The 72,089-nt window shown below is 46.4% G+C and overlaps 5 non-coding genes across 5 annotated transcripts; 2 read left to right on the plus strand and 3 right to left on the minus strand.

Annotated features, from left to right (window-relative positions):
- Nucleotides 1-14,446: 14,446 nt before the first annotated feature.
- Nucleotides 14,447-14,518, minus strand: Trnaa-cgc (transfer RNA alanine (anticodon CGC)). Its single transcript has one exon. It is a non-coding gene; the product is annotated as a tRNA-Ala (tRNA).
- Nucleotides 14,519-20,454: 5,936 nt separating this feature from the next.
- Nucleotides 20,455-20,526, plus strand: Trnac-gca (transfer RNA cysteine (anticodon GCA)). Its single transcript has one exon. It is a non-coding gene; the product is annotated as a tRNA-Cys (tRNA).
- A 7,151-nt stretch (nt 20,527-27,677) lies between these two features.
- Nucleotides 27,678-27,749, plus strand: Trnaw-cca (transfer RNA tryptophan (anticodon CCA)). Its single transcript has one exon. It is a non-coding gene; the product is annotated as a tRNA-Trp (tRNA).
- Nucleotides 27,750-39,136: 11,387 nt separating this feature from the next.
- On the minus strand, nt 39,137-39,209 carry Trnaa-cgc (transfer RNA alanine (anticodon CGC)). The gene has a single exon. It is a non-coding gene; the product is annotated as a tRNA-Ala (tRNA).
- Nucleotides 39,210-44,334: 5,125 nt separating this feature from the next.
- Nucleotides 44,335-44,406, minus strand: Trnaa-cgc (transfer RNA alanine (anticodon CGC)). Its single transcript has one exon. It is a non-coding gene; the product is annotated as a tRNA-Ala (tRNA).
- Nucleotides 44,407-72,089: the final 27,683 nt, after the last annotated feature.

Consider the following 72,089-nt stretch of genomic DNA (forward strand, 5'->3'; position numbering starts at 1 on the left):
TTGTTTTAGTATGAAGTGGGAAAATAAACACGAAAAACTTAAGTTCCTGAGAAGCATATAAGTCATTTCCTCTTCTCATATCATAACTTTTGTTTTAGTATGAGGTAAAAAAAATAAACAGTCTAGGGTTCTGAAACATAATATGACACCAGATTCTTATCGTAGGCGCTATCGGAAACGCAAAAAGCAGGGAGCTGTCCATTGTTTTGTCCAAAAGTCTGTTTCCTTTCATGCATTACTCACGTTAGGAGAACCGGCCGTGGTGGCCAAGCGGTTAAAGGCGCTACAGTCTGGAACCGCGTGACCGCTGCGGTCGCAGGTTCGAATCCTGCCTCGGGCATGGATGTGTGTGATGTCCTTAGGTTAGTTAGGTTTAATTAGTTCTAAGTTCTTGGCGACTGATGACCTTAGAAATTAAGTCGCATAGTGCTCAGAGCCATTTGAACCACTTGAACCACGTTAGGAGATTCTTATTTAAGGACTTGTGGGCATCAAGTTCTTCAGCAGAACAAGCCTTATGTTATTGTGCTAATTACGGTATAGAAAAAATGCAACAAAGACGAGTTCCCCTGGAGCAGTGAGGATATTTGCACATGTCTGTATTCAGCAATGACCGCCAGCTGCCACAACACTTCACAGAATCTTTGCGGCAGGCAACACAACTGTGCGTGCACTTCAGACTTCATTCAGTAAGACGTCAGGAGTTGGATGGAAACGTCAAAGTCGTATTCAATCCAGAATGAGGTGTTATTAAGGTAGTTGAACGTTCTAGCAATTACACTTCTATAATTCCCATATGCGTATTCCGATAGCCAAAATAACCCGTTAGTGCGAAACCATCTGGAACTGCATTAACATCAAACTGCAAGAACTTGAGACAATACGTGGACTCTTCTCTTCGCTAAGTGACCTGTTACTGATATTTAGGATTCTCTCCGTCCTAGGCGTAGTGGAAATGGAACTTCAGAGGCGCCGGCCAGGGTGGCCGAGCGGTTCTAGGCGCTACAGTCTGGAACAGCGCGACCGCTACGGTCGCAGGTTCGAATCCTGCCTTGGGCATGGATGTGTGTGATGTCCGTAGGGCCGGCCGCGGTGGCCGTGCGGTTCTAGGCGCTTCAGTCAGGAACCGCGGGACTGCTATGGTCGCAGGTTCGAATCCTGCCTCGGGCATGGATGTATGTGATGTCCTTAGGTTAGTTAGGTTTAAGTAGTTCTAAGTTATAGGGGACTGATGACCTGAGATGTTAAGTCCCATAGCGCTCAGAGCCATTTGAACCATTTTTTGATGTCCGTAGGTTAGTTAGGTTTAAGTAGTTCTAAGTTATAGGGGACTGATGACCTCAGCAGTTAAGTCCCCTAGTGCTCAGAGCCATTTGAACCTTTTTTTTTTTTTTGTACTTCAGAGGAGCTTTCGCTATTCTTGACAAACATGAGAAACTTGTAATCACTGCGAGTTACAACAGCGTGATGATAATGGTTTAGGTTGTCAGTAGTTTTGGTGGTGTTATGCTGTCAAACTGCTTACAGCAACGTTAATGGTGGCGCACATAATTTAGCGCTGACCACCTACTTAAGTAAAGATAGTGTTGTGGCGTCGTCGCTTGTCTTTATTTGGCCTCAGCTTGAGTAATCCGATTTAACGAACATAGTACTACATTCGCGGGCTGCTAATGATACAGTATGACTACAGAGATCATCGAGCGGGTATTACTTTAATTCTGCAAAGAATTGCTTAAAAAATATTACCCTCAGCTATGCAGCTGGAATGACTCATGACACAGGTACTCTATGTTGCCCTTGGTTAAGTGATCAGTTCGCTGCAATCCTGCTTCTTCTGTTTGTAAATACTTGAATACTTCAAAAATGGTTTAAATGGTTCTGAGCGCTATGGGACTTAACGTCTGAGGTGGTCAGTCCGCTAGAACTTAGAACTACTTAAACCTAACTAACCTAAGGGCATCAGACACATCCATGTCCGAGACTGGAGTCGAACCTGAGACCGTAGCTCTCACGCGGTTCCAGACTGTAGCGCCTAGAACCGCTCGGCCACACTGGCCGGCATACTTGTATACTGACCATTCGTTATTTGACTAAATATGAACTACAATCTAATTCGCATGTATATGGCATGGGATAGCTCCGGCACGATGGTATGATTGGTTTCCGTCGGAGTCCCGTTATTTTGATGGCAAGACTAATGTTCGCAAATCACCTCTATTGCCTCAAAAAACAATTGCATCTTAAATATCGAACGACCGACGTCCACACTGTCACAGCGCGTTGAAATACAGCAACGACAGCAGATGAAAATTTGTTTCCGACTGAGCTTCGAACCTAGACCTGCTGCTTACTAGACAGACGTGCTGACCACTGCACTATTTTTTTTTTTTTTAAGTTTGAGAAGTCTTTCAGCACCAGGTAGGCGGAGGCAAAGAGGGCAGGGGTCGAAAATCCGAGGCCTGGCCACAATGCCTCCCCCATACCTGTCACTGAGCAGCTGCATTATTCACATGTACTCCATGTTTGCACCCATATATTCCTTTAAATTGTTGAACAAAATTGAAGTAGTAATTAAGGTAAAATAAATTACAGATTGTCGCCTCCAATGGCGTGCGTTCGTTGTGGAACATAACTTATAACAGTGAACAGGGTGACGGAAAAATAAATAACAAACATTCATTCAGAAATATATTCACAATTTAAGTTATTATGCACTGGATGCATATGAAGTCTGTAAGGAAGCCATATATTTTTCAACAAATGGAAGAAGTTTCGGAGCCGGAGGGGGTTTGCCAAATTAGAACAGTTCTGATTTAAGAACCGACGTAAAAGAATATTCCAGGAATAAAAAAAAGTGAAAGAATAGTATTCTGCTTCTAATCAATAAAACTGTCCACCTCTTTGTAGCCCACATAAAGCAATAGATAAAAAAATTTTAAACCATTCCTTATATTTGTTATTCTTCTTCAGCTTAAAATGTTCTTCTGCAATATAAATCATGCACTCTTCTAAGTTCTAAGTTTTGTTTATTACGACCTAAAACAAAAACTGTCCCAGAAGCCACGAATAACTGTTATTCTTTGCGGATGGGTAACATTTCCAGTCAGGTTTAAAGCTTCAGTTATCGGTATATGACTTTCTGCGGTTCTGTGGATAGTGCTAATTTCTTCCTAGTCCAGTTCCAAATTCTGATTCTATTTTCACATAAGAAGGTGTGCGCTACAGTTTCTACAAGCCCACATTTGTCGCAGTATGAAGATGGTCTCAATTTGATTTTTCATAATCGTTCCGCTGTGGGTATGGTTTCGTTTACAACGTCGCACCATACGGCACTGACTCTAGTTGGTATAATTTTATTGTTGATATTTTTCCAGACGTTCCTCCAGTTTTTTGTAGTTTAATTCACCGGAATTAGTTTGTGTAGACGATGTCTGGTAATATAATCATAGACGGTTCTAGTGTTGGTTTGTGCTGGTGGAAGTCCTATACAGCTCCAATCGCCATAGTACTTTCGGACGTAATCTAGGCTGGCGTGCTACATTAACAGGAGCGTTCCAATCTCCAGGATCTAACGAGAGGAACAGAAGTTTCGTGATGCTTATCTTAGTGGCATGTATTAGTTTAAAGGCACGTCTTTAATTCCAAGTCCTCTGTTTTGCCTCTGCAAAGTCGCCGTGTGGAAGGGTACTTCGAAGATATTTTGTTTCCACACATACCAAGAGGCTACAGCTAATATTTTATGTGCAGTGACATGATAAATTTTGCTAAGTATGTATGTATTTATAAACTGAACTTTCTGCAGTCAGTCTAACGATCGCATGTCATGGTCCTTCAACACGGTTCCGATGACATTAAGTTTCCGCTCCCAGTTGTTCGTGGCCATGCGCTTGGGGTTCGCCCTTAACCACAATCCGAGATGGAGACTCACTTCAGTTACATCTAACCAGTGCGCACTTATTGCACTATTGTAGGAACCGAGATGCAGTATTTTGGATTTAAAATTTTGTAAATTTGTGGTGAGAACGTATGGGACGAAGTAAGCTTACACACTACTTAATCTAACTTAAAATATGGGCAATGCCGGAGGGAGGACTCGAAGCTCCGACGGTGGGCACTGTCGGGACACAGCAACCAACCTCTCTGCAGCACATATCTACACACGCTCCTCATCAGACGCGAATTCCCATCTTTGCCGTATACCACATGCGCGGTACCCCTCTCCCCCCCCCCCCCCCCCCTCTCCTCCACGGCCATTATTCCACTCGCTCGCGGCCACACTGTATTCCCGCGAGGACTCGGACGATGTCGTGCGTCAGGGTTCGGACGATGTCGTGCGTCTAGCACTGAAAACTTTAGATGACCCGTCGAAAGCCAAATAATTATACAGGATGTTTCAGGAGAAATAGTAATTATTGTAGGAGATGGTAGTATAGACAAATTGCAGAAACAATGACATATAACATGTGTCCAATTTTTATTGAACATACATATAGCTGGGTTGTAATAAATCTAGAGGTAGCCCTGGATGGAAAAATATTATGAACACCTCACATAAATAATGTGTTCCACTGCGAAAGACAATCTTATTAGCACTAGAAGCTGCTGTAGGGTAAAATGGGGTCTAAACCCAGTACAAACTGGATATACACCTCTGTAAAAAGACCATTGGTAATTTATAGGCCTATAATATGAACAAAGTCGAACAGAAGGTGGCTGCTAGGGAGTCTGGCAAAGTGCAGAGACTGATCTGCTTTCACAAACAGATGGAATTAGGAGGACATCCTCTCTTGGGATTGATATTACGCTAGACATGCCAGCCTTATATCTGTGGCTTAAAATGGAGACAGCGACAGGGACATAAAGGCTAAAAATTGGAAATAGCTGGATATAGTTAGAATATACGGAATCCCAAATCAGTATGGCGCTGGCTCGGGAAATGCCGACTAACTATACAGTAACTTGTAGCTGTTTCAATAAACCTTGCCATGTAACAGTTGGAGGCAGGGAGCAGTGGAAGAACGAACCACTAAACCGTGCAGGAGACATAATATAGTGGTTTACTGACAGGTCGAAAACAGATGAATGTACCGGGTCTGCTGTACTGCCTAGAATCTCTTTAGGGAAGATGGCCACAGTATTACATGACATCTTCTATCAGCAAGTGCACGGAGGAGAATTAGAGTAGACCCTACAAAAATCGTAGCATCTACTTTTATTCAGACAGCCAAGCAGCTCTGAAATCTCTATCAGCCCGTACAACTAGATCGAAGGTCGTTGCAGAATGCCATGAAACATTTTCTTTCGGACATGTCCGAAAGAACAGACACCACACATATATCCATATACAGGGTGTTTCACGAGGAATAGTAGATATTTTAGCACGTGGTAGTACAGACGAAATGCATAAAAGAATTCCATATAAATGCGTCCACTTTTTATTGAGGACAGAGATACAGCTGTTAGTACGTAACCCTAACACACTCAAATCAAAGGCAAATGAGGACGTTCAAAGTTGATTTTCAAAAATTTCCCCACCAACTTCAATGCACATTTGACTTCTCTTGACAACACCACGTGTAGCTCTTCTGAGGTCGTCTTTGCGTTCTTTTATGAGGGCTGCACTATTCATAATCCGAACGATCAAATCGGCTCTTGGGTTTACGTTTTCTTTGTAGACTTCGCCTTTAACCATCCCCACAGGCAAATATCCAAAGAGTGAACGTCCAGGGACCTTGAAGGCCAAGAAAAGTGCCCATAGCTAATGATCGATCTTCCAGAAAATGTTAGGTTTGGATAATGTGTCACCTGACGACTAGAATTTGCAGGAGCCCCGTCATGCTGGAGGAACATAGGCATTCCTGTAGCCAAATAAACCTCTTTCAATAACGCTGGAAGTCATTTTCAAGGAAATGTAGACAACTGGGTCCTGTAAGGACCAACATACGAAACGAAAATGCATTGAACCCAGCTGCATGTACGAAATAAAAATTGGACACATGTTATATGGCATTTCTTCTGCAACTTGTCTATACTACCACCTCCTACAATATTTACTATTCCTCCTGAAACATCCTGAATAATTATTTGGGTCTCGGCGGCTCATCTAAAGTTTTCAGTGCTAGGCGCACGACATCGTCCAAACCCACGTGGGAATACAGTGTGGCCGCGAGCGAGTGGAATAATGGTCGGGGGGCTTGGTCTCATAAATTAGATTAAGTAGTGTGTAAGCTTACTTGGTCCCATACGTTCTCACCACAAATTTACAAAATTTTAAATCCAAAATACTGCATCTCGGTTCCTACAATAGTGCAAAAGTGCGCACTGGTTAGATGTAACTGAAGTGAGTCTCCATCTCGGATTGTGGTTAAGGGCGACCCCCAAGCGCATGGACACGAACAACTGGGAGCGGAAACTTAATGTCATCGGAACCGTGTTGAAGGACCATGACATGCGATCGTTAAACTGACTGCAGAAAGTTGTGACAGTGTGGACGTCGGTCCTTCGATATTTAAGATGCAATTGTTTTTTGAGGCAATAGAGGTGATTTGCGAACATTTGTCTTGCCATCAAAATAACGGGACTCCAACGGCATCCAATCCTTAGTCATACCTTCGTGCCGGAGCTAACCCATGCCATATACATGCGAATTAGATTGTAGTTCATATTTAGTCAAATAACGAATGGTCAGTATACAAGTATGCCGGCCAGTGTGGATTCAAATAGAGTGGACATTTCATCACTGGTTAATATTCTGATGACTAATGACATGATAGCTGTTGCAATTGCTCCATGGCACCTGTGAGTAGAGTCTCACTTTGGTTACTATAAGAACACGCAGGCAGTGATATCCGCTCACTGCGGTCAGAGCCAAGGTGATTTCTTTCTGTTTATGGCGAAGCGTCTGCTGCAGTGTCCACGCTCAGCCAACATAAACAAATCGCGGCGGCATTGGGCACTGCTGATCGCTGCGCTTGTCGCGAGCCTCGACAACAAGAGCGCACTGTCTCTGCTAACGATACTATGGAGTTAATACATCTTACTTAACGTAATATGCAGGACGTGGGTTGGGTGAAAATTCAGTTAGTAACTTCCCATCGCATTAAAATACTTTACAGTCATATTTGATGAATTATTTATTGTTGGTTGTCTCTCTAATGTTAACAGTATTATTTCAGATTGTGCATGATCACGAAAACACACACACACACACAGTCATTGATTCCAGTGAGGCTGACAACTACTGTGTGTTGAACAACACATGCACCAGTCAGTTCCTCAGTTGGCGTCGAGTGGATGGGATTTTTCAATTACCTTGCATTGCAAGAATTGTAAGGAGGAGCCTGAAAGTAAATGGACTTGTATGCTAAAGAGCTGCGACAAAGCAAATCTTGACCGATTATCAGATAATTGTCCACATGGGTTTTGTGGACGAGTATACTTTAAGTAGCTGCGCGGGATTAGCCGAGCGGTTGCCGGCACGGTAGCTCAGCGTGTTCGGTCAGAGGGTTACGTGCCCTCTGTAATAAAAAAACTGAGTTAATTGATCATCAACGAACTTAAAACGGATGACTTACGACGTCCGCCCCGAGCAGACACAACGAACAAAAGCGAACAAAATTACATTGAAAAAAAAAAAAAAGCGGTCTGGGGCGCTGCAGTCATGGGCTGCGTGGCTGATCCCGGCGGAGGTTCGAGTCTTCGAGTCTTCCCTCGGGCATGAGTGTGTGTGTTTGTCCTTAGGATAATTTAGTTTAAGTAGTGTGTAAGCTTAGGTACTGATGACCTTAGCAGTTGAGTCCCATAAGACTTTACACACATTTGAACATTTTTTTATACTTTTAGTAACCAACCCACCCACGATCATTACGTAAGATTTCTCGAAGGCTTAGGGAATTGATTTCATTAAGTCGTCGACAGTGTAGCGTGATGGTTTACTTCCCAACATATGTTTTCTATATTTGTCCAAAGGTCGCTTGCTTTTGTAGATCCACGTGGCAATGGCCTTGTTACCTCTGCCCACATATTCTCTATCTGGTTGATGTTTGGTGATCGTGGAACAAACGGCAACAGCTTTATCCTCTCTTGGGCCTGAAACCAATCTCGCACTGCTCTGCTATGATGGATGGGGCTCTGCTCCTGTAAATAAACTATTATCACGTTAGTCCATGTATTTATATTTAAATAACGTATTTGTAATAATCACATTGGATTATTATTTTCCACAGTGTTTAAGAATTCAGTCCCTGTCTTAGATAAGTGATCTATATTCAACAGTCCGATTAAGAATGTGATTTGCCCGGTCTATCACATGATGAGAGTCGTAGTCAGATATCCACATTAAGACTGCCTAGCTGAATCCGATTAGAACTATCTGGTATCGAAACGAAATTACAGAAATCGGATAATTTGAACGTCTGTATTGCAACAATGCTGCGCCATAAATTCCTATATGGAGTAACAGGTAGCAACTGTCTAAGAAAAAGTGAGAAATATGTCTTCTAGCAGCAATGTAACGTAATTATAACCCACATTTATGTGATGGAAATACTGAATCGAACAATACACATCTATTTCAGTGGTGGGAAGATACACCATATCGGATTTGCTGATGACATAATGACAATAATAATAATAATCGCGTGTGGCGGATAGGGGAAACCCTCCCCCATATGGGTGGTACCGAGGACATCAAATACTGGGGGTGAACCAAATACTAACACAATCCTGAACGGCTACCAAATCCGTTGAACCCAAAATCCAGACACGTCTGAGTGAAAATCACCGCTACTCTGGTCACCGTCTCTTAGCTCAATGAGCTTGGCTGAAAATATTGGCTTTCAAAGGCTTCAACACCCTCTGGTCCTGTCCGGTCCTGGTATCACCCAAGCCAAACCAATGAAACACAAGCAAACATGAACTATGCAAGCAAAGTCAACTTTACCCCAGGTGGTACACAACCCGGCTGTCGACAGGCGGCAGTTGGATTTTCGGATTCTGGGGAGTCCAGGTTAGCACGGCAGAGAATATCGAAGATCTCTGGTAAATTTCCCTACAAGGAAGAAACATGCATTTAAAAGTAAACATCGATACATTGATCCAAACACGAAAACTAAATAATCTCACAAAAGAAATCCACCGACAAAAAATTCTCATCCTTGCTCTTCAAGAACCACGACTAACGGACAATGAAACCTTGCATTAGGGAAACCATTGCGTCTTCAAAAGCAAAATACAACAAAAGGTAGGGAAAGGCGTACCAATATTCGGCATTGCATTTCTCGAACACAGATCTATCATCAACTATGTCAAAGAAATCACACTCATCAACAATGAAAAGGTTCAAATGACTCTGAGCACTATGGGACTTAACACCGGAGGTCATCAGTCCCCTAGAACTTAGAACTACTTAAACCTAACTTAACCTAAGGACATCACACACATCCATGCCCGAGGCTGGATTCGAACCATCGACCGTAGCAGTCGCGCGGTTCCGAACTGAAGCGCCTAGAACCGCTCGGCCACCGGGGCCGGCCCATCAACAAGCGACTTATGACTATGCTCATTCAGAGCCACAGTAAAAAATATACGCTCATCAATGCACGTGTCCCCACCAACAACGAAAATAAGAAAAACTCCGAAAATGTCGAAAAATTCTGGAACACACTCGAAAATACTATGAGCAAAATTCACCAGGATGACGTGAAAATACTAGTGGGAGACTTCAACTCTCTATTTGGGACAGAAAAAACCTGTAGAAAAATCTTTGGCACAAATTCAACACACCGAAACGCTTAGACCAACGGCACACGTCTGACTGACATTTGCCAACAATTCAACCACAAAAGGACGTCTTCCCACTTTAGGAAAAAACCAGTTCCCAGGTAACATGCTTAGCTAACAGGTGCAAGCTGCTTTCGTTCGCCTTTCGCGACTCGCTGAAAGCCAGATTTTTAATTCTTTTGTAGCACAGCTACAAGCAGGCTGATAAAAACTCAATAAGGGAATCGTAAGACAACGCTCGAGCAAAATTCGCCTTGCTACTTTCAGTAACTATTAGTGTCAGAGCGAAAACCTTACGGTACTGCCAAATTCATAATGCCACTTTTGTTTTCTGCCGACATACTTTTTGTTGTTGTGAATATATGATTTTATCTATGAAATGTCACATTTTCATAATACTTACGAATGGTAGAGGAAATGAAATAAATACAGATATTTTCGAAGACAAAAGTTGGTAATATCCTACTAATTGGTGTTAAAATAGGTTCAATCGTCTCACAGACACTTAATGCTTTATTACGATAGACTGCCGTCGTGATGTTTCTGTAGTAAGCTGAATTTAATTTGTATTAGTACAGTGAATACTTTAATTGCATTTTCCATTAGTTTACTAAACGCAACAGTAATTATCAAAGAGAAATTAATCAGCAGCAGAATTTTCTTTCACGATATCTAACAATGCTAAAGTTGTTTAAAAATTCTACGCCTGTAGAAACCTACCGGTTCTAACGATGTCATTAAACCAGAGTAGTTTTAAGAGTATTTCTGTCTAGAAATGAATTGCCTTGATGGTTGATCGATCAAGAGCGGGAAAGGTAAAATTTTACAAATATATGACGAGAGGGACAAGTGCTTGAGAGAGGACTTCCCTATCAATACAAGTGCCTGACAGACGACTTTTCTATCAATCTCCTGGATTGTTTTGTTTCTCAAATCAACAGAGTGAGTTATCAAGCAGTAGCACAGGTGATGTAGTTTTGTTGCTCGATTTTCTTACACTCCGACCGAAAGGAATGCTCGATGAGTGACTTGATGACGTTCAATAATAGTCACTCCGTTGATTTTTGTTGTTTCGAATTAGAGCATGCAGTACTCCTACACCAGACTTCTGAACTTTGCCTGTTGAATGCAAATGTCGCATGATGGTAATCTATCACATATATCAGTAGTCGAGACTTCCTTAATGTGGAAAGTCATTCATGCCAGAACGATCTTTGTTGAAACACGAATATCTTTTTCTGGCGTATTTTTACCAAAAGCACTCGCTGCAAACACAGTTCAAATCTTTCTAGCTGCCTCCTCTGCATTCACCCCTCTGTTGTACCAAAAGTAAACGTTGTGTTGCAGATGTTACACCTTTTTCCACTTGCGACTCAATGTTACAATGCTTAACTGTGGTTCATGATTTTCAAGTATGCAAAATCCAGTGCTTAACTGCAAGATGATAACTAGAACTTCAAATTCGAAAATGACAGTTGATACATACACTGACAACGCCGCGCGCGTTCACATGGGCGGCGCCGGATTTCAGGCGGCGGGTGGCGTCTGGCCGGTTGCCGGTAGCCGCTGCAGCGCAAGGAAACGCTCGAGCATAAGCTGTTATGATCGCGGCGCAGCCACGAGCTGTTCTGCGGAGTTGTTTCTGGAATACTTGTCATTGCTGGTGGGTAGAATGTTAAGCGAATTATCTTCGATCAGAATCACAACTTTAGACCTTCCACTCAGTTTTTTTATTACAGAGGCCAACCGGCTCTCTGACCGAACACGCTGAGCTACCGTGCCGGCTAGCACTAGACCACGGGCTCACACAATCCGAGAACATCTCTGAAGTAGACAACACTTCTTCCTAACGCTTCCGCATCTTACAGTGTTGCCAGATTGTGCAGATGGCCGGTCAGTTTTATTGGCTACGTTAAGTGAATAGACTCGGACTTAGTCTCTGTGGCAGGCGGCTGGCGGCCAGTTTTTATGTCTAAAACTGTACGCCAATGTGTTTCATTCACGTATCTGTGTGGCGCTAAAGTGCGGTTATGGATAATACGTATGCTCAGATTGCGAAAGTAACATCATAAGTAAAGAGAGGGAAATGAATTAGGCGTCCTTCGTCTTCCGTAACATCAAATATATTTTAGTTATTCTATTTTAAGTGAACTGCGCAGAAAATCATTCACCAGAAGTAAATAACTTGTTAGCAACATCAGATGATATTAACAGCTTTCCGGCGCGGGTTAGCGGTGCTTTCAACGGCGTCATATAGCGAATCGCACGGCTGCTTGCGCCGTCAGTTCGAATCCTTCCCCGGGCATGGATGTGTGATAAGTTAGGTTGGTTTAAGTAGTTCTGGGTCTAGGGGCTGATGACGTAAGCAGTTTGGTCGCGTAGTTCTTGGAGCCATTTTTCGACCTTTCACGTAAATTTTCTTTTCATAAACGGCCGTATCTTTAGATTGCGTTGACATAGAAGCTCACTTTTTTACACCACCAAGGGACCGGTTACAGCTACGACAGGTACTGAAGATGAGGGCCGCATAAATAACACCCCCTACTCTTTATTCGAAATGTGCTTGTTGTAGTCGATACATCAGCATATTAATCGTAGCTACGCTTTCGATCCAAATAACGTTTACAGGAATGCAAATAGAATCCATTTGCATATACACGTGGTAATTCACATCCCAGTATTAATGCTACCGCGTTTTAGAAGTGCGAACATTCCCATTGCTAGCTAGCTTAAGAAACACTTAGGCTAATGAACGTTTTCCGGCTGTGGCGAGTCTAGTGGAGAATTCGAAACAGTGTAGAATACGTTTGGCAGCTGTGTAGCCGTTTGTTTCCTGGGGTGGTGCAGAAATATCCTACTAAATTTACTCTCTAATAACAGTATTTTGCTATTTCGATAAACATCTCGAATGGCTGCACATAAGCGGTGACATAAAGGAAGAAAATTCATGTTTTTGAGTCCAGAAAGCTCTATGCAACAGAAACTGCAGATCATTTTGCCATTTTCATTGCGAAATTGCCGGCTTATTCATGTCTGGGGTAATAATAGAGGGCTGTCTGAGTTGTCTGCTAGCGTAGTGAAAGAAAGGTCTGGTTTGTTTTCGGTTCTAATCTCGATGGAGGCAGGTAGAATATCAGTAAAGCAATTTTAAGAAATTCTCGCGCCCCCAATACTTTTTATCGCTACCTTTATTCTGTACTGGCGCTCTGTGCATGTCAATATGACACTCTTGTAGAATTTCATACATGTTACTGCCTACTTTTTCCGCTTCTGTCAATAATGGAATTGACTTAAGTGTGGCACTGAATGATTTTTAACTGAATTTCGTTATGAATCTTCACGCATTGCTAAATTTGCACACTTTCATGGTAGGTCAGCAACGGTAATCCAGTATGACTGGTCTGAACGTTGACACAGACCGTTTCGCGGCCGAAAGCGGATAATATTTTGCTAATTCGTAACGATCCGGGGTTCTTTGTCTTACTAAAACAGTTATGTTATCTCGATAAGTTGAATTCATTTTTATTGGTACAGTTCATACCAATTAGCGTTTCTTCTTTCATTCTGTCTTATATTTACGTGTTGTATTTAACACACTAATCAGCATTAATATAGTATTAAAAGTTATTGAAAACAGCCTAAAAAAGTTCAGATAGTTTGTCAATTTCACGCCTGTGCATAGTATGTTGGTAGCACTTCGTCGCCTTGCCGGTTATGCTGTGTAGCAGACTTTAAAGCCGTGCGGATCAGCATAACGAAAAGGCGAGGGGTCTCGCTCGTTTTGTCCACGACTGTACATGTCGGACCCGCGTGTCGCCACTAAGTGATCGCAGACCGAGCGCCACCACACGGCAGGTCTCGAGAGACTGACTAGCACTCGCCCCAGCTGTACGACGACGTTGCTAGCGACTACACTGACGAAGCCTTTCTCTCATTTGCCGAGAGACAGTTAGAATAGCCTTCAGCTAAGTCCATGGCTACGACCTAGCAAGGCGCCATTTGTAACATTGCATGTATCTTAAGAGTCTCACTTGATTCGTCAAGAGCAATATACCACAAGGATGGAATAAAGTTAAGTATTTCCACAGCTACGTACTTTTCTTTATAGCATTCATTACGTATCTTGTTTCAGACCTCACGCCATCCTTCGTGCGCTTATAGCGTGCATTTCGACCCCTCAAATACACTGTGTCGGCACCTCTGTCGACACAACAAAGTGAATACGGCTTCCACATGCTATTATGTACGAAACAAACAAAACCAACAGAAAAATGTAAAAAAACAAAATTTAAAACAATCAAGAAACAAACGGGACCAAGAAAAAAATTAAAAAAGTCGTAGAGCATTCGACTGTAGATCGAGAGGTCCCCGGTTCAATCCCGGGAGCTCCCTTCATTTTTCAGTATCTCGAAAAAACAAATGACGGTTGTCGCGGTGAGTTGCAAATACATGTTTCAGATGCACTCCGCACGCCATACCGAAGGCTTTGGAGCAACATTTCAATGGGGGGATCGCAGCCCAGGTTCTTGCAGGTCATCGTCCTCCCGCCATGAGGTGGAACTGTACGAAATCCACTTGCTTGGGGGAAGAATCTTGTACACTGAATTTTTTAGAATATGGTGATACGTAAAAGTTTTCATGTACTGCTGCATGGAGAAACAAAAATTGGAGGAGCTGTGATTTGAAGCCAGGACTTTCTGCATGCGAAGCAGACACTCTACCACTGAGTTACACCCCCGCCAGAGCAAGTACCTCTGGGACGAGTCTCTCGTGGATCCTAGTGTCATTATTTCTTAGGTTTGAACGGTACAGTAAGTGTTCGAGGAACCTATTCATGACAAGACCTAAGCAGCGTCGACTCCGTGGCGCAACGGTAGCGCGTCTGACTCCTAGTTCCGCTTGAGACGCGACAGCGATCGGACGTGCCTTAACTTTCGTGCCGTCTTAGCGCCGCAAGCCGTGTTTACGTCGTTTCTTGTGACTTTGATTCTGCGTTTTCTCGTGTTAGTTTAGAGTTTTTGTCTCTTCTCATCGTCTTGTTTCTCTTACTAGCGGTTTCGGCCGCTTATCGTTACAGTTATGGCTAAATCGATTCCCCGTAAGAATACATTATGTTTTGAGTTTGATAAGGCATCGCGTCGTGTGCAGCCAAGCTCCATGGAAATTCATGATTGGATTTTGGATACCATTGGGATAACTTCAGACCAGGTTCACACAGCGTACTATGATATGACGGATTACTGCTTCTTTGTCAAGTTTCTCACTCCGTTACAACTGGAGAAAATCTCGCAGAAAACTGGAGGAAAGACGGAATTCCATCATCGCGACCAGTCGGTGAGTACCGTGATAATCACCAATGCCGATGTAGAATATAAACAGGTTCGGGTATTCAATTTGTCACCAGAAATTGATAATTACCTGCTGAAAGGTGTTCTTGCAATATACGGTGATATTTGGGAAACCAGAATGGAAAAATAGTCTAACCAACACAAATTGCAATGCTACAGTGCGGTTCGTTCTGTTGATATGAGCATTAAAGTAAATATTCCCTCGACTATCGTAGTCTGTGGCTATAAAGCACATGTCGTTTATAGTGGGCAAGTCGGAACTTGTTATATTTGTAACGAGAGCGGACACATACGCAGTGATTGTCCTGGGCGGGTTTTCGTGCTTAAGAACACCTTACAAAAACGCCAGAGGTTGACACTAGCCGATATTATGACCCAACATCAGAATTTTGGGGCGACACCATTGCAACCCAGTACTTCAGAGGCCGTTGAACCTGATCTTAGCAAACAGTCCTTCCCGCCTTTAGCGCAAAGGAGCGAGAAGCTTCCACTTGCTGTCAGCACAACGTTATCGGTCGGTAACAAACGACGCCGCACCTGTGACGATAGTGGAACTGATGAAGAGTTGTCGACCAACGACCAGATCCTTGTCACGGACGCGAACCCTCCCTCGCAGGAAACTCTTGCCGTGGACAGCATAGATGAGAGCTCCGACGCCGCTGCTTCCACGGCGGCATCGGTCAACAACAGTGCCGACCAGTGTTCACAGCTGACTGTTGTGACGCCGCCGGCCGGCCCGCCACAAGACGACATGGATGCACAACAAGAGGACGACCGTCCGATGTCGGCTCTACAGACACACGGCAAGGACGTCGGTCCGGAGACCGATGTAAACACCAACCTGCCCGTCGCTGAACACAACCAACCTGAGAGGCCGGAAGACTGTTTACCAACAGACCGTGTGGATACAAACAAAAACACCTTGACTTCCGCCGCCGCGATTTCACACGAGTTAGCTCCAGTGGAGGAAGTCGGCACTCCGACTGCCGATTTCAGTCATGATCCGCCCACCCCACCTTCTCCCATGGAACTCCCGACTGGTGGACGACGGAAGTCTAAACCCAAACCAAATGTCTCCGCAGCCCGAAGGAAGACTCCGAATAAAGGAGCCGCGGAATCTGGACGCGAACCTCGCACTGTAACTTCGCAGTCTGACAGTGCGATGGACTGGGCCGCTAATGCATTGCAGCAGTCTCCCTCCTCCGATGGGCACGACCCAGGCATATAAATTTCTGTCTCTTAATATTAACAAGATCACGTCAGCTTTGAAAACAGCGATGTTGCGACTATCTACGACTCTGAAGCCGATGTTGTACTCCTACAGGAAGTGTCTATATTAAGTCTCGCCGTCCCTGGTTTTCATACGATAGCTAATTTAACGAAAGACATGGGCACAGGCACAGCCATTTTATTACACGAGGGAATCCCTGTTCGAAGTATTGAAATACTCTAGTGTGGCAGAGGTATTGCTTGTCGAATTTTTGACGTCAGCATAGTGAACTTCTACGCACCGTCTGGTTCGACTCACAAATCCGATAGAGCCAAATTTTTTAAAGAAGACTTCATCTATTTGTTGCGACGGAACCCATCACATTTAATACTTAGTGGCTACTTCAATTGTGTCCTCAATCGAAAAGATCAGTCTCCGAACTTCAATTACTGTCGGGAATTGCATCATCTGGTGCGTCATCTGCGAATGAAGGATGCATGGGAACTAAAGCACCCCACTAAGGTTAAATTTACGTACTTTACTTCGACGGCATGCAGCCGCCTTCATCGGATGTACGTAACGGACAATATCTGCCATCGTGTTCTCGACACGGATGTCATTCCAGCTAGCTTTTCAGACCATTGTGCTCTTTCAGTAACGATCAGTTTGACAAACAACGGTCTAACCGATTCCGGAATCAATGGAGCCTCAATGATTCTCTCCTGACGGATAATTACATACAGGATGTTATTCATGCGACGTGGACGGACTGTCTCAAGCGACGTTGTAAGTACGCTACCAATATCGCCTGGTGGAATGAGGTAGTCAAACGGAGGATGAGACAAACTCTGAAAAATTATGGCTGGCAACGTGCGCAGGATACCAAACGAACCATCGATTTTTACCAGACGGTATTGCGGGAGTTGTATACACCAGTATCCGTAACGAATACGAACTTGGAAGGGATCAAGAAAATCAAGGCCAAACTACTAGCCATCAAGCGTACACAACTTGCGGGGCTGCAGACCAAAGCTAAAACCAAATCGCTCAAAGAAGACGAAGTCACGTCCCTGTACCACCTTATAAAGCACCGTGCGAACCGCCAGAGAACGTTTATTGAGGAACTTGAGACCGATGATGGGGTCCTCCTCACTCATCAGAGGGATATCCATCGCGCCGTTCACGAATATTTTACTCAACTGTACTCGCAATGTGCTACCCGTGGGAATGCTGACACTGAGACCTTCTGTACTCCACCTTCAGAAGTCACGCACGCCGATAACTGCGCGATATTGCAAGATTTTGATGCGGATGACGTCCTGGACCTGATCACTGGTTCCCCGTCACAAAAATCCCCCGGCCCTGATGGGCTGCCGAAAGAATTCTATGTGCGCTTCTGGCCTCTCATTGGACAAGCCTTTACAGCAGTCCTCAACGAGGTGATGCGCGGGACTCACTTGCCGGCCGACCTCAAGGAAGGCACAATTGTCTTGGTTCCCAAACGTAAACACCGGAAAAATCTTGATCATTATCGTCCGATGACTTTACTGAACTTCGATTATAAAACTTTTGCCAGAGCACTAAATAGCAGACTGACGGCGGTGGTGCAGAAAGTGGTCAAAAATCATCAATCCTGTTTCCCTGGTCGGTCCATTATGACACCCATCTCGGAATAGAGAGACATTATTTCAATAGCATCGGTGACTAACGTTAACTGTGCACTCTTATTTATTGACTTTTGTAAAGCGTTCGATCGTGTGAGTCATGATTATCTCATACGGTTCCTGCAGCATTGTGGATTAAATGACAGCGTTATTGCCGTCATACGACACTTGATAACTGGTATCACAACGAAGGTTAGCGTCAATGGACAGCTCACGCAGCCTATCGAGATTCAAAGAGGGGTGCCGCAGGCCTCTCCATGCTCTTGTTCGTGATGGCGCTCGAACCATTACTACGCTCCATCGACGATAAACTGACCGGCCTGACCACGGCCGGTACTTCTTTTGTGGTTCGCGCTTACGCCGATGATGTCGGGGTTTTAATACGGGCCGAAGAAGAAATACCCATCCTTAAATCCGAAATTGATGACTACTGCCGTGTCTCTGGAGCACAAATTAACACCGATAAATGCAGATTCGCCAACATCCGTGGACTGGAAAACGTAACTGTCGCGTGGGCACAAACTGCGGAAACCCACAAAACCTTAGGTGTGATTGTCGATCGATGCCCACTGAAAATGTGTGTCAAAAATTGGCGGCGGATCGCCGATTCCATGCACGGCGCTATTCGCGAAAACAACTGGCGGTCTATCAACCTGCTTCAACGTATGCGTCTCCTCGACACTTACATTTTCAGTAAAGCCTACTACATGGCCCAAATTTTTCCAATTCCAAAGTTACAGGCGAAGCGACTTATGAAAATCTCCAACTATTTTCTCTGGAAAGGGAACATTTTTAAACCGAAATATACCACATTGACCTTGCCGAGAAAAGCTGGAGGACTCAATTTACCAGACATCGACAGAACGTGTACGGCCTTGTACATCAAACGCATTACCACGATGTTGAGGAAGGATCCACTCAGTGTCACTCATTTGCTCTTCCAAATTTTACGTCCTATAGATCTCCGTGCACCCACTGCTGTAGGACACATCAATTTTAAACTAAAAATGGTCGGTATTATTATCTCGAAGTAAGTTACATCGGAGGCACCGTTGTTCACAAGACGGATTTATCGACGAAGGTTCTGCTCGACAGATGGCATCAAACCACGATACACCACCCCATGGAAATCAAGTACCCAAGTGTCCAATGGAATATAGTCTGGCACAACATCAGTTTATCCATCCATACTTCCGTTGTGGCATCCACTTGGTATCAGGTTGTCAATAGTGTTATCCCCACAATTGAACGGTTGCACCGCATAGGCTTACACGACAGTGATCGATGTGCGCGTTGTGTGCTGGTCGACACCTTACGCCACAGATTTACATGCGGCGGCCATCTACTTAACTGGAAGTGGGTGCAACAACGATTGGGTCTCATAACTCGCAGCAGTGCAGCCAGTCACTCCACAGATCTCCTCCTCTGGCCAGACACCACATATTATCCTGCGACCAAGAACGACACTGTGATGTGGCTACTGGGACACTATGTTATTTGCCACAACGGCGACGACGATCTCGTAAGTTTTGAAACTTACATGCGAACAGCACACTGGCAAATGAAACGGTTCACCGCAGTCAAAAAGAATTTTGGAAACATGATCGACATTATGTTTGAAAAGCAAGGTGTCGGATAAAACCTCCTCACTCACTGGTACCATTCAACGTCAACGACCGAACTTCAGATTGAACAATAAGACCACTTCGGCAGCGACAGGCACGAATTACTGAATTAAAATAAGAATAAAAACGAAAAAAAGCGGTCTAAGGCGCCACACTCAAGGAAAAACCCTGGCTACAGTAGCAGCTAGAGCCTTCTGGGCCTCGAATGAGGGCGTGGGTTCGAATCCCACTCCCGACACACATTTTGTCGCTTCACTGGAGCACCCTGCGTATCATTGAGATCCTTTGTAATGTGCAACAGCACGATACTGGCTGTGTTCTCCTAAGAGAAATAAAAAATTTGCATCAAACACAAGCGCACCTACGTCACCAACTTGTAAAAAAAAAAATAAAAAAAAATAATTAAAAAGAAAGTTGGTCTAGGGGTATGATTCCTGCTTAGAGTGCAAAGTTTTTTTAAAAAAAGCCAAAGAAAAAATAAAAAAATCCAGATCAGAAGGCTGCGTGTTCAAATCACGTCGGGGTCACAATGAAATTAGGCGAGTATGTCAGTTTCATCAGATAGCAAACGATTACACAGAACGGACAAACAGAACTTGCTTGAAAAAAGCTACTAGTGCAAGTTTCGCTTTCTGACATTAAAGTGAAGGCGCCGACTCGCACTTTCTCCAGGCGCGAAGTGTCTAGTATTTTTGATATTTATATCGTTTAACGCTAATATATAACTGAGAGATAATGATTACGCAATATTTTGCTCGATTAGACGTCTTTAGCCAGGCACAATATAATATTTTTCCTTAAGTTATGGGAATAGAAAGATCGTGATAGGGGGTATAGCTCAGTCGTAGAGCATTCGACTGCAGATCGAGAGGTCCCCGGTTCAGTCCCGGGTGCTACCTTCTTTTTTCAGTATCTCGAAAAAACAAATGACGGTTGTCGCGGTGAGTTGCAAATACATGTTTCAGATGCACTCCGCACGCCATACCGAAGGCTTTGGAGCAACATTTCAATGGGAGGGGGGGGGGGATCGCAGCCCAGGCTCTTGCAGGTCATCGTCCTCCCGCCATGAGGTCGAACTGTACGAAATCCACTTGCTTGGGGGAAGAATCTTGTACACTGAATTTTATAGAATATGGTGATAGGCAAAAGTTTTCATGTACTGCTGCACGGAGAAACAAAAATTGGAGGAGCTGGGATTTGAACCCAGGACTTTCTGCATGCGAAGCAGACACTCTACCACTTTTGTTTATTTATTTTTTTTTATTTTTTTTTCGCCTCCTTCCTCCCCTACAGCCCGTCCTTCCGCTCGCCCTTGGTGCCTTCTTCGGCTAGCTTCTGTGCTATGTTTGTTCCATAAGAGATAGTTGACCAACGAAGTAAATGTATACAAGTAAACAAAATCTCTTCTTTTGGGGTTGTGGAAAGAAAATAGGTCCTCTACATTCTTCCATTTTTATAGGAGAGCCAGGCGTACTTCAGCCTGCTGGCGTCTCATGTTTGCGTCAGCAACCTATTAGTGCTGCTACACGAGGGCAAAGGGTAAACGAAATAGCCACCTTGTTGGCGTAAAATGAATGAGAAACTTAAGAGATAATTTCATAAAGAAAAAAAAAAGGAATGCTGAGAGTGAACAAAATATCGTTTGATCGTTCTTCAGCTCTGTCGGTAAGACAATGTTCGGTTCAAGAAATCTGCGTAATTTTCTTTGTATTTCTTTTGTCGTTCGAGCTTTAGATGTTCTGTCATCAGGTACATCCAATAATCTGCTTCACTCTTCGTCATAGCCGTTGAGATGTAATGGACTGTCAGTCCTTTGAGCCAATTAGCTGACCACCTTTTAGTGTTAGGATATGGCACGTCATCAGGCAGAAGGACGTGTGTCGGTGTAATCGTGTCAGGTGACGTGCGGAGCAGACGTGCTAGTTTTTGCCTGAAGAAATTCCACACGTCTTTTACATCGTTACAGACGAAGCGATGTTCTGCAGTGTCGACGACATTGCAGCTGGGACAGTTTGGTGTGTGTGCCAGACGTATCGCGTGCAGTTTAGAGTTGGTGGGGATTTTTCTATTGACTGCGAGGTACCACGTCGATCGCACATTGGATGGTAGATGGGGGTCAGATATGTTTTCCCATATGTTTTTCCAGTTATAATGTCGAAACTTGTTTTCTATTCGATTGCGCAATTTTCCTTCCAGCAAGGTGTTGTAAACCTCCTTAACCTGATATATGTCCTTCTCCGGTATTCGATGGCGTACATAGCTGTATTCCACAAGAAAGTGTTTATAGTGGTACAGCTCTTGGGAAATGTGATGCACATCGATTGGTGGATCTCTGCTGACTGGGGTGATTTCACGTAAGAGATGAGCCACAAAGGTCCGCAGTGATCGTTGCCACTGTTTATAAGTTTTGCTAACATATAGCGCTTGCGCTTTAAGGTAGATGTCTCTCAGATGTAGCCCTCCATTGCGTGTCGGTAGCGTCAAGGTATCATACGAAACCTTAAATATCTGACCTCTGCTGACAAAATAACCAAGCGCTGCTTGCATTAGGTGTGCTATGGTTCGTGGCAGAGGAAGCTCTTGAGCAACATAGTTTACGTTGCACTTTTTGTATTGCATTTAAATTACGCAAGCTCTGTTGTTTTATGCTTGCCCGTAATGTGGCAAGTAATTTTCTACACTCCTGGAAATTGAATTTAGGACACCGTGAATTCATTGTCCCAGGAAGGGGAAACTTTATTGACACATTCCTGGGGTCAGATACATCACATGATCACACTGACAGAACCACAGGCACATAGACACAGGCAACAGAGCATGCACAATGTCGGCACTAGTACAGTGTATATCCACCTTTCGCAGCAATGCAGGCTGCTATTCTCCCATGGAGACGATCGTAGAGATGCTGGATGTAGTCCTGTGGAACGGCTTGCCATGCCATTTCCACCTGGCGCCTCAGTTGGACCAGCGTTCGTGCTGGACGTGCAGACCGCGTGAGACGACGCTTCATCCAGTCCCAAACATGCTCAATGGGGGACAGATCAGGAGATCTTGCTGGCCAGGGTAGTTGACTTACACCTTCTAGAGCACGTTGGGTGGCACGGGATACATGCGGACGTGCATTGTCCTGTTGGAACAGCAAGTTCCCTTGCCGGTCTAGGAATGGTAGAACGATGGGTTCGATGACGGTTTGGATGTACCGTGCACTATTCAGTGTCCCCTCGACGATCACCAGTGGTGTACGGCCAGTGTAGGAGATCGCTCCCCACACCATGATGCCGGGTGTTGGCCCTGTGTGCCTCGGTCGTATGCAGTTCTGATTGTGGCGCTCACCTGCACGGCGCCAAACACGCATACGACCATCATTGGCACCAAGGCAGAAGCGACTCTCATCGCTGAAGACGACACGTCTCCATTCGTCCCTCCATTCACGCCTGTCGCGACACCACTGGAGGCGGGCTGCACGATGTTGGGGCGTGAGCGGAAGACGGCCTAACGGTGTGCGGGACCGTAGCCCAGCTTCATGGAGACGGTTGCGAATGGTCCTCGCCGATACCCCAGCAGCAACAGTGTCCCTAATTTGCTGGGAAGTGGCGGTGCGGTCCCCTACGGCACTGCGTAGGATCCTACGGTCTTGGCGTGCATCCGTGCGTCGCTGCGGTCCGGTCCCAGGTCGACGGGCACGTGCACCTTCCGCCGACCACTGGCGACAACATCGATGTACTGTGGAGACCTCACGCCCCACGTGTTGAGCAATTCGGCGGTACGTCCACCCGGCCTCCCGCATGCCCACTATACGCCCTCGCACAAAGTCCGTCAACTGCACGTACGTTTCACGTCCACGCTGTCGCGGCATGCTACCAGTGTTAAAGACTGCGATGGAGCTCCGTATGCCACGGCAAACTGGCTGACACTGACGGCGGCGGTGCACAAATGCTGCGCAGCTAGCGCCATTCGACGGCCAACACCGCGGTTCCTGGTGTGTCCGCTGTGCCGTGCGTGTGATCATTGCTTGTACAGCCCTCTCGCAGTGTCCGGAGCAAGTATGGTGGGTCTGACACACCGGTGTCAATGTGTTCTTTTTTCCATTTCCAGGAGTGTATAATTGAGAGCGGCCGTGCGGCGGATATTACCCGTATATTCTATTCCGAGGCATTTTACTTTTTCCACAGTGTTGATACGTCCAGCGGCTCTGATCTCTATAACCCGACCAAGATTCATAATACCAGATTTATTGCGGTTGAGTTTAGCTCCTGACGCCAGTTCGTAGGTCGCCACAACTTCAAGTACTGTTGCCACCTGGCTTTCGTCAGTCACAAGTACCCCTACATCGTCCGCGTAGGCTTGACATACGATTTTCTGACCGTGGATATGTAGTCCACGGAGTTGACGAGTCAGGGATACTAAGAGAAGTTCAAGCGCAATCGCGAAAAGCGTCATGGACATGGGAGAACCTTGTCTTACCGAACTCTGAATATTGATTGGGTGACTGAGTTGCCCGTTGACACGGATTCTTGACGTGCTATTCGTCAGTATGTTTTTCACGAAGGCTATAATTTTCTGTGGGAAGTGCATGGATGTCATACACCGGAACAGTTACGAATGATTGACTTTATCAAAAGCTTTTTCAAAGTCAAGCGACATCACAGCACAGCGAATGTTGCAGGCTTCCGATATCGCTATAATGTCTCTGTAGTCGCATAAGGTCTGAAATATCGTTCTATCCTTTCCCACACTTGTCTGATAAGCTCCTGTCACTGTACGAATAACTGAATTGAACCTTTGCATCATGATACGAGCGAAGATTTTATAATCACTATTGAGAAGTGTTATGGGTCGAAGATTGTCCACGGTTTTGCCTCCTGGTGTTTTGGGGACTAAGACCACTGTACCTTCACAGAATTCCTTCGGACGGTCAGTGTCGGCATTTAGTATTTCATTGCAGACGAGTGTCGATTTAGCAATTATCTGTTCGCGAAAAGTTTGATAAAATTCAGCGGGTAGCCCATCTGGTCCAGGTGATTTATTCTTTGGACTCCTCGAGATGGCATCTTCGACGTCTTCGTCCGTTATTCTTGCTGCGAGCACATCAGCTTCTTCTGGAGTGAGTCGCTCTGTCGTCCTAGCAGTGAGAGCTTGCTGCGCTGTTTCATCTGTCTGTGTATTGGCCAGCAACTCACTAAAGTGTCGATGGATCTCGTCTCGTATTGCAGCTTGAGCTGTCAAGAATTTCCCGTCTGAAGTTTTGAGTTCCGTCAGAATTTTCCGTTTTTGTCTTTTGTTCTCTTGGAGGATGTGGTAGATCGATGTTGTTTCTTCTCGTGTACCGTTCTGCAAACGCGTTCGTATTTTACAGCCTTCGAGATGGTGTCTCTGCAGGGTGAGCAATTTTGCTTTTAATCTGTTGATTTGCCCATAATTTGTTATGACTGTAGCATCCCGAACGCACAAGTCTCTCAGACAGCTGAAGTAAAAGTCTAATGTCCTCTTCCGCCAGGCGACGTTTTCACGGGAGTAAGTTTTCATTGTCTTTATTATCGCGGGCTTCGCGCAGTTTAGCCACCAATTCAGCGCCGTACCGTACAAGTGGAACTTCCTTTCACATTCTGCCCAAGTGGTGTGGAAGGCGGCGTGACATCCAGGATCCGAAAGATGAGCAACGTTTAGCTTCCACTGACCTCTCGCCCTGTAAGTTCCTTGTTTCTCTAAATTTATCGTACATATGTACGCGATATGATCGGAGAAAATAGTGGGCCATAGCTCGGACTGTAAAACGTGTCTCCTTAAATTTGATGTTGCGTAAATCCTGTCGATACGACTGGCAGAATGGCTGGTGATATAGGTGAAACCTAGCTTATCACCATGTTTTAGTTCCCAAGTATCAAACAGATGGAAGTCTCTGACGATGTTTTCCAGCTCCAGAGATTTGTTAAAATTTGGCGTCTGATCTTTGGGACTCAGCGCGCAATTAAAGTCACCCGCAAATATTATTTGTTCAAATCGCACCGCGAAAAGGGGGGCGATGTCCTCCTTGAAAAATTCGGCCCTGCGGCGTTTGTTTCCGGTTCCTGACGGGGCATATATGTTAATAAACCTGGTGTTGTTTATCGTAACAGCGAGACCTCTACTGTTGAGCAGTTTCGCTACGTCTGTAAGTAGGATCCCCTCTTTAGTCATAATCGCTGTGCCGAGGCTATTGTCATTGCCAGGATTGATGACGGCGTTGTAGCCAGTGATGTCGTCCAAACGGATAGCCGTTACTTCTTGCGGCGTACAGAAAATCTCAGAGATTTCTCAGATTGAGGGTGCTACTAATTTTATTTATATTCAAGGTCGCAATTCTGTACGCCTGCAAGGACGTCATGTCGACTATTCCGCGTCAGGTGGGATACTGTTTGCCAGGTGAAGTGGATGTTTGCTCCACTTAGAAGAAGTCGGCATCATCATCTGCTGCACGAGCGTCTCTGATGGTGGTTTGTTGCCGGGTGGACACGTCTTGTCGACGGTAGGGTGCCATCCGTCCTGAATGTTGTGGTATGTCAGCCATCTCTGCATCATGGCTTTGCTCCTCCATGCCATACGCCCAATCTCGCGTGCACGTAACTTCCCGCGTGTCCGTTTTGGTACACGTGGAGGGTCCTTCGGACTAGCTGTACCGTCTGGAATGTGGATTCCGCGGTCGGGTTCAGTGTCCTCATTTCGGGTCTTCTTTTTTGTTGTTCGATCTTCCAGAGGAGTTGCCTGTGTCGTCTCCGCCAGTCCTTGGCCTATCTGTTTCGCCTTTTCACGCAGGATTGGCGCGATTTCTGCTGCTCCCTGACGGGCTATTCGACGTTTCTTCCGTTTCTTTGGTGAAACGGTTGTAGGCTGCTGGTCATTATCCTCCGATGTTTCAATCGTGTCCTCTTTGTGTTGCCCAACTTCTTCGAGTGGTTTGCACATGCCTTCTTCTGCCGTCTTAGCCTGGTCTTGTTCTTCACGCCTGTCAATTTCCTCGTCTTGTAAGTGTGCTGGGCCTGTAGCTTCTGTGCTGCTAATATCCATGGCTACGTTACCGTCGGGAATGTCGGCATAAGCAACTACCGCCCTGTCGAAACATATGTCTGGAGCGACGTCACTGCGAATTGCGGTGGCGTACGTCACGGGTAACGTGGCCATCTGACTAGGCGGGTCTCGCTCCCCAGTCGGCAGTTGCGTCACACGGCGTTGAACACACTGCGCGCGGACGTGTTGGGTCGAGCAACAACCCGAGCAGGTTCTCGGCTGGCCATCGTGATCGCTCGATATCCACCAGTCCAGAGATACGATGGGATATGTTTCAGCATGTCAATCTTAACTTGCCTGACTCCATTTAATACTGGATATTTGTGCAAGCTAGACCATTTTTCGGCGACATTGCTGATAATGGCGCCATAGTCTCTCAGTTTGTTGTTAATCTCCTCGGGCGTTATTTCAAAGGGGAGCTCAAAGATTCGAACCGTTCTTATTCCCATTCCGGCACGCGAAACCGTGACCTGCCCTATGTGTCCGTCTGAATGTTTGAATTTTGCCATCCCACCACATGCTTCTACAATTTGGTCGCACTTGTCAGAACTGGATAACTTAAGGAACACAATCGGACTGACAATCGACAGGTGAATTCCAATTACTTCAACCACTTTGATCAGAAAAGTTTCTTCGATAAATGCCTCAACTTCGTAAGATTTCGGTCAGGCGTAGTTCGGATCGAAAATCAACTTCAAAGTATCGCGTCGCGTTATCTGTTCCATTATGTCATTCTAGAAATGTGATCGTGGACTACGACTAACGCAGAAAGCGCGCACTCACCACACAGCGCCGGTCGCTCGCAGCGACGATGTAAACACCGCAACAGCCGCTCCGCACGTCCGCACAGCACGGCCGCCGCCGGCGGAATGACTGAGTTACACCCCCGCCAGAGCAACTACATCTGGGACGAGTCTCTCGTGGATCCTACTGTCATTATTTCTTAGGTTTGAACGGTACAGTAAGTGTTCGAGGAACCTATTCATGACAAGACCTAAGCAGCGTCGACTCCGTGGCGCAACGGTAGCGCGTCTGACTCCAGATCAGAAGGTTGCGTGTTCAAATCACGTCGGGGTCACAATGAAATTTTCGTTTACGAAAGCCATAGGCGAGTATGTCAGTTTAATCAGATACCAAACGATTACAGAGAACGGACGAACAGAACCTGCTTGAAAAAAGTTACTAAAGAGTTTTCGCATTCTGACATTGAGGTGAAGGCGCCGACTCGCACTTTCTCCAGGCGCGAAGTGTCTAGCATTTTTAATATTTATATCGTTTAACGCTAATATATAACTGAGAGATAATGATTACGCAATATTTTGCTCGATTAGACGTCTTTAGCCAGGCAGAGTATAATATTTTTCCTTACGTGATGGGAATAGAAAGATCGTGAAAGGGGGTATAGCTCAGTCTCAGTTCCACTTCATTCAGACGCCGTGCAGTGTGGACGTACCTAGTCTTTCGCTCCGCCGTAGTGTTACGTATAGTGGAATATCTTTTGTCTACGTGTTGTGTTGTAACTTCTGTGAGTGTTTCTACGTCGTTGTTTCGTGCTCTTTGTGTAACTAGCTGTGTTGATTTACGTGTATTTTGTGTAGCGGTTTCGACCGCGTAGTAAGAAATATGTCGTCTCAGGTTATTCCTCGCCAGGCTACAGTCAGTTTTGCTTTTGACAAGTCAACCCGCCATGTGCAACCTAGTTCCCTTGAGATCCATGACTGGTTAGTTGATACCTTTGGCATTAATTCGGAAAATTCTTTCTAAATTTGGTCATCAGGTTTTCTTTCGGCATTGGGATGATTCTGTAAGTACCGTGCTGCTTTCCAATGCTTCCATTACGTACACCAGTGTTCGTGTTTACAACCTTCCACCGGAGGTGGATAATGTCCATCTTAAGGAGGGTTCACTCAAGCATGGTGATGTTAAGAGTACTCGCCTTGAACGCTGGTCTAGCCAACATCGCCTGCAATGTTACAGTGGTATTCGTTCAGTCGAAATGCACGTTAAGCAGAATATTCCATCTCACCTGCAGATCGGTGGATATCGTGTCCATGTAACATATAGTGGTCAGGTTGGCACCTGTTTTTTGTGCAATGAAAGTGGCCACGTTCGTACCAACTGTCCGCGGAGAGTTTTTGTTTTAAAAACTTCTCTCGAACAGCGTCGCAAATTAACGGTCGCTGACCTCGTTGCAGGTGGTTCTGCTCTTGGTGTAGAACAGTCCAGTAGCAGTAGCGCCCCGCCACAGGTTTTGCACACCCCCGACACAGAATTTCCTCCTTTGCGTGCTAAATCTGATGTTGTTCCGTCTGTCCCTCAGGTGGGTGTGCCGCTTTTGAATAATAAACGGCGTCGCGCACAAGATGGATATAGTTGTTGTTGTGGTCTTTAGTCCTGAGACTGGTTTGGTGCAGCTCTCCATGCTACTCTATCCTGCGCAAGCTTCTTCATCTCCCAGGACCTGCTGCAACCTACATCCTTCTGAATCTGCTTAGTGTATTGATCTCTTGGTCTCCCTCTACGATTTTTACCCTCCACGCTGCCCTCCAATGCTAAATTTGTGATCCCTTGATGCCTCAAAACATGTCCTACCAACCGATCCTTTCTTCTAGTCAAGTTGTGCCACAAACTTCTCTTCTCGCCAATCCTATTCAATACCTCCTCATTAGTTACGTGATCTACCCACCTTATCTTCAGCATTCTGTTGTAGCCCCACATTTCGAAAGCTTCTATTCTCTTCTTGTCCAAACTGGTTATCGTCCATGTTTCACTTCCATACATGGCTACACTCCATACAAATACTTTCAGAAACGACTTCCTGACACTTAAATCTATGACTGCCATTGCCAGTCTACATTTTATATCCTCTCTACTTCGACCATCATCAGTTATTTTACTCCCAAAATAGCAAAACTCCTTTACTACTTTAAGTGTCTCATTTCCTAATCTAATTCCCTCAGCATCACCCGACTTAATTTGACTACAATCCATTATCCTCGTTTTGCTTTTGTTGATGTTCATCTTATATCCTCCTTTCAAGACACTGTCCATTCCGTTCAACTGCTCTTCCAAGTCCTTTGCTGTCTCTGACAGAATTACAATGTCATCGGCGAACCTCAAAGTTTTTACTTCTTCTCCATGAATTTTAATACCTACTCCGATTTTTTTTTTTTTTGTTTCCTTTACTGCTTGCTCAATATACAGATGAATAACATCGGGGAGAGGCTACAACCCAGTCTCACTCCCTTCCCAACCACTGCTTCCCTTTCATGCTCCTCGACTCTTATAACTGCCATCTGGTTTCTGTACAAATTGTAAATAGCCTTTCGCTCCTTGTATTTTACCCCTGCCACCTTCAGAATTTGAAAGAGGGTATTCCAGTTAACGTTGTCAAAAGCTTTCTCTAAGTCTACAAATGCTAGAAACGTAGGCTTGCCTTTTCTTAATCTTTCTTCTAAGATAAGTCGTAAGGTTAGTATTGCCTCACGTGTTCCAACATTTCTACGAAATCCAAACTGATCTTCCCCGAGGTCCGCTTCTACCAGTTTTTCCATTCGTCTGTAAAGAATTCGCGTTAGTATTTTGCAGCTGTGACTTATTAAACTGATAGTTCGGTAATTTTCACATCTGTCAGCACCTGCTTTCTTTGGGATTGGAATTATTATATTCTTCTTCAAGTCTGAGGGTATTTCGCCTGTGTCATACATCTTCCTCACCAGATGGTAGAGTTTTGTCATGACTGGCTCTCCCAAAGCCATCAGTAGTTCCAATGGAATGTTGTCTACTCCCGGGGCCTTGTTTCGCCTCAGGTCTTTCAGTGCTCTGTCAAACTCTTCAGGCAGTATCTTATCTCCCATTTCATCTTCATCTACATCCTCTTCCATTTCCATAATATTGTCCTCAAGTACATCGCCCTTGTATAAACCCTCTATATACTCCTTCCACCTTTCTGCCTTCCCTTCTTTGCTTAGAACTGGGTTGCCATCTGAGCTCTTGATATTCATACAAGTGGTTCTCTGTTCTCCAAAGGTCTCTTTAATTTTCCTGTAGACAGTATCTATCTTACCCCTAGTGAGACAAGCCTCTACATCCTTACGTTTGTCCTCTAGCCATCCCTGCTTAGCCATTTTGCACTTCCTGTCGATCTCATTTTTGAGACGTTTGTATTCCTTTTTGCCTGCTTCATTTACTGCATTTTTATATCTTCTCCTTTCATCAATTAAATTCAATATTTCTTCTGTTACCCAAGGATTTCTATTAGCCCTCGTCTTTTTACCTACTTGATCCTCTGCAGCCTTCACTACTTCATCCCTCAGAGCTACCCATTCTTCTTCTACTGTATTTCTTTCCCCCATTCCTGTCAATTGTTCCCTTATACTCTCTACAACCTCTGGTTCTTTCAGTTTATCCAGGTCCCATCTCCTTAAATTCCCACCTTTTTTCAGTTTCTTCAGTTTCAATCTGCAGTTCATAACCAATAGATTGTGGTCAGAATCCACATCTGCCCCTGGAAATGTCTTACAATTTAAAACCTGGTTCCTAAATCTCTGTCTTACCATTATATAATCTATCTGATACCTCTTAGTATCTCCAGGATTCTTCCATGGATATAGTAGGGATGAGGATCTCCCCGAGATGCCCCAGTCCGAGCGACCGGCATCCTCCGAGCCACCGAGTAGTGTAGCTGCCCCCTGCCCTCCTGAGGTGGCGGTTCCGGTGGCGGCTGCTGACGCCCCTCCGGCCTCCGACGCGGCTTCACTCGAGTCGGATCCTCGGTCGGGCCTGTTGGCGCCGTCTTCCGAACCGACTTCGTTGTCACAACAGGTGGAGCCGCAACAACTTCCTGCTTCGCTGCCCCATACCTCTGCCGGCGGAGCTGCTCCTCTTACTTCAAACTTTCCGGCTTCGGACCTTCCTGCTCAAGTTTCGCATCCGTGTAGTCCATGTTTGCCGGATGCTAGTGTTGGTGTCGGCCAGTCCGTTTCGTCGGATGTTTCCCCCGCGACCCCGGATCAAATGGTTCAAATGGCTCTGAGCACCATGGGACTCAACTGCTGTGGTCATAAGTCCCCTAGAACTTAGAACTACTTAAACCTAACTAACCTAAGGACAGCACACAACACCCAGCCATCACGAGGCAGAGAAAATCCCTGACCCCGCCGGGAATCGAACCCGGGAACCCGGGCGTGGGAAGCGAGAACGCTACCGCACGACCACGAGATGCGGGCTACCCCGGATCCCGAATGTGGTTTGGCGCGGGTGGTGTCGGATACAGAACTTGACCCTCCCACGTCCCCGGCGGCTGAGGCTTCCTTGCCTGTCAGCCGACGCAAGTTACGCGGTCAACCGAACGTCAATGCTGTTCGTAAAAAACCGAAGCGTAAGGGATCCGCGGAACGGGGTAGCAGTCCCCCTCCCTCGGACTCCTCCGCCTCCACTGCTATCGACTGTGACGTTGGTACGTCGGTGTAGGTGATTTCTTCTCTTCTTCTTCTCAATGGTTCAAGCATACACCTTTCTTACCTTAAATGTTAACCGTATCGAGTCTGACGTTCGCATTGCCTCCTTGCGGCAGTTTATTTACGACTCCTGTGCTGACGTAGTCTTTTTGCAGGTAATTTTGTTTTCTGATCTCTCTCTACCTGGATTTCAAACTGTTTTTAATGTCGCACCGGAATATTCAACAGGAACTGCTATTTTCTTTCGAGAGGGCATTCCTATTACCGACGTTGAATTCCTTGACTCTGGCCGTGGGATTGGTTGTCGTCTTTTTGATCTCCGCCCCGTTGTTTTGTATGCCCCCTCTGGTTCGGGTCACACTGTGGCTCGATCGCGCTTTTATAAAGAAGAGGTTATTTATCTTTTGCGCGAGAGTCCTCGCAGTCTCCTGCTAGGAGGCGATTTTAATTGTGTTTTACGTCCTGAAGATCAGTCCCCAAATTTTAATTATTGCCGTGATTTACATGACTTGGTTCGTACGATGCACCTGCGGGATGTTTGGGAACACAAATATCAAACCCTGGTGAAATTTGCGTTTTTTGCCGCGTCCTCATGCAGTAGACTCGACAGATTCTAACTATCTAATTTTTCATGTGATAAAATTCTTACTGTCGATGTTATTCCTACTAGTTTTTCTGACCATTGTGCTTTTGCTGCAACTGTCAATCTTAGTCACCAACCTGCAAAACTTTGTCGTTCCCAGTGGATGTTAAATGTTTCCCACCTTGCCGACAGTGCTATAGATGATGTTGTAAGTGCCGTGTGGGAGCGATGTCTTCGCTCTGTCCCGCGTTACCCCTCCTTGTTGGTTTGGTGGACTGCGTTTGCCAAGCCCAAGATTCGTCAGACTTTGATTTTTTACTGTGCTGCAAGGGCGCGTGACTTTAAGAACACGTATGAATTTTACTACTCTGTCCTGCGTGACCTATATGACGCGGCAGGTACCTCTCCTCTGCGGATCCATGACGTTCGTCGTATTAAAGCCAAGCTCTTGACCCTTAAACGACGTCAGATTGATGGTCTGCGAGTTGAGTCGAAACCTCACTCTCTTGTTGAAGGTGAACTGACATCCTTGTACCACCTGCTACGGCATCAGACTCGTCGTCGTCGCTCCTTTATCTCTTCTCTTACGGCTGAAAGCAAGGGGAAACTACGGCCGTAATTTTTCCCGAGGGCATGCAGCTTTACTGTATGATTAAATGATGATGGCGTCCTCTTGGGTAAAATATTCCGGAGGTCAAATAGTCCCCCATTCGGATCTCCGGGCGGGGACTACTCAAGAGGACGTTGTTATCTGGAGAAAGAAAACTGGCGTTCTACGGATCGGAGCGTGGAATGTCTGATCCTTAATCGGGCAGTTAGGTTAGAAAATTTAAACAGGGAAATGGATAGGTTAAAGTTAGATATAGTGGGAATTAGTGAAGTTCGGTAGCAGCAGGAACAAGACTTCTGATCAGGTGAATACAGGGTTATAAATACAAAATCAAATAGGGGTAATGCAGGAGTCGGTTTAATAATGAATAAAAAAAATAGGAGTGCGGGTAAGCTACTACAAACAGCATAGTGAACGCATTATTGTGGCCAAGACAGACACGAAGCCACGCCTACTACAGTAGTACAGGTTTACATGCCAACTAGCTCTGCAGATGACGATGAAATTGAAGAAATATACGATGAAATAAAAGAAATTATTCAGGTAGTGAAGGGAGACGAAAATTTAATAGTCATGGGTGACTGGAATTCGGTAGTAGGATAAGGGAGAGAAGGAAACATAGTAGGTGAATATGGATTGGGGGAGAGAAATTAAAGAGGAAGCCGTCTGGTAGAATTTTGCACAGAGCATAACTTAATCAAAGCTAACACTTGGTTCAAGAATCATAAAAGAAGATTGTATACATGGAAGAAGCCTGGAGATACTGACAGGTTTCAGTTAGATTACATAATGGTAAGACAGAGATTTAGGAACCAGGTTTTAAACTGTAAGACATTTCCAGGGGCAGATGTGGACTCTGATCACAATCTATTGGTTATGAACTGTAGATTAAAACTGAAGAAACTGCAAAAAGGTGGGATTTTAAGGAGATGGGACCTGGATAAACTGAAAGAACTAGAGGTTGTACAGAGTTTCAGGGAGAGCATAAAGGAACAATTGACAGGAATGGGGAAAGAAATACAGTAGAGATGAAGTAGTGAAGGCAGCAGAGGACCTAGTAGATAACAAGACGAGGGCTAGTAGAAATCCTTGGGGAACAGAAGAAATACTGAATTTAATTGATGAAAGTAGAAAATAAATGCAGTAAATGAAGTAGGCAAAAAGGAATACAAACTTCTCAAAAATGAGATCGACAGGAAGTGCAAAATGGCTAAGCAGGGATGGCTAGAGGACAAATGTAAGGATGTAGAGGCTTATCTCACTACGGGTAAGATAGATACTGTCTACAGGAAAATTAAAGAGACCTTTGGAAAACAGAGAACCACTTGTATGAATATCAAGAGCTCAGATGGAAACCCAGTTCTAAGCAAAGAAGAGAAAGCAGAAAGGTGGAGGGAGTATATAGAGGGCCTATACAAGGGCAATGTACTTGAGGACAATATTATGGAAAAGGAAGAGGATGTAGATGAAGATGAAATGGGAGATACGATACTGCGTGAAGAGTTTGACAGAGCACTGAAAGACCTGAGTCGAAACAAGGCCCCGGGAGTAGACAACATTCCATTAGAACTACTGACGGCCTTGGGAGAGCCAGTCATGACAAAACTCTACCATCTGGTGAGCAAGATGTATCAGACAGGCGAAATACCCTCGGACTTCAAGAAGAATATAATAATCCCGATCCCAAAGAAAGCATGTGCTGACAGATGTGAAAATTACCGAACAATCAGTTTAGTAAGTCACGGATGCAAAATACTAACGCGTATTCTCTACAGACGAATGGAAAAACTTGTAGAAGCTGACCTCGGGGAAGATCAGTTTGGATTCCGCAGAAATGTTGGAACACGTGAGGCAATACTAACCCTACGACTTATCTTAGAAGCTAGATTAAGGAGAGGCAAACCTAAGTTTCTAGCATTAGTAGACTTAGAGAAAGCTTTTGATAATGTTGACTGGAATACACTCTTTCAAATTCTAAAGCTGGCTCGGGTAAAATACAGGGAGCGAAAAGCTATTTACAATTTGTACAGAAACCAGATGGCAGTTATAAGAGTCGAGGGGCATGGAAGGGAAGCAGCGGTTGGGAAGGGAGTGAGACAGGGTTGTAGCCTCTCCCCGATGTTATTCAATCTGTATATTAAGCAAGCAGTGAAGGAAACAAAAGAAAAATTTGGACTAGGTATTAAATTCCATGGAGAAGAAATAAAAACTTTGAGGTTCGCCGATGACATTGTAATTCTGTCAGAGACAGCAAAGGACTTGGCAGAGCAGTTGAACGGAATGGACAGTGTCATGAAAGGAGGGTCTAAGATGAACATCAACAAAAGCAAAATGAGGATAATGGAATGCAGTCGAATTAAGTCGGGTGATGCTGAGGGAATTAGATTAGGAAATGAGACACTTGAAGTAGTAAAGGAGTTTTGCTATTTGGGGAGCAAAATAGCTGATGATGGTCGAAGTAGAGAGGATATAAAATGTAGACTGGCAATGGCAAGGAAAGCGTTTCTGAAGAAGAGAAATTTGTTAACATCGAGTATAGATTTAAGTGTCAGGAAGTCGTTTCTGAAAGTATTTGGATGGAGCGTAGCCATATATGGAAGTGAAACATGGACGATAACTAGTTTGGACAAGAAGAGAATAGAAGCTTTCGAAGTGTGGTGCTACAGAAGGATGCTGATGATTAGATGGGTAGATCATGTAAGTAATGTGGAGGTATTGAATAGGATTGGGGAGAAGAGACGTTTGTGGCACAACTTAACTAGAAGAACGGATCTGTTGGTAGGACATGTTCTGAGGCATCAAGGGATCACCAATTTAGTATTGGAGGGCAGCGTGGAGGGTAAAAATCGTTGAGGGAGACCATGAGATGAATACACCAAGCAGATTCGGAAGCATGTAGGTTGCAGTAGGTACTGGGAGATGAAGAAGCTTGCACAGGATAGAGTAGCATGGAGAGCTGCGTCAAACCAGTCTCAGGACTGAAGACCACAACAACAACAACGGTAAATGATGGACGACAGCTAATTGCACAGGAGGAAATGGTTCGTGGTCTTCATCAGTATTACGCTAGTTTGTATTCTGCCGACGATTCTGGTGAGTCACTTTCGGATGATGTCCTTGGGGATCTTACCGCGACGATCACACCTGACGCGAACGGAGACTTTCTCCGGGAGTTACAGGTGGATGATGTTTTCGATTTTATTGCTAGCTCTCCGTCAGGTAAATCGCCAGGTCCAGACGGCCTACCTAAAGAATTTTATCTTCGGTTTTGGCCTCTTTTAGGTGGCACTTTTACGCAGATTTTAAATGAGATTGTCAGGGGGATGGATGTGCCTGCCTATTTTGTTGTGAAACTGTTTTAATTCCTAAGTCCTCTGGTAGTTTATCTGCTGCCAATCTTCGTCCGCTCACATTGCTGAACTTTGATTACAAGACAGCTGCTAGAGCGCTCAATAGCCGGTTATCTTCTCTGCTTAGGGGTGTGATTGGTGCACATCAATGTTACTTTCATGATAGATCTATTCTGACCCCAGTGGCCGAATATCGGGATGTTGTCTCGGTTGCGGCGGTTACAAACGTACGTTGTGGCTTTGCATTCCTTGATTTTTATAAGGCTTTTGATCACGTCAGCCATGTATTTTTGGATCGAGTGTTAGGTACAATAGGTTTTAACGCTTTATCACGTGATGGTCTTGGCGATTTGTATAGGGGAATAACTGCTCAGGTGTCACTGAATGGGCAGCTGACGCCGCCCATTGCTATCCGCCGAGGGGTGCCTCAGGGTAGTCCGCTCTCTATGTCTTTATTCATACTGTCCCTGGAACCGCTGCTTCGGGCTGTTGCTCTCAAGCTTCAGGGTATGATCCTCTCTGGTGGGAACCTCACTGTTAAGGCATACGCGGATGATGTCGTTGTTCTCCTCCGTCAACGTAATGATATCCCGTTGCTGAAAGGGGCAGTTGCATACTGTCGTGTCTGTGGAGCGCGTCTCAATCAAGATAAATGCAAGTTCCTTGATATTTGAGGATTTCGCGATGCTGATGTCCCTTGGGCCACTTTTGTCGATGCCATACGTCATTGGGGATTATTATTGATCGGTGTCCTCTAAAAATGGCAGCTCTCCATTGGAAATCTGTCACCGAGAAGATACAGGGGGGCTCTGATGGTCCATGAGCAGCGCTCTGCTACCATTTTGCAAAAAGTTCGAATTTTAGACACATACGTTCTATGTAAAGCCTATTATGTTGCTCAGCTGATCCCACTTCCCATGATGGTGGCGAAAAGGTTGCGCCAATTGTCTAGCAGGTTTATATGGAAGGGCCATCTATTCAAGTTACGTTACGAGGTTATGACGAAACCGCCTATCTCCGGAGGCTTGGGCCTCTCTGACATTACTCGCAAAGCGTCTGCTTTGTACGTCCGCCGTACGACTCTAATTGTTACGCAAGAAGTGACTTCAATTACATCCAGGCTTTTTACTGTTGTGCGTCCGGAGAGCCTTGCCCCACCTGTCGATGTCGGTCGCCTCAATTTTAAGTTGAAACACATCCGGGAATTTTACATTGCGGTGAGTTACCTCGGTGACGTCTTCTTGCGACGACCGGTGCCTACGACCAAGGGCTTCATTGCCCGCTGGGAGGGGCTCGCCGGTCCCAATCCAATAGAACTGGCATCTCCATCCGTGTCCTGGAGGAACGTCTGGAAGAATGTTAGTCTGCCGATCCACTCTATGGCTGTGGCGTCCACATGGTATAGGGTAATTAATAATTTGGTCCCCACCAATGTACGACTGCACCGTATTGGTCTTTCTGACACGGACAACTGTACTCGGTGTGGTCTCCTGGATACCCTTGAGCATCGATTCACCTGCTGAGGGCACCTTGCTAATTGGCGTTGGCTCAGGAAACAACTTGCTTTTGTCACTAGGTCTGCTGAAGCCGGTTATACTATTGACATCATCGTCCGGCCCGATTCTTCCTTTTTTCCGCGAACGAAGCTCAATACCGTCATGTGGTTGATTTGACATTTTGTACATTTTGTCGTGACCTGTCATGAAGAGGATGAACACCTAGCGTTTCAGCAGTACATGCTTACTGGAACCGCTTGCGATTGCTACGTCTCCGTGATGATTTTGCCAATATGCTTACCCTGACATTTGAAAGAGAGGGTGTTGGATAAGGTCGCCCGTGAGCACCACTTATTTTATAACGTCTTCTGGATTTGCAGCTTTCACGTGTCATCCTTTTTTTTTTACGCCAGGACTGCAGTGTTCGTGGACCTTTTGGATGCAAAAGAACAACAATGAGGCCAAGAAACGAGACAGTAGAGGAAAGTACGACGCCCTTGTGCAGGTGCTACTCGGAGACGGGACGGTGGAGACATCGTGGCCAGGCCTCGGGATTCCACCCCTGCCCACTTTGTTTCCGCAGGCCTGAATCTGAAGGTCACCTCTTGTAATAAAGAACATATCTAACTCAGAAATAAAGGATCTATATATAGAAAAACAAGGGGTATGATTACTGCTTAGGGTGCAGGAGTTCCAAAGAAATTAGTAAATAAAGCAAGGAAAAAAAAAGGAGCAGAGCAGAGCACAAAAAAAGGGGGTAGAGCACTGGTCCTGTAAACCAGGGAAAAAAATAAAAAAAGAGTGGCAGAGCACTAAAAAAAAAGTCGTAGAGCATTCGACTGCAGATCGAGAGGTCCCCGGTTCAATACCGGGTGCCCCCTTCATTTTTCAGTATTTCGAAAAAACATATGACGATTGTCGCGGTGAGTTGCAAATACATGTTTGAGATGCACTCCGCACGCCATGCTGAGAGGAGCTGGGATTTGAACCCAGGACTTTCTGCATGCGAAGCAGACACTCTACCACTGAGTTACACCCCCGCCAGAGCAAGTACATCTGGGACGAGTCTCTCGTGGATCCTACTGTCATATTAGGTTTGAAAGGTACAGTAAGTGTTCGAGGAACCTATTGATGATAAGACCTTAGCAGCGTCGACTCCGACACTTCGGCGAACGACGGTTGTCTTCCGCCGTTGGCCTCACCCATGAATATTGACGATGATGTCTCCAACCTTGACACGGGAAGGGCCGAGACTTGTGCACCACCGCGGACGGCCCAAATGCCAGATGCGCAGGGTGACGGCCCGCTATGCGGTTCCGGAACCGCCACAGCAGGCGGGACAACGGCTGTGTCTGTCGTTAATTGGGCGGATGTTGCTGAAGATATGGCTGGCAATCCCGAGCGTGAAGAACCGATGGCAACTGGCGATACGCTGCTTCCGTCTCGGCGCAATGCAGCGTCTAGACATATTCGATCTCCGAAGCGGACGACTGCTGAAGGGATAAAAATCTTATCTGTTTCCATCTGCAGATGACCAGTCGTCCCACATCGCTCCGTTCACGACAATCCTATAAGATTTCTACTATGAATGTAAACCGCATTGTCTCTCAAGCAAAAATCCACAGGCTTAGACAGTATTTAAGGGATGCGATGCCGCCAGTCCTAGCCGGCGTCCCGGGTTATGACGCCATTGTCAATATAGGAACGGAGGCCGGTACGATTATTCTGTATCGGGAAGGCATTGAATGTTCTTGTTTGTCCATGTTACCTACCGGACGAGGCATTGCCGCCCAGTTCCATGACGTACTCCTTCTTAATGTGTACGCCCCTTCCGGTTCCTGCGCGCGAGCGGCGAGGAGGGAGTTTTATACTGGAGAGATAGCGAATTTAATCACCGACTTGCGCCTGCGTATTATTCTGGGTGGTGACTTTAACTGCGTTTTGCGCCGCACCAATCAAACGCCGAATTTTAACTTCAGCCTGGAACTGCTAACACTGGTTACAGAATTGCAGTTAGTCGACACGTGGGCGACCTTACACCCAGATGAAGTTGCCTTCACTCACTTTACGCCGACGTCTTCCAGCAGGTTAGATCGCATATATGTGCACCGCGGTCTTTTAGCCGACGTGGGAACTTGCGAATATTGGCCCGTTAATTCCAGTGACCATATCGCTTACCACACCGTATTTAATTACTCACCGCAGAAAGTTTACAGAGGCTTCGGACGATGACAACTCAACTGTCGCCTCTTGCAAGACGCCACTTTAGAGCGTGAGATACGGTCAGTTTGGCATTCCGTAACATCACGCAGGCCCACGTACTCCACGTGGATTGACTGGTGGACGCTTTATGCAAAGGGGAAACTCATTACTTGCATCAAACACCACACCCGGATTCGTGCGCGCGGTGAGAAGGAAATCACTGAATTCTATTTCTGCGCCCTGCGAGAATTGTACCGGGATTATCATCAGGTGCCTAATAACATCACGCACGTACGCAGACTCCAAGCGAAAATTACATCCTTGATGGGACGGACCGCTATCGGCCACCAGATTCGTGCACGTGACTTCACCAACTTGCCGCAACAGCAGACGTCTGTTCACCATATCGTCCAACAGTTACATGCGGCGCGCAGGAAACTTATTCATAAGTTGCAGGATGCCGACGGTGCTTCTTATACCCAACACAGCGACATCAAAAACCATGTTGCCAACCACTTTGCCGCACTTTACACCCGTGCGGGTGTACCACATGAGAAAGTGCGAGAATGGTATCATTCTGGACACCCACCGTACCGCATTACAGACGACCACAATCGGGACTTGCTCGCTCCCTTTACCAACGAAGAACTAAAGGATGCCCTGCTTGCTGCACCACGAAATAAATCTCCGGGCACGGACGGGCTCTCTGTCGAGTTTTACGTCAAATATTGGCCTATATTAGGGGACGGACTCACAGAGATGGGATTGCTCTGCCCCAAGCCTTCACAGAGGGGTTATCTGTTTTAATACCTAAGACGCCGACGCCGACCACCACCAATGATCTGCGGCCCATTACTTTGCTCAATGCGGACTTTAAACTTCTGACGCGCGCCCTCAATGCCCGATTACGGCAGCTGTTACCCTATCTTCTGGGACCATACCAAATGAGTGCGATCCGTGGTCGGTCACTGTCCACCATTTTGGCGCTGTATCGGGATCTAGTCTCCCTCACCTGGGCCACCCGCACTCCAATGGCCATAGCATTTCTCGATTTTGACAAGGCTTACGATCGGGCTGACTATCATTATCTCAGCAGCGTCATGGCAACAATGGGCTTCAGTCTTAATTTTATCCACCTCATCAAGAACTGTATCACTGGTACCCGTACACGCTTCCTGATCAGTAACACATTGACGGAGTACGTCCAGCTCTCACGGGGTATCAAGCAAGGCTGCCCTCTCTCAACGACGCTCTATGCGATCCTCATGGAACCCTTGTTGCGCCGCCTACATCATAGCCTACCTGGATTCCAGTTTTATGGTATAAAGTCTGTGGTCCAAGCATACGCCGACGAAGTCAGCGTGCTTCTTAACTATGTTCGCGATGTAACCGCAACGAAGCGCATTCTTGAGGAATTCCAAAGAGATAGTCGTGCAATGTTAAACGTCAATAAATTCGCCGTCTTAACGCTTGGTCAAGAACGACCGATCATAGGCGACGCGTGGCTGCCCTGTGTACAGACTAGAAAACACCTTGGTCTCTACGTCACGGCCCGGCCACTGGACATGTCTCACAAAAATTGGATACCCAAAATTCAGGCGATAAAAGCACTCCTGCGCGACCAAAATATGCGACACCTCGATCGTTTGCAGCGAGCCTTTTTCGTCAATTCTTATGCCCTCTCCAAATTACAGTTTGTTGCCGCCGTCCTACCCATGCCAACCACAGTAGCAAGATCACTTCTAGCGGCGGCCGCCTGGTACGTCTGGAAGCTCAATATTTTTAAGGTTTCCTTCACCACGAGAGCTATGCCATGCGATATGGGAGGCCTTGGCTTGAAAAACCCCGGCATTCACGCCCTGGCTCTGTATCTGAAACGCTCATGGCGGATACTCACCGCCAGCGAGGACACCGTCACGAAGCGGCTCTATCAGCTGTCCCGCCCTCGCAACTTGTCTCCGCCTGTGGACATTGGCCACGTCAGACCGCACTTTCAGCATATAGCACTGTATTGTCTTGAAAGTAGCTATCTCGACGACGAGCTTTTCAAGAAGCCGACATTTAAACTGTACCGCCACTTACTTCGGCCGTCATTGCCTGGCGCCTTGGAAAAGAAGTATACGGCTTGCTTCCGACAGATGTTCGCTCCAAATGGTATGACGTGGTCACTGAAACTGTTCCGACGCAAGAAAAGCGGCACAGGATTAATCTTGCACCGAGTCCCTACTGCGACTTGTGCCACATGGTTGCGACTATTGCACATCTGTTTGTCTGCAGCGACAAAGTGCACATCTGGAATTGGACGCGCAAAAAACTCGCTGTACTCAACCGGACTGCGCCTCATGCGATTCAGATCCAAGACATTCTGCGCACAGATTTCGGACTCTTCCCGGCTGCCAAACGTAACAGTTACCTATGGCTCGTGGGACACTTTATCAACTATATTCTGTCCGGCAGTGCTCCTAATGTCTTAGATTTTCAAGTATATCTCTCAAACCAACACTGGCGCACAACCAACCAATATGGACACCGCTATCAGTCAACATTCCAAAATTTTCTTCACGTCGTCTTTGAGATGCCATAGGACATCGATAACATGATCATCTGTTACAACAATTCATCTTTCCTGTACTACAATCGAAGGTTATATTCTCTGCGAAGACTTTCATTTGTCTCCTGGACATTATGGACATGGGCACGTTTGAGTTTCAAGAATATTTCCTTCCCAGGAGCAGTTCTTTCGACGGCATATTTAATTTGGTGTATTTTGAATAAGACAAAAGTGCAAAACAGATAAAAGAAAACGATCAAAGAAGATGGATAGACAACAAACGAATAAACAAAATAAAACGAGCAAAGAAATAATGGATTAAGGAAAAAGGGTTGGAAAATAAGTTTACACAAAAAATGGATAAGACAATAATAAAAAATATATAAAAAAGTAAAAAAGGAAAAAAGAAAAACTAAAAAGTTGTTAACGCAAAAAAAGGTCGGTAGAGCATGAAAAAAATGGACAAGGCATCTGACTTCGTATATAAAAAAATAGATAAAAAAGATGGTAGAGCATGAGACTAAAAAATAAAAAAAGGTCGTAGAGCGTTCGACTGCAGATCGAGAGGTTCCCGGTTCAATCCTCGGTGCCCCCTTCATTTTTCAGTATCTCGAAAAAACTCTGAAACGTCCCCTTTGAAAAAATTACTGACAATATTTTTTTAGCGCAACTCAATCTGACTTTCAATAAACCCTACAAAAGAATGGCGCTGACTAACATTAACCTATATCTTTCCGAAATCACTTACCTCACCAAAAATCTTCGTTACTCGAACTACTGCAATACAGCGAGCGCCACTACTGCCAGCTAAATAAAAGATTCAAACTACGGAAGGCACTAACTACTGATAGGCACAGTTAGCAAATGAAAGATTTTGATAGAGAACAAACAATGTATTTACCTTGATAGTCATAATATATATAGCAGTTCATGACATCCAGTCTTACAAATTTCAAAACTCCGCCATCTCTCTCCCCACATCCACCACTGCTGGCGGCTCACCTCCAACTGCGCAACGCTACGCGCTGTTAACATCCAGCTGCCCAACACTACAATGGCAGACAACAATGCAAACTAGCTACAGACTGCGCACAGCACAGCCAGTGATTTTCATACAGAGCGCTACGTAACGTTGCCAATAAGAAAACATAAACAGCCTACTCACAAATCAAATGACGATAGTCGCGGTGAGTTGCAAATACATGTTTGAGATGCACTCCGCACGCCATACCGAAGTCTTTGGAGCAACATTTCAATGGGGGGATCGCAGCCCAGGCTCTTGCAGGTCATCGTCCTCCCGCCATAACTGTAAGAAATCCACTTGCTTGGGGGAAGAATCTTGTACACTGAATTTTATAGAATATGGTGATAGGCAAAAGTTTTCATGTACTGCTGCACGGAGAAACAAAAATTGGAGGAGCTGGGATTTGAACCCAGGACTTTCTGCATGCGAAGCAGACACTCTACCACTGAGTTACATCCCCAACAGAGCAACTACATCTGGGACGAGTCTCTCGTGGATCCTACTGTCATTACTTCTTAGGTTTGAACGGACCAGTAAGTGTTCGAGGAACCTATTCATGACAATACCTAAACAGCGTCGACTCCGTTGCGCAACGGTAGCGCGTCTGACTCCCGATCAGAAGGTAGCGTATTCAAATCACGTCGGGGTCATAGTGAAATTTTCGTTTACGAAAACCATAGGCGAGTATGTCAATTTGATCAGATACCAAACGATTACAGAGAACGGAGGAACAGAACTTGCTGGAAAAAAGCTACTAGTGCAATTTTCGCATTCTGACATTAAGGTGAAGGCGCCGACTCACACTTTCTCCAGGCGCGAAGTGTATAGTATTTCTGTTATTTATATCGTTTAACGCTAATATCTAACTGGGAGATAAAGATTACGCAATGATTGCTCGATTAGACGCCTCCAGCAACGCTGAGTATAAAATTTTTCCTTAAGTTATGGGTATAGAAAGATTGTGAAATGGGGTATAGCTTAGTCGGTATTCTCGCTCTAGCTGCCGTCGCGTATGGAGGTACTAGCCGCCGCTCTGTGAATACATCGCTTTCGCTAGTTTTTACCGTTTCGTGTGTACTGCTTTCTATTCAGTGTTTACATTGAGATCTGTTCTACACCGGTTTTGTGTATTTGTTACGTCTTCTGATACTCGTCGTTCTACGGATTTTCGGTTTTGACCGTAATCCGACCGGTGCTGTACAACATGGCTGCCTCCATCAGGAAGAACACACTGTTTTTTTCGTTTGAAAAGGAAACTCGCCGAGTTCAAACGTCTGCTCTCGAGGTGCACGACTGGCTGACAGAGGTAATTGGCATTAATCCGGATTCTGTTCATACTACCCAGCTTGATTCGGACAACTACTGTGTGTTTGTTAAGTTCTTCAATCCGTTAATGGTTGATAAAATTCGCGATAAGTTTGGCAACCAAGTCGAGTTTATCCATAGGGACAGCACTAAGAGTATGGTTTCTATCAAAAGGGCTGATACTACAATCGGACTGTTCGAGTTCTGGATTTACCAATTGAACTTGAAAACGAAAAAATTAAGGTTGCTCTGTCTCAGTATGGGGATGTTAAAGAAATCATTAATGAACGCTCGTCGCCGCATTATAAACTCCAGTGCTTTAATGGAATACGGTCGGTTGAAATGGAAGTTAAGACTAATATCCCGTCACATATCTCCGCTGAAGGTCACAAGGCTCACATTATTTATACTGGACAAATCCCTACATGTCATGGTTGTAATGAGTCAGGTCTTTTTCGGCAAAACTGCCCCCGCCGTGTGTTTGTTTTTAAAACTAACCTCATGCAGCGACGCAAATTGACGCTTAGTGAAGTTACGGCAAACGGTACACCTGTCCAACCTGGAGATAATGTTGCTAAGGAAATTCCACCTGACATTCCTTCCAGTGTCACTGATTTTCCACCTATCGTAGCACCGCCGAATCTCGAATCTGTTCCCCCTGACAGTGATTTACAGAATAAAAAAAGGCCACTGGAGCAAAGCGATGATCATTCAGAAGATGAATTATCTCGCACCTCTCCCACAATGAGAAAACCACGAACTTCAGCTGACAGAGACTTAGTAGAAGCCGATTGTATGTAGATCGATACTGCAATACCACCTGCCACCAACAAATCGGATGTGGAAACGGAGGATACGACCGACCATGCGCAACTGACAACAACTTTGAGTGTCACAGGCGATCTCAACGCGACCAACATGAGGAAGTGGCGGGTAAACATCGCCTCCACAACAATCCACGACAACAAGCCTCTGGTGGAAACGAACAGGAGAAAGCAGTTGACAAACAACAGCTCACGAGTGTAGGTCAGACGGAAACAGCAACACAGAAGGCCGATGACTCGACAACACTATCGTCATCTCAAACCACGGTACGACGCAAACTCGAACCGCAGCCTAATCTTTCGGCTTCTCGCAATACATCGCAATCACAACAGTCGCAACAAGGGAGATTAGATTTGACACAGAAGAATATCGGGTACGAAATAGTGCGTGAGCAACTTGACGGCAGTCAAACCAAAGGTGTCGGTGAGATCCACCACCACAGTAGTAACGATTAATGGATACTTGTTTACTGCATAGTGACGTTGCGTTAGGACGGAAGGCCTCTATAGGTTGGTTGGTTGGTTGGTTGTTGGGATGTTTAAGGGGGACTAAACAGCTAAGGTCATCAGTCCCCCATTCCAAAAAACAGGCGAGACAGGGTCACGAAGCAGGTAAAACCCTAGAGGGAAGGAGACTCCCCCCAGGCACTACAAGAACACAAATGCAACAACGAACACTACAGACAAGAAGAGGACAGACAAACACCAGACACTAACAAACAGAAGAAAAGAAGATGGCTGGAAACTGGTTGACTGACCGCGACACAAAAAAAAAGGGAAAGAGTCAACCAGCAGACTATACACCAAAACAGCAACAAATGTAAAGAGACGCGAGGACAAAAGACACAGAATGGGAAGGTGCAGGACCTCCCTAAATCGAACCATAAAAAGGACTACCACGGATAAAATGTAAAACATTGTCAGCCATGGAGGCATCGTCAGATAAAACCAAAGCCAAAGTGCCAGGGAGATTAAAAGATTGCCGGAGTGTGCGCAGTCGAGGACACTCCAGCAAAATGTGGCCGACCGTCAGCCGGGACCCACACCGACACAGGGGGGGGGATCCTCCTGACGCAACAGATGGCCGTGCGTCAGGTAGGTATGGCCGATGCGCAGCCGACACAGGACTACCGAGTCCCTGCGAGAAGCCCGCAGGGAGGAACGCCACACATCGGTCGTCTCCTTGACAGCCCGCAGTTTATTCGGGGCTGTCATGCCGCGCCACTCAGTAGCCCACATCCCAAGCACCTTACGGCGCAACACCAGCTGCTGGTCGCGAGCCGTAAGGCCGATCTCCAAAGCTGGGGCGTCTATCGCCCCTTTGGCCAGCCTGTCAACACGTTCGTTCCCCGGGATGCCAACGTGACCTGGCGTCCAAACGAAAACCACCGAACAACCAGAACGGGTAATGGTGGAAACAGACTCCCGAATAGAGGACACCAGAGGAGAACAGGGATAGCAGCGGTCGATGGCCTGGAGGCTGCTCAGGGAGTCACTGCAGATGACGATGGACGTACCTGAGCAGGAACGCATATGCTCAAGAGCGCGCAAGATGGCCACCAGCTCTGCAGTAAAAACACTACAGCCAGCTGGCAAGGAGCGCTGTTCAACATGGGCAGCGTGAGCAAAAGCGTAGGCAGTGCGACCATCAACCAGGGAACCATCGGTGTAGACAGGCTCACAGCCCGGAAATGAGGCGAGGAGCGCAAGAAAACGGCGACGGAGGGCCACAGGCAGAACCGAGTCCTTGGGTCCCTGTGCCAAGTCCAGACGGACGGACGGCCGGGACAAACACCAGGGAGGCGTAGGTGCACGGACCCGGAAGGGAGGCAGAAGAGGGAATGAACCCAGTTCGGACAGCAGGGACTGGACACGGACAGCTATGGAAAGCCCAGACCGAGGTCGCCGTTCGGGCAGATGGAGGACCGTGACAGGGAAAAGCAGGCGATGATTGGGATGGCCCGGCGAGCAATGAACGTGGACAGCATAGTCGGCGAGCAGTCGATGGCGGCGAATCCGCAGCGGGGGAACCCCGGCCTCCACCAGTAGACTATCCACGGGGCTCGTACGAAATGCGCCAGTTGCAAGCCGAACCCCACAGTGGTGTATGGGGTCTAACAACTTCAACACTGAGGGTGATGCAGACCCATAGGCCAGGCTCCCATAATCAAGCCTGGACTGCACAAGGGCTCTGTACAGTCGCAACAGCGTGCAGCGATCCGCACCCCAAGATGTGTGGCTGAGGCAGCGGAGGGCGTTGAGGTGCCGCCAGCATTTTTGCTTCAGCTGAGTAATATGAGGAACCCATGTGAGCCGGGCATCAAACACGAGCCCCAAGAAGCGGCAAGTGTCCACCACTTCAAGCAGGTGGCCGTCGAGGTAAAGTTCAGGATGAGGGTGGACCGTCCGACGCCTGCAGAAGTGCATAACTCGAGTCTTGGCTGCAGAGAACTGAAAACCGTGAGTCAGAGCCCATGATGCTGCCTTCCGAACGGCTACCTGCAGCCTGCGTTCGGCGACTCCCGTAGTCGTGGAGCTAAATGAGATGCAGAAGTCGTCGGCATACAAAGAAGGAGACACCGACGACCCCACGGCTGCAGCCAGACCATTAATGGCCACTAGAAATAAGGACACGCTCAACACCGAGCCCTGCGGGACCCCATTTTCCTGTGTATAAGAAGAACTAGAGGCGGCACCGACTTGCACCCGGAAAGAGCGGTGCAATAGAAAGGTTTGAAGAAAAGCCGGGAGCCGACCACGAAGACCCCACGCATGCAGCGTGGCAAGAATGTGATGCCTCCATGTGGTGTCATACGCCTTCCGCAGATCAAAAAATACAGCAACGAGATGCTGACGTCGGGCAAAGGCCGTACGGATAGCAGATTCCAGCCGCACCAAACTGTCCGCTGCAGACCGGCCCCGACGGAAGCCACCCTGGGATGGAGCGAGGAGACCGCGCGATTCAAGGACCCAACACAAACGCCGCCCCACCATACGTTCGAGCAATTTGCACAAAACGTTGGTGAGGGTAATGGGACGATAGCTGTCCACCGCCAGTGGGTCCGCATCGGGCTTCAAAATGGGGACAATAAGACCCTCACGCCATTGCGACGGGAACACGCCCTCGCTCCAAATGCGGTTGAAGATGGTGAGGACGTGTCGCTGGCAGTCCCTGGAAAGATGCTTCAGCATCTGCGCGTGTATACCGTCTGGTCCGGGTGCTGTATCTGGGCAGTCGGCGAGGGCAGCAAGGAATTCCCGCTCGCTGAAAGGAGCATTGTATTTCTCAGAACGACGCGTGTGGAACGATAACGGCGTCCGCTCGGCTCGCTCCTTTAGAGAGCGAAAGGCGGGGGGATAAGTTGCAGTCGCAGAGCTCTGAGCAAAGTGCGCAGCAAGGTGTTCAGCAATGGCGGCAGCGTCCGTGCAGACAGCGCCGTCCAAGGAGATCCCAGCGACACCCATAGGGGTCTGGTGGCCATAAATCCGCCGTATCCGGGACCACACGAGCGAGGGGGAGACACGAGAGCCCAAGGATGAAACATACCGCTCCCAGCACTCCTGCTTACGCTGGGTAATAAGACGACGGGCGAATGCACGTAGCCTCTTAAAGGCGATGAGGGTCTCGAGAGACGGGTGCCGCCGATGACGCTGGAGGGCCCGCCGACGGTCGCGAATAGCTTCAGCAATCTCCGGCGACCACCAGGGTACAGCCTTCCTCCGAGGGAGTCCAGAAGAGCGGGGGATGGCAGCCTCGGCCGCCGAAATGATGGACGTGGTTAAGTGACGGACCACATCGTCAATGTCACCCTGCGGGGGAGACTCAACGGTTGCCGCGGAAGTGAAACTCGGCCAGTCAGCCCTGTGGAGAGCCCAGCGGGGCAGGCGCCCGGAAGAATGACACTGGGGCAGTGACAAATAGATGGGAAAATGGTCACTACCACACAGGTCAGGATGCACTCTCCAGTGGAGAGATGGGACAAGGCCGGGACTGCAAAGAGAGAGATCGATGGCCGAGAACGAGCCGTGGGCCACACTGAAATGTGTGGGAGCACCGGTGTTCAGGAGGCTAAGGTCGAGCTGAGCCAACAAATGCTCCACGGCACGACCGCGGTCATCGGAGACAGTCCCACCCCATAGAGGGTTGTGGGCATTGAAATCGCCCAGCAACAAGAAAGGTGGCGGCAGTTGTGCTATCAGAGCAGCCAGGACATGCTGTGCGACAGCACCATCCGGTGGAAGGTAAATACTGCAGACGGTAACAGCCTGTGGCGTCCACACCCGAACAGCGACAGCCTCTAAAGCTGTTTGTAGAGGTACAAACTCGCTGTGTAGAGAGTTAAGGACATATAAGCAGACGCCACCAGACACCCTTTCATAAGCTGCCCGGTTCTTAAAATAACCCCGATAGCCACGGAGGGCGGGGGTTCGCAGTGCTGGAAACCAAGTTTCCTGCAGAGCAATGCAAAGGAAAGGATGAAGGCTGATTAGTTGGCGGAGCTCAGCTAGATGGTGGAAGAAACCGCTGCAGTTCCACTGGAGGATGGTATTAGCCATGGATGGGAAAGGCGGGAGGGACTGGGGAGGCAGATTACGCCTCCGAGGCCCCTGCTGCTACTGAGTCACCACCTGGAGAACAGCCAGCCAGTGCGTCCGAGGGACTGGCGAGATCCATGTCCTCAGCGGACGCCAGAATCTCCACCTCATCCTCTGACGCAGAGCTTGTAGGAAGCGGTGGAATGGGTGCCACCGCATTGTCGGTGGCCTTGGGGAGTTTCTTCTTCTTCTGCTTCTCGCGCTGTGCCTTTGGTGGTTCAGGCTGGGAGGGCGTCACTGGGTCAGTCTCAGGGACAGACGACGACCGTGTGTCCCGACGACCGGGGAGCGACGGTTGTTTGAGCCACTTGCGGCTGTCGGCTTTGGAACCGGTCGGAACTTGTGAAGCGAGGTCCCCAAGGGACCCCTTCCGTACGAGAGTAGCCGAAGAAGTCTTACGCTTCTCCGGCTGGGAAGGGGGGACTGATGTCCCCGATGGTTGAGGGGGTGTTGCTCCTGAAGTAGATGGAGCAGGAGCAACGGGAATTTTAGTGCCCCCCACCATCAAGGGGGCAGGTGTGGGACTTCGACTCTGAGAGCTGACTGGAGCGGATGGAATTGTAGGAGTGACAGTTGCGGCATAAGAAGCTGTCATTCGCACTGGGTGAAGCCGATCATATTTCCGCTTCGCTTCAGTGTACGTCAGGCGGTCGAGCGTCTTTATTTCCATGATCTTCCGCTCCTTCTGCAGAATCGGACAGTCTGGCGAGCAAGGCGGATGGTGTGCACCACAGTTCACACAGATCGGAGGCGGGGCACAGGGATGATCAGGATGGGATGGTCGACCGCAATCGCGACAGACGAGGTCGGAAGCACAGCGTGAAGACATGTGGCCAAACTTCCAACACTTGAAGCACCGAATCGGGGGAGGGATATACGGCTTGACGTGTCACCCTCGAAGGCCAAGATGAAGGCACCGGTGGCAACTTGACGATCCCTCGGAACCCGGTGGACGCGCCGGACGAAATGGACACCTCGGCGCTCCAAGTTGGCGCGCAGCTCGTCATCGGACTGTAAAAGGAGATCCCTGTGGAAGCTAATGCCCTGGACCATGTTCAGACTTTTATGGGGCGTGATAGTGACGGAGACATCCCCCAGCTTAGAACAAGCGAGCAAGGCCCGCGACTGGGCGGAGGATGCCGTTTTTATCAACACCGATCCGGACCGCATCTTGGACAAGCCCTCCACCTCCCCAAACTTGTCCTCTAAATGCTCTACAAAGAACTGAGGCTTCACGGATATAAAAGATTCCCCATCAGCTCTGGTACAGACAAGATATCTGGGCGAATACTGCTCACTTGCATTTAATGCCTTTCGTTCCTCCCATGGTGTGGCGAGGGAGGGGAACTATTTGGGGTCATAAACGTTACCTTTGAAATGGGCCCTCGAACGCGTAGAGACTGCTGGTGGCTGGCCACCAGCAAGAGAAGAAGTGCCACGCTTCATTGCGTGTCATCCACCCTGATGCCACCTACTCCGACCAAGGGCGCTCCCCGCGGGCGCCACCCAGCCGCGCAATAGCCACCTGGCAGGATGGCCATTGCCGGGAGTCCTGATGCCCCAAGGAGATGGGCATCTACTCCTTGGCATACGTGGGGAGTTAACGGCGCAGGCATCAGTAGAGCGATCCCTGTGTTGTCAGGGGGCTACAACCAAGAGGGTACATGGCTCCACCACCACAACGGGCTGGCTACCGTGCTGGATCTTAGGTGCAAAACTGTCCAAGGTCGTCGTCGCAGTTAAAAGAAACACTGCAGAGTGCAGCGTGGTAATCGCCCAAGAGATCGAAAACGAGCGGGACACCATTGCAACGACGAGAAAGCCGGCTAAAGGTCTAATTGCACGACGGATACAGTGCACCATGTAAGGCGCCCTTCCCCAATTGGCTCGCTCTTCGGAAGAATTTAGAAAGATGGAGGTCAAACCCGAAAGGGGACCATCACATAAGGCCGAAACATTTGAGACTCCTTTTAGTCGCCTCTTACGACAGGCAGGAATACCGCGGGCCTATTCTAACCCCCGAACCCGCAGGGGGATGTAACAAGTTTCAGCTAGTAATATCGAATACCCTGTTCAAGAATCACAAGAGGAGGAGGTATACTTGGAAAAGGCCGGGAGATACGGGAAGATTTCAATTAGATTACATCATGGTCAGACAGAGATTTCGAAATCTGATACTGGATTGTAAGGCGTACCCAGGAGCAGATATAGACTCAGACCACAATATACACTCCTGGAAATGTAAAAAAGAACACATTGACACCGGTGTGTCAGACCCACCATACTTGCTCCGGACACTGCGAGAGGGCTGTACAAGCAATGATCACACGCACGGCACAGCGGACACACCAGGAACCGCGGTGTTGGCCGTCGAATGGCGCTAGCTGCGCAGCATTTGTGCACCGCCGCCGTCAGTGTCAGCCAGTTTGCCGTGGCATACGGAGCTCCATCGCAGTCTTTAACACTGGTAGCATGCCGCGACAGCGTGGACGTGAACCGTATGTGCAGTTGACGGACTTTGGTTGGTTGGTTGTTGGGATGTTTAAGGGGGACTAAACAGCTAAGGTCATCAGTCCCCCATTCCAAAAACAGGCGAGACAGTCACGAAGCAGGTAAAACCCCAAGGGGAACGAGACTCCCCCCAGGCACTAAAAGAACACAAATGCAGCAACGAACACTACAGACAAGAAGAGGACAGACAAACACCAGACAGAAATAAACAGAAGAAAAGAAGATGGCCGGAAACTGGTTGACTGACCGCGAGACAAAAAAGGGAAAGAGTCAACCAGCAGACTAAACACCAAAACAGCAACAAATTCGGAGAGACACGAGGACAAAAGACACAGAATGGGAAAGGTGCAGGACCTCCCTAAATAGAACCATAAAAAGGACTACCACGGATAAAATTTAAAACATTGTCAGCCATGGAGGCACCGTCACATAAAATCAAAGGCAAAGTACCCGGGAGATTAAAAGTCCGCCGGAGGATGCGCAGTCGGGGACACTCCAATAAAATGTGGGCAACCGTCTGCCGGGACCCACACTGACACAGGGGGGGATCCTCCTGACGCAAAAGATGGTGACGGACTTTGAGCGAGGGCGTATAGTGGGCATGCGGGAGGCCGGGTGGACGTACCGCCGAATTGCTCAACACGTGGGGCGTGAGGTCTCCACAGTACATCGATGTTGTCGCCAGTGGTCGGCGGAAGGTGCACGTGCCCGTCGACCTGGGACCGGACCGCAGCGACGCACGGATGCACGCCAAGACCGTAGGATCCTACGCTGTGCCGTAGGGGACCGCACCGCCACTTCCCAGCAAATTAGGGACACTGTTGCTGCTGGGGTATCGGCGAGGACCATTCGCAACCGTCTCCATGAAGCTGGGCTACGGTCCCGCACACCGTTAGGCCGTCTTCCGCTCACGCCCCAACATCGTGCAGCCCGCCTCCAGTGGTGTCGCGACAGGCGTGAATGGAGGGACGAATGGAGACGTGTCGTCTTCAGCGATGAGAGTCGCTTCTGCCTTGGTGCCAATGATGGTCGTATGCGTGTTTGGCGCCGTGCAGGTGAGCGCCACAATCAGGACTGCATACGACCGAGGCACACAGGCCAACACCCGGCATCATGGTGTGGGGAGCGATCTCCTACACTGGCCGTACACCACTGGTGATCGTCGAGGGGACACTGAATAGTGCACGGTACATCCAAACCGTCATCGAACCCATCGTTCTACCATTCCTAGACCGGCAAGGGAACTTGCTGTTCCAACAGGACAATGCACGTCCGCATGTATCCCGTGCCACCCAACGTGCTCTAGAAGGTGTAAGTCAACTACCCTGGCCTGCAAGATCTCCGGATCTGTCCCCCATTGAGCATGTTTGGGACTGGATGAAGCGTCGTCTCACGCGGTCTGCACGTCCAGCACGAACGCTGGTCCAACTGAGGCGCCAGGTGGAAATGGCATGGCAAGCCGTTCCACAGGACTACATCCAGCATCTCTACGATCGTCTCCATGGGAGAATAGCAGCCTGCATTGCTGCGAAAGGTGGATCTACACTGTACTAGTGCCGACATTGTGCATGCTCTGTTGCCTGTGTCTATGTGCCTGTGGTTCTGTCAGTGTGATCATGTGATGTATCTGACCCCAGGAATGTGTCAATAAAGTTTCCCCTTCCTGGGACAATGAATTCACGGTGTTCTTATTTCAATTTCCAGGAGTGTAGTTGTGATGAAGAGTAGGCTGAAGTTCAAGGCATTAGTCAGGAAGAATCAATACGCAAAGAAGTGGGATACGGAAGTACTAAGGAATGACGAGATGCGTTTGAAGTTCTCTAACGCTATAGATACAGCAATAAGGAATAGCGCAGTAGGCAGTACAGTTGAAAAGGAATGGACATCTCTAAAAAGGGCCATCACAGAAGTTGGGAAGGAAAACATAGATACAAAGAAGGTAGCTGTGAAGAAACCATGGGTAACAGAAGAAATATTTCAGTTGATTGATGAAAGGAGGAAGTACAAACATGTTCCGCGAAAATCAGGAATACAGAAATACAAGTCGCTGAGGAATGAAATAAATAGGAAGTGCAGGGAAGCTAAGACGAAATGGCTGCAGGAAAAATGTGAAGACATCGAAAAAGATATGATTGTCGGAAGGACAGACTCAGCATACAGGAAAGTCAAAACAACCTTTGGTGACATTAAAAGCTACGGTGGTAACATTAAGAGTGCAACGGGAATTCCACTCTTAAATGCAGAGGAGAGAGCAGATAGGTGGAAAGAATACATTGAAAGCCTCTATGGGGGTGAAGATTTGTCTGATGTGATAGAAGAAGAAACAGGAGTCGATTTAGAAGAGATAGGGGATCCAGTATTAGAATCGGAATTTAAAAGAGCTTTGGAGGTCAAATAAGGCAGAAGGGATAGATAACATTCCATCAGAATTTCTAAAATAATTGGGGGAAGTGGCAACAAAACGACTATTCACGTTGGTGTGTAGAATATATGAGTCTGGCGACATACCATCTGACTTTCGGAAAAGCATCATCCACACAATTCCGAAGACGGCAAGAGCTGACAAGTGCGAGAATTATCGCACAATATGCTTAACAGCTCATGCATCGAAGCTGCTTACAAGAATAATATACAGAAGAATGGAAAAGAAAATTGAGAATGCGCTAGGTGACGATGTTTGGCTTTAGGAAAAGTAAAGGGACGAGAGAGGCAATTCTGACGTTACGGCTAATAATGGAAGCAAGGCTAAAGAAAAATCAAGACACTTTCATAGGATTTGTCGACCTGGAAAAAGCGTTCGACAATATAAAATGGTGCAAGCTGTTCGAGATTCTGAAAAAAGTAGTAGGGGTAAGCTATAGGGAGAGACGGGTCATATACAATATGTACAACAACCAAGAGGGAATAATAAGAGTGGACGATCAAGAACGAAGTGCTCGTTTTAAGAAGGGTGTAAGACAAGGCTGTAGCCTTTCGCCCCTACTCTTCAATCTGTACATCGAGGAAGCAATGATTGAAATAAAAGAAAGGTTCAGGAGTGGAATTAAAATACAAGGTGAAAGAATATCAATGATACGATTCGCTGATGACGTTGCTATCCTGAGTGAAAGTGAAGAAGAATTAAATGATCTGCTGAACGGAATGAACAGTCTAATGAGTACACAGTATGGTTTGAGAGTAAATCGGAGAAAGACGAAGGTAATGAGAAGTAGTAGAAATGAGAACAGCGAGAAACTTAACATCAGGATTGATGGTCACGAAGTCAATGAAGTTAAGGAATTCTGCTACCTAGGCAGTAAAATAACCAAAGACGGACGGAGCAAGGAGGATATCAAAAGCAGACTCGCTATGGCAAAAAAGGCATTTCTGGCCAAGAGAACTAATATCAAATACCGGCCTTAATTTGAGGAAGAAATTTCTGAGGATGTACGTCTGGAGTACAGCATTGTACGGTAGTGAAACATGGACTGTGGGAAAACCAGAACAGAAGAGAATCGAAGCATTTGAGATGTGGTGGTATAGACGAATGTTGAAAATTAGGTGGACTGATAAGGTAAGGAATGAGGAGGTTCAACGCAGAATCGGAGAGAAAAGGAATATGTGGAAAACACTGATAAGGAGAAGGGACAGGATGATAGGACATCTGCTAAGGCATGAGGGAATGACTTCCATGGTACTAGAGGGAGCTGTAGAGGGCAAAAACTATAGAGGAAGACAGAGATTGGAATACTTCAAGCAAATAATTGAGGACGTAAGTTGCAAGTGCTACGCTGAGATGAAGAGGGATGAAGAGGTTAGCACAGGAAAGGAATTCGTGGCGGGCCGCATCAAACTAGTCAGTAGACTGATGACAAAAAACATCAGAAGGATCAGAGGCCACACTTTAATTACTGTCATCATCTTCACGAACTCGTCACCAAGATTCGGCTGAAAGATACGTGGGAAATTCTGCATCCTACCCTGGTTAAATTTACTTTTTTTACCCCTATTTCAAGTAGTCGACTTGACCGAATCCATACAGGGTGTTACAAAAAGGTACGGCCAAACTTTCAGGAAACATTCCTCACACACAAATAAAGAAAAGATGTTATGTGGACATGTGTCCGGAAACGCTTCATTTCCATGTTAGAGCTCATTTTAGTTTGTTCTTCCACCTACGCTCAATGGAGCACGTTATCATGATTTCATACAGGATATTCTACCTGTGCTGCTAGAACATGTGCCTTTACAAGTACGACACAACATGTGGTTTATGCACGATGGAGCTCCTGCACATTTCAGTCGGAGTGTTCGTACGCTTCTCAACAACAGATTCAGTGACCGATGGATTGGTAGAGGCGGACCAATTCCATGGCCTCCACGCTCTCTTGACCTCAACGCTTTGGACTTTCATTTATGGGGGCATTTGAAAGCTCTTGTCTACGCAACCCCGGTACCAAATGTAGAGACTCTTCGCGCTCGTATTGTGGACGGCTGTGGTACAATACGCCATTCTCCAGGGCTGCATCAACGCATCAGGGATACCATGCGACGGAGGGTGCATGCATGTATCCTCGCTAACAGAGGACATTTTGAACATCTCCTGTAACAAAGTGTCTGAAGTCACGCCGGTACGTTCTGTTGCTGTGTGTTTCCATTCCATGATTAATGTGATTTGAAGAGAAGTAATAAAATGAGCTCTAACATGGAAAGTAAGCGTTTCCGGACACATGTCCACATATTTTCTTTCTTTGTGTGTGAGGAATGTTTCCTCAAAGTTTGGCCGTACCTTTTTGTAACACCCTGTATATCGTCTCACATCAGCAACCGTGTTCTTGATACTGAAGTTATTCCAGCTCCCTTCTCTGACCATTGTGCCTATGCTGTCACCTTAAATCTCGACAAGCAACCAACAAAAAGGTTCAAAGGGCAGTGGATGCTTAACACTTCTCATCTTCAAGACCTGGAACTCGAAGATGTCATTTGTGCAACATGGAATTTTTGTCTCCGCTCCATTAACAAGCATAGAACTAAACTAGAGTGGTGGACACACACAGCTAAAAGAAAACTGCGACAGTGTATGATCTCTTGCTGCTATCAGAAAGCGAAGGATAACAAGAAGACAATAGAATTTTATTATGCCGTGTTGAGAGAATTATATGAAAAATCTCATGACTCCAACGTTTGTTGTTGTTGTTGTGGTCTTCAGTCCTGAGACTGGTTTGATGCAGCTCTCCATGCTACTCTATCCTGTGCAAGCTTCTTCATCTCCCAGTACCTACTGCAACCTACATCCTTCTGAATCTGCTTGGTGTATTCATCTCTTGGTCTCCCTCAACGATTTTTACCCTCCACGCTGTCCTCCAATACTAAATTGATGATCCCTTGATGCCTCAGAACATGTCCTACCAACCGATCCCTTCTTCTACTTAAGTTGTGCCACAAACTTCTCTTCTCCCCAATCCTATTCAATACCTCCACATTACTTATATGATCTACCCATCTAATCTTCAGCATTCTTCTGTAGCACCACATTTCGAAAGCTTCTATTCTCTTCTTGCCTGAACTATTTATTGTCCACGTTTCACACTCCATACATGTCTACCGTATCTTCCTTCGCCGTCGGAGTTGTCGTTGTTGCCGTGAGGCACTGTTATACCAAGTGGAAAGGCGCGTCGATCTTAGAGCTTCTATTGTCTTCTTGTCCAAACTAGTTATCGTCCATGTTTCACTTCCATACATGGCTACGCTCCATACAAATAGTTTCAGAAACGACTTCCTGACAGTTAAATCAATACTCGATGTTAACAAATTTCTCTTCTTCAGAAACGCTTTCCTTGCCATTGCCAGTCTACATTTTATATCCTCTCTCCTTCGACCATCATCAGTTATTTTGCTCCCCAAATACCAAAACTCCTTTACTACTTTAAGTGTCTCATTTCCTAATCTAATTCCCTCAGCATCACCTGACTTAATTCGACTACATTCCATTATCCTCGTTTTGCTTTTGTTGATGTTCATCTTATATCCTCCCTTCAAGACACCATCCAATCCGTTCAACTGCTCTTCCAAGTAGTTTGCTGTCTCTGACAGAATTACAATGTCATCGGCGAACCTCAAACTTTTTATTTCTTCTCCATGGAATTTAATACCTACTCCGAATTTTTCTTTTGTTTCCTTCACTGCTTGCTCAATATACAGATTGAATAACATCGGGGAGAGGCTACAACCCTGTCTCACTCCCTTCCCAACCGCTGCATCCCTTCCATGCCCCTCGACTCTTATAACTGCCATCTGGTTTCTGTACAAATTGTAAATAGCTTTTCGCTCCCTGTATTTTACCCGAGCCAGCTTTAGAATTTGAAGGAGAGTATTCCATTCAACATTGTCAAAAGCTTTCTCTAAGTCTACAAATGCCAGAAACGTAGGTTTGCCTTTTCTTAATCTAGCTTCTAAGATAAGTCGTAGGGTCAGTATGTAAGTAGGCTGTTTAGGTTTTTTTTGGTAACGCCACCTCTGTATGAAAATCACTGGCTGTGCTGTGTGCAGTCTGTGGCTGCTTTGCATTGTTGTAATACTCGCCATGTAAGTAGGCTGTTTAGGTTTTTTTTGGTAACGCCACCTCTGTATGAAAATCACTGGCTGTGCTGTGTGCAGTCTGTGGCTGATTTGCATTGTTGTAATACTCGCCATTGTAGTGTTAGGCAGCTGGCTCTGAACAGCGCGTAGCGTTGCGCAGTTGGAGGTGAGCCGCCAGCAGTGGTGGATGTGGGGAGAGAGATGGCGGAGTTTTGAAATTTGTCATGAACTGCTCTCTCTCTCTCTCTCTCTCTCTCTCTCTCTCTCTCTCTATATATATATATATATATATATATATATATATATATATATATATATCAAGGTAAATACATTGTTTGTTCTCTATTAATATCTTTCATTTGCTAACTATCCCTATCAGTAGTTAGTGCCTTCCATAGTTTGAATCTTTTATTTAGCTGGCAGTAGTTTCGCTCGCTGTATTGCAGTAGTGGGAGTAACCAAGATTTTTGTGAGGTAAGTGATTTGTGAAAAGTACAGGTTAATGTTAGTCAGGGCCATTCTCTTGTAGAGATTATTGAAAGTCAGATTGCGTTGCGCTAAAAATATTGTGCGTCAGTTTAAGCACAGTCGTGCAAAATTATTCAAAGGGGACGTTTCAAGTATTGCCTCAAGTGTTCCAACATTTCTATGGAATCCAAACCGATCTTCCCCGAGGTCAGCTTCTACCAGTTTTTCCATTCGTCTGTAGAGAATACGCGTTAGTATTTTGCATCCGTGACTTACTAAACTGATTGTTCGGTAATTTTCACATCTGTCAGCACATGCTTTCTTTTGGATCGGGATTATTATATTCTTCTTGAAGTCTGAGGGTATTTCGCCTGTCTCATACATCTTGCTCACCAGATGGTAGAGTTTTGTCATGACTGGCTCTCCCAAGGCCATCAGTAGTTCTAATGGAATGTTGTCTACTCCCGGGGCCTTGTTTCGACTCAGGTCTTTCAGTGCTCTGTCAAACTCTTCACGCAGTATCGTATCTCCCATTTCATCTTCATCTACATCCTCTTCCTTTTCCATAATATTGTCTTCAAGTACATTGCTCTTGTATAGGCCCTCTATATACTCCCTCCACCTTTCTGCTTTCCCTTCTTTGCTTAGAACTGGGTTTCCATCTGAGCTCTTAATATCCATACAAGTGATTCTCTGCTCTCCAACGGTTACTTTAATTTTCCTGTAGACAGTATCTATCTTACCCCTAGTGAGACAAGCCTCTACATCCTTACATTTGTCCTCTAGCCATCCCTGCTTAGCCATTTTGCACTTCCTGTCGATCTCATTTTTGAGACGTTTGTATTCCTTTTTGCCTACTTCATTTACTGCATTTTTATATTTTCTCCTTTCATCAATTTAAATTCAGTATTTCTTCTGTTACCCAAGGATTTCTACTAGCCCTCGTCTTGTTACCTACTAGGTCCTCTGCTGCCTTCACTACTTCATCTCTCAGAGTTATCCATTCTTCTTCTACTGTATTTCTTTCCCCATTCCTGTCAATTGTACCCTTATGCTCTCCCTGAAACTCTGTACAACCTCGAGTTCTTTCAGTTTATCCAGGTCCCATCTCCTTAAATTCCCACCTTTTTGCAGTTTCTTCAGTTTTAATCTACAGTTCTTAACCAATAGATTGTGATCAGAGTCCACATCTGCCCCTGGAAATGTCTTACAATTTAAAACCTGGTTCCTAAATCTCTGTCTTACCATTATGTAATCTATCTGAAAACTGTCAGTATCTCCAGGCTTCTTCCATGTATACAACCTTGTTTTATGATTCTTGAACCAAGTGTTAGCTATGAATAAGTTATGCTCTGTGCAAAATTCTACCAGACGGCTTCCTCTTTAATTTCTCTCCCCCAATCCATATTCACCCACTATGTTTCCTTCTCTCCCTTTTCCTACTACCGAATTCCAGTCACCCATGACTATTAAATTTGTCTCCCTTCACTATTTGAATAATTTGTTTTATTTCATCGTATATTTCTTCAATTACTTCGTCATCTGCAGAGCTAGTTGGCATATAAACTTGTACTACTGTAGTATACGCTGCACAAATCCAGAGAGTCAAAGCGAAGCTGTTAAGCATTAAGCGAAGTCAATTAGATGGCCTAAAAATTAAAGCCAAGACCAAATCTGTTAGTGACAGAGAAATGACTTCCTTGTATCATCTCATCAAACACCGTTCCAATAGTGTGCGGACCTTCATTGACGAACTAGCTACCCCAAACGGTGATCATCTCGTGTACCAAGAGGACATTGTTCAGGGTTTTTATCACTATTATAGTGAATTATACTCAGACGATCCACTTGATGAAAATCTGACGTCTGATTTCCTTCAGACTTTGAGCAGTAACTTAACTGAACAAGAAAACAATGAATTTCTTGCCGATTTCACGGATCCAGACGTCTTAGACTTAATTGTCGGTTCCCCTGCAAAGAAGTCCCCTGGTCCAGATGGTCTCCCCGAAGAATTCTACACACATTTTGGAAGTCATTGGACCCACATTTACGGAAATTATTAATGAAGTCTTTCGAGGCCACAGAATACCGGACGAGTTGAAAGAAGGTAGAACAGTGCTCATACCAAAAGAAAGAGGCCACAGGTAAATTGATAACTTCCGGCCTATCATACTGTTAAATTTTGGTTATAAGACTATTGCCAGAGCGATAAACAGTAGATTGATCTTGATAGCCCAGCATGTCATCAAAAATCATCAGTCTTGCATCCCTGGCAGAAGCGTAATGACCACAATTTCGATCACAGCGGCGACCAACATCAACTGTGCCCTACTGTTTGTCGACCTTTCTAAGGCTTTTGACCGTGTGAGTCACCGTTACATACTCCAGATCATGGAAAGGATTGGATTAGATAACATAGCAGTAACCGTTCTCCGCAATGTCATCACAGGCATTACCACCCGATTGTGTGTTAACGGCCAGACGACAATACCGATCCCACTTAAGAGAGGGGTCCCACAGAGAAGTCCTCTCTCGATGTTGCTCTTTGCCTTTTCTCTGGAACCTGTCCTCAGAAAACTGGAGTCCACATTACCAGGTCTATCTACACTCCTGGAAATGGAAAAAAGAACACATTGACACCGGTGTGTCAGACCCACCATACTTGCTCCGGACACTGCGAGAGGGCTGTACAAGCAATGATCACACGCACGGCACAGCGGACACACCAGGAACCGCGGTGTTGGCCGTCGAATGGCGCTAGCTGCGCAGCATTTGTGCACCGCCGCCGTCAGTGTCAGCCAGTTTGCCGTGGCATGCGGAGCTCCATCGCAGTCTTTAACACTGGTAGCATGCCGCGACAGCGTGGACGTGAACCGTATGTGCAGTTGACGGACTTTGGTTGGTTGGTTGTTGGGATGTTTAAGGGGGACTAAACAGCTAAGGTCATCAGTCCCCCATTCCAAAAACAGGCGAGACAGTCACGAAGCAGGTAAAACCCCAAGGGGAACGAGACTCCCCCCAGGCACTAAAAGAACACAAATGCAGCAACGAACACTACAGACAAGAAGAGGACAGACAAACACCAGACAGAAATAAACAGAAGAAAAGAAGATGGCCGGAAACTGGTTGACTGACCGCGAGACAAAAAAGGGAAAGAGTCAACCAGCAGACTAAACACCAAAACAGCAACAAATTCGGAGAGACACGAGGACAAAAGACACAGAATGGGAAAGGTGCAGGACCTCCCTAAATAGAACCATAAAAAGGACTACCACGGATAAAATTTAAAACATTGTCAGCCATGGAGGCACCGTCACATAAAATCAAAGGCAAAGTACCCGGGAGATTAAAAGTCCGCCGGAGGATGCGCAGTCGGGGACACTCCAATAAAATGTGGGCAACCGTCTGCCGGGACCCACACTGACACAGGGGGGGATCCTCCTGACGCAAAAGATGGTGACGGACTTTGAGCGAGGGCGTATAGTGGGCATGCGGGAGGCCGGGTGGACGTACCGCCGAATTGCTCAACACGTGGGGCGTGAGGTCTCCACAGTACATCGATGTTGTCGCCAGTGGTCGGCGGAAGGTGCACGTGCCCGTCGACCTGGGACCGGACCGCAGCGACGCACGGATGCACGCCAAGACCGTAGGATCCTACGCAGTGCCGTAGGGGACCGCACCGCCACTTCCCAGCAAATTAGGGACACTGTTGCTGCTGGGGTATCGGCGAGGACCATTCGCAACCGTCTCCATGAAGCTGGGCTACGGTCCCGCACACCGTTAGGCCGTCTTCCGCTCACGCCCCAACATCGTGCAGCCCGCCTCCAGTGGTGTCGCGACAGGCGTGAATGGAGGGACGAATGGAGACGTGTCGTCTTCAGCGATGAGAGTCGCTTCTGCCTTGGTGCCAATGATGGTCGTATGCGTGTTTGGCGCCGTGCAGGTGAGCGCCACAATCAGGAATGCATACGACCGAGGCACACAGGCCAACACCCGGCATCATGGTGTGGGGCCGGCCGAAGTGGCCGTGCGGTTAAAGGCGCTGCAGTCTGGAACCGCAAGACCGCTACGGTCGCAGGTTCGAATCCTGCCTCGGGCATGGATGTTTGTGATGTCCTTAGGTTAGTTAGGTTTAAGTAGTTCTAAGTTCTAGGGGACTGATGACCACAGCAGTTGAGTCCCATAGTACTCAGAGCCATTTTTTTGGTGTGGGGAGCGATCTCCTACACTGGCCGTACGCCACTGGTGATCGTCGAGGGGACACTGAATAGTGCACGGTACATCCAAACCGTCATCGAACCCATCGTTCTACCATTCCTAGACCGGCAAGGGAACTTGCTGTTCCAACAGGACAATGCACGTCCGCATGTATCCCGTGCCACCCAACGTGCTCTAGAAGGTGTAAGTCAACTACCGTGGCCAGCAAGATCTCCGGATCTGTCCCCCATTGAGCATGTTTGGGACTGGATGAAGCGTCGTCTCACGCGGTCTGCACGTCCAGCACGAACGCTGGTCCAACTGAGGCGCCAGGTGGAAATGGCATGGCAAGCCGTTCCACAGGACTACATCCAGCATCTCTACGATCGTCTCCATGGGAGAATAGCAGCCTGCATTGCTGCGAAAGGTGGATATACACTGTACTAGTGCCGACATTGTGCATGCTCTGTTGCCTGTGTCTATGTGCCTGTGGTTCTGTCAGTGTGATCATGTGATGTATCTGACCCCAGGAATGTGTCAATAAAGTTTCCCCTTCCTGGGACAATGAATTCACGGTGTTCTTATTTAAATTTCCAGGAGTGTATATCAAGAGCTCGTTTTGCAGTGCGTGCCTATGCCGATGATGTCACAGCAGTTATTCGTTGTGTAAACGACGTCAAGACGATTAAAACGGAAATCGACAACTACAGTAAGGTGTCTGGAGCTAAACTCAATGAAGGTAAATGCAAATTAGTTAACTTAAGAGGTCTTGAACATGTATCCATACCCTGGGCCCAAAAACTGGAGAATCCTAAGTCACTAGGTATCATCGTCGACAGATGTCCCCTTAAAATGGCGGCGAAAAACTGGAAAAGAGTTACGAACAGCATGCACCGTCTCATTGTTGAATACAACTGGCGCTCTGCGACCTTGATTGAAAGGATCAAGATTGTCAATATATGTATTTTCTCCAAAGCATACTACTTGGCACAAGTATTTGCCATACCTAAAGTTCAGGCCAGAAAAATGTTGCAAATAGCTAGCAGATTCGTGTGGAAAGGGAATATTTTTAAACTCGAGTGTGCCACGCTAACAAAATCACGACCCGACGGCGGGTTAGGGGTCACTGACATCCGTAAAAAAGCCAACGCCCTTTTTGTGGTGTCATCGCCAGACACCACACTTGCTAGGTGGTAGCTTAAATCGGCCGCGATCCATTAGTTCATGTCGGACCCGCGTGTCGCCACTGTCAGGATCGCAGACCGAGCGCCACCACAAGGCAGGTCTCGAGAGACTGACTAGCACTCGGCCCAGTTGTACGGACGACATTGCTAGCGACTACACGTACGAAGCATTTCTCTCATTTGCCGAGAGGCAGTTAGAATAGCCTTCAGCTAAGTCCATGGCTACGACCTAGCAGGGCGCCATTAGTTACTTCATGAATCTCAAGATAGTCTCACTTGTATCATCAAGAATGCTGTATACCAAAGGGCGATATAAAAGTTAAGTGTTCTAGTAGCTACGTTCTTTTCTTTATCACATTCATTACGAATCCTGTTCCAGACTTCGCGCAAGACGGCGTTTGTGTACGTGTGCCGTTTCGGCTACCCGTCTCTGTGGACTGGCTGCCTAATCAGTCCACTACACTTTTTCTGAAACGAACTTCGTGCTTAGTATACAGTCATGACCCAGACATAACCGCAAGCCTGTTCCACGTCGTTCTCCCCGGAAACATGCACCCGCCTGTCGACATCAGCAACATAAACTTCCAGCTGAAACATGTACGAGAATATTTAATTGAAACAAGTTATGTAGGCGAAAGCATCTTACGGAAATCGCATTTGACAAAATGTAACACAATTGAGACAAAAAATCCGTCTTGTAGCTGGAAGACCCTATGGAAGAACGTTAGTCTTAAGATTCATACATGGGATGTTGGGTCAACTTGGTACCAGATGGTGAATGATACCATTGCCACTAATGACAAATTACACAGAATAGGCTTACATCCCTCTGACAAATGTGTTAAGTGTGGTTTAATCGACACTTTGCTTCATCGTTTCACCTGCTACGGACACTTAAACAAGTGGCGATGGGTCAGGGAAAAACTCGCATTCTTATCTCGACCACTATCATCACGAACCCAGATAAGGACTTCTATCCTATGGCTAAGAATACTACAGTGATGTGGATATTGGCAAATTACGTGCATTATACGATCAGCAGACGGGACGGCGACAACCTAGTTCAATTTTTGACATACATGCATACTGCTTATTGGAGAATAAAACAAACGGGCAATTTGAAAAAAATCTTTGGCAATATGTTGGACATTGTTTTTGAAAAACAAGGGATCGGTTAGTCTGTTGATGATGCAGCAGCCCCTCTCATCTGTGCCTTCCAAGCAGACAACTATGACGAGTTCAAGTCTCGGCGTCAGTCATGTTCAACTCGATCTCAGGCACCCACTAACAACGATCTTCACAGATGCACAAATGAGGTGCTTTATTTTGCTACTGAGGCAAATATCGCCTTAGATCTACAAAGGGGGTATATCATTTACCTTACTTCTTGAACTTTTTAACTTTCTTTTAACTAACATGAGCTTACGAGTGACCAACCAAATTCAAGATGTATTACTGTGAAATCGAAAAAGTTTTCTTGTCTAATGGATTCAGACCCGTTTTTTTAAATTAGAATAGATGTTAAACAAAAAGGGATATGCATCCTGCCTCTGACATGGGACATAATAAAAAAAAGAAACAATACTTTTACAAAATTTCAAAGAAATGAAAAACATCTAAAAAAAACTAACAGAAAAGCAGCTAAGATATCACACATACAGATTTAGAGAGTATTTCCAACACAGTCTCTCACTGACTTACTTCGTTAACAGAGGCGGGTGAGGCCATTGTGGCCAGGCATCGTGTTATTTGACCCCTGCCCTTTTTGTCCCCCCCGCCACCTGCTGCAAAGCTTCTGCTACGATAGATAAAAAAAATAATAATGAAAAAAAAGTGGCTACGATACCTGGCTTTCACAAAAAAAAGTGGTTAAGGCGTTGGAACAAAATTGAAAAAAAAAGTGGCTAAGAAAAAAAAAGTGGTTAAGGCGAAAAATAAGTCGTAGAGCATTCGACTGCAGATCGAGAGATCCCCGGTTCAATCCTGGGTGCCCCCTTTATTTTTCGGTATCTCTAAAAAAAAAAAAACAAATGACGATTCTCGCTATGAGTTGCAAATACATGTTGTAGATGCACTCCGCATGCCATACCGAAGGCTTTGGAGCAACATTTCAATGGGGGGATCGCAGCCCAGGCTCTTGCAGGTCATCATCCTCCCGCTATGAGGTCGAACTGTACGAAATCCACTTGCTTGGGGGTGAAGAATCTTGTACGCTGAATTTTATAGAATATGGTGATAGGCAAAAGTTTTCATGTACTGCTGCACGGAGAAACAAAAATTGGAGTAGCTGGGATTTGAACCCAGGACTTTCTGCATGGGGAGCAGACACTCTACCAGCGGTCATATGTCTCAGGCTCAAAACCTCTCAAACTCGTCTTCTCGTAGGAATGGCATGAATTTTTCCGTTTCGTTCTGCATTTGGCGGTGTTTCAGTTACCTGAAGGCGTGATTCAAAATTGTAATTTCTTAGCGTTGAGAGTATGTTCGCCGAGATTGCAGCTGTGCTGTTTTCTTGCAGTTATCGACTGAAAGTAAGTGGGTACTATGTACGTTTTTTTGTTCCTTGGGATGTTGGAGACAAATCAACAAGAGGAGAAATTTCACTTTCAGCATCGTAAATAATAAATAGAAAATAAATTTCCTTAGAGATGAAAGATGGGTATCTAGAAAGAAAGACTGCCTCGTCTGTGTTAAAATTCGTCAAATGAGGCGATACCTGTCTTCTGGGTAACGTAAAAAACCATAAAATAAATACACGCTCCACAAGTTTGGCATCCTGTTAGCACGCTGCTTCTCTTTGACCTTAGGTGCACTCATTGTGCAGCCCATGAAGCAATGCAGTCCTGAGAACTGACAAATTGATACCCTGATAATAGAAGAAAGAAATAAAGGTAGCAATGATCGTTCTCATTGGTTCGTACACTTAAAGCTTCCCATCATTCAAAGCAACGGTGAGAAAATTCTGAAACTATTCTTTATACTTTCGTAATCGTTTGATCGCGTAATATTCGGCAAGAAGATACGTATGAAAATTAGAAAGTGTAGGCGTTTTAGTCGTCAGCATATAATATAGGTACTGTCCAATTAACCAGGTATAGCTATTATTTTTAGATTTCGGAAAAAATTTCCTGTCCGGGTGGAATATATCTTGCAGGTGTATTGCGGATGGCGTCGTTCTATTGGTAAGAGCCAGTTTCATTCTCGTCCAGTTCCAGATTTGCGTCTGATCTCTGCAGTGTAAGATGTGTTGCAATGTTTCCACATGGCCACATGCGACGCAAGACGGTGTAGGTCGTAAGTGGATCTTACACAATTTCTCCCCCGTGGGCATCACCTCGTTCACATCATCATACCACACGAACTCGGGAACGAAGAAGAGGAGTGCCGACATTCATCCAAATTTGTCGCCAGTTCTTGCCTGGATACTTCAGTTCTATAGAGTTATTCTGCTGCCGATTCGTTAATACACTGTAGACAGCCGCAGCAGTGAACGGTTGCAGGTGTTGATGAACATAGCTGGACTCCACGTAATATCGGCGAATATGAACGAGCTCGGGATGGATAGGTCCAACATTTATCGGTGGTGTCATATCCGGTGGTCGTAACTGCTTGAACAGACGCGCTGTAAGACCTGTCTGACTACATCGTAAGATCCTTGATGTTCGAGCCAGAAAAATCGCTAAGCACTGCAATTCAACGTCTTTAATGGCGAGACCACCTTTATACCGAGGTAAAGCGGTAACCTTGAAAGCGACTTTAAAAATATTACCTCGCCAAATGTACCAGCCTGCAAGGACTAAAATTCTGTTTGCAATATCAGTAGGAACAGGGAGAAGAGCAGCAACATGGTAAATAATATAGAACATAATAATTGACGAAATGTGCTCTCTGAATCCTGTCTAAAGACCGCATATTGTGCTCTCGAATCAAAGCTCGAATGACGTTGAGCTTCTGTTCCTTATTCACTCTCACCATTTCCCGTGGATTCGGAGTGAGAATCAAACCAAGGTGCTTGAGCTGGGTGGTTGCCTCTAACCAAACAGTGTTCGCGAAGCGAGGCTGCGGACCTAAATGCAAGACTTTGGATTTCCGTTCGTTAAGGCGTGCACCGCAGGCGCTGGCATACCGGTGTTACAAGCCGACGCACGGAACCGAACTCTTCGTCGTTGTTGATAAGGACGCTGATACCGTCCGCATAGGCATGACAGACTGCCTTTTTATTCAGCGTTTGAAGTCCCGGTAAGGTGACGCAAAACGTCTTCAGCAGTGGCTCTATAGCAATTAGCAATGGCGAAAAGAGTCGCAGAAAGCGGGCGCCCTTGTCGCAAACCTTGTTGAATTGGCACAGGGGCTGTTAACTGGCCGTTGAATTTCACGCGCGAAGACGTATTGCAGATACAGTTCCTTATTATCTGTACGAAATTCTGGTTGAAATCCAGTTTGTGCAGCGTTCTGAACAAAAATCCGTGGTTAGTCCTATCAAACGCCTTGTCGAAGTCAAAAAATACTATTGCCAACGTGGTCTTGCAAATATCTCGGTATTCGCTCAGGGCGTCTATCATTGAACGACCACATTCATTTGGTAAGAACCAATTACTTTACTAAGGACTGGCATAAGTCTGGCATTCATAATCCTAGTGAAGATTTTGAAATCTGCATTGAGTAGGGTGATTGGTCGAACGTTACCTAGTGAATTCCCTTGCGAAGGTTTGGGTACTAAGGCAATCATGCCCTCAGTGAACTGTGGTGGAAATGCAGTATTTGTTAACAATTCATTATACATGATGGTCAGTTCGTCGCCGAAAACATCCCAGTACCGAAGATAAAATTCAACCGGTAAACCTCCTAATCCTGCAGCTTTCCTCTTCGCCGCAGACGTAATGATTGATTTCACTTCGAAGTTAGTTGTTTGCCAGGAGCTGTGCGTGGTCGTCAGGATCAACCGTTGCCGTAATGTTAGGGGAAAAATCCTCTCCCGCCTCTACATCTGTGTCAGGCATGGAGTAAAGTTGCCTTGCTCATCATAAACGCGCCCTCTTCATCTGTCAGTTGAGTAATGATTTTTTGTCTGCCTCGTTTAGCTCTCCGTATGACGTGGTACAAACACGCTGACTCGTTAAAGGTGTCATCGAAAGCGCGTGCCCTGACTTGGGTTCCCGCCAGAGTCTCACGAACCAAGGCGGTGATTTTCGCTTTGGTACGTTTAATGCGAAGGAGATTGCCAGGCAGCGCAGAGGAATCGTTATACAACTGGCGGAGAGCGGTAAAATAAAACTCCAACGTCTGTTTCTTCCAGTACGCCTTAGCCCTGGCAAACTGACAAATACATTTCTTTATTTGCTGTTTCATTAGCTCTGTCCACCAATGAACACGCTCCCTATATCTTTGTCGTCGCTGGAGGCACCATTGCCACGTGGCAATGAGATCCTTCTTCAGGTCGCCGTCGTCCAACAGTGCGACGTTCAGTTGCCATACGCCTCGACCCAAAAAGGTTTTCTGCGAGACATGCCTAAGCGTTATGTGATGCGCACAGTGGTCGCTAAAATTAACAGGCCATATTTCACAATCACTGGCAGCGCTTAAAATGTCTTTAGATACATAGAACCTATCGAGACGACTAGCGCAGGCAGCGGTAACATACGTATATCCGGTCACCTGCGGGCGAAGTGAGCACCAGGTATCTCTTAAGTCCAGCCCATCAATTAAATCTCGTAACTCCAAACAAAAATTAAAATTCGGACACTGGTCTTCTCTGCGTAAAACACAATTAAAATCGCCGCCTAATAAAATCTTCTAACAACCACAGGATAATAATGGCACAATTTCATCGCGATAAAAAACACTCCTATCCCTTCGGCCTGTAGATCCAGTCGGGGCATAGACGTTGATCAAAAGCAAATCTTCGAATTGGACGACAATCCCTCTACCCGTTTCTAAAATCGCTCGAGGTCTACAAGCGATGCCCGCTTTAAACAAAATTGCAGTCCCTGCCTCATCGCCAATATTGATGATGGCCTCATAACCTGTGACATTCCCTACCTTGGGTGTGACGACTTCTTGTAGGAAAACGATATCTATATCGGCGGCATACACATAGTCAGTCAAACATTTTAATTTTACATCAGATGTTATTCGATTTATATTAGCAGTTGCAATTTTGTAATCCCGCATAAGAAGGGGTGATGCAATGTTAATGCGTATCGTCAGCCCAGGAAGGTTGCCTGCTCGACCCCGGAGGGTGGGTGGTATCCATAAATTCATCGGGTCCAGAACTGTCAACATTCATCCCCATATAGGCCTCCTCCGAATGCTGCACCACCTGTACCCCATAGTCTGTGACGAACCTCTCGCATTCATCCGTCCTGAACTGCTTGATAGTACGCTGCAGTTTCTGTTCAAGAGTACGAGTCTCCTCTTCCCTCTGCTTATGGACCGATTTCTTCTGTCGTCCTTTCTTCTGAGGATGGGTGTCCTCGACTGGTTCGTTGTTGTCAGATTTC

Source organism: Schistocerca nitens, chromosome 4 (assembly GCF_023898315.1).
Source record: "Schistocerca nitens isolate TAMUIC-IGC-003100 chromosome 4, iqSchNite1.1, whole genome shotgun sequence".
Taxonomy (NCBI): Eukaryota; Metazoa; Arthropoda; class Insecta; order Orthoptera; family Acrididae; genus Schistocerca; species Schistocerca nitens.